Source organism: Siniperca chuatsi, linkage group LG15 (genome assembly GCF_020085105.1).
Source record: "Siniperca chuatsi isolate FFG_IHB_CAS linkage group LG15, ASM2008510v1, whole genome shotgun sequence".
Taxonomy (NCBI): Eukaryota; Metazoa; Chordata; class Actinopteri; order Centrarchiformes; family Sinipercidae; genus Siniperca; species Siniperca chuatsi.
In genome coordinates this window covers 28,036,929-28,089,891 of record NC_058056.1, presented here as the reverse complement: position 1 = coordinate 28,089,891, position 52,963 = coordinate 28,036,929, and the positions used below count along the sequence as shown (strand labels likewise).

Genomic DNA, 52,963 nt, shown 5'->3' with positions numbered 1-52,963 from the left:
TGCAGAGCGACGCACTTTATCCTGTTGTTGTTGTTGTTGTTATTAATATTATCATCATCATTATTATTTATTATTATTATTATTATTATTATTATTATTATTACTATTATTATCATTATTATTTTATCATTGTCATCATTATTATTTATTATCATTATCATCATCATTATTATTAATATTATTTTATCATTGTCATTATCATCATCATGTTATTATTATTTATTTATTTATTATTATTATTATTATCATCATCATCATTATATTATAATATTATTATTATTATTTTATTATTATTAAGTTTGGAGGTTCACTCTGGAACTTGGAAAGTAGTTTCCCAAGATAAAAATATTATCACGACTTAGACTCACTTACTTTTTAAAAAAATAAATTTCCCCCGAGGAGCTTTCAACTAACAATCAGCTGTTGAAGACCACCATATGTGACTGAAAGCTCCGGAAAAGTCCGATGTCAGTTTTTGTTATAATTATTCTAGTTTTCAGTAGCCAGCCTAATAATAATAATAATAATAATAATAATAATAATAATAATTAATAATAATAATTAATAAAATATAATAACTGAGTTCTGCCTTCCGGTCTCTGCTCACTGATTTCTGCTTTTTCTAAAGTTTTTTTTTTTTCTAAAATAAAAGTCAGAGCTGCACGTGCCATTCGCGTGAACATTTCCCAGTGATAAAATGTGTGGGAATAAATAATTTAAATATTCTGCTCAGAAACATTCAGACAGACTGAGTCTGAGCTGAATATGAAAATCAATCAGGAATCGATTAAAGCGGATCTTTTTAGTCCAAAACCTCCGCACCGAGCTAAAACCGCACGCGCTGATGGAAATTGTTGGATTTTGACGCGCGCTCCTCCTTAAACGCTTATTATTAATATTAATCAGCAGAATCGGATCAAACCTGCAGCGTCAGCGGCTCCTCCGGGTCAAAGTGCTTCAGTTTCTGAAGACTTTTGGATTCGTGGATTTTTGTCACATTTACGCACAAAAAAAAACTCCCCTTTTTGGACGGAAACGCTCAAATAACTGAGTCTCTGCGGCGTTAAAGGAACTCTGCTGGAGTTTGAGTCTGTCTCCCAATCAGACACTTTTAGTTTGTTGCTTCAGAAAACGCACGAGCTTACTCCGCGACATTTTGTTTCCGTCCTCGCGCGGAGCCGGTGCCGCTCTCGGTCCGCCTTAAACGCGTTAAATGAACTGTCGTGGATTTACAGGCTGACAGATTTGGCTTCATGTGTCTCGGATTAAACTATTTAAGGTGGACTTGCAGTGTTGAAATCAAGAGTTTCGCTGCTTCAGACAACATGGGTGGATGTTTATGTTCATTATTTGGGTGTTATACAGGAAAGGTGGTGGCAACAACACAAACAGTAATATTAATGAGTGATACTGATATCAGTAGGCTAATAATAACAGTACTGTAGTAGTAATATTAATGAGTGATACTGATATCAGTAGGCTAATAATAACAGTACTGTAGTAGTAATATTAATGAGTGATACTGATATTAGTAGGCTAATAATAACAGTACTGTAGTAGTAATATTAATGAGTGATACTGATATCAGTAGGCTAATAATAACAGTACTGTAGTAGTAAGGATTTTAGCAGTAGCACTGTATCAGCGGTATAACAGTTTATGTGGTAGTAGAATAGTAATACTACACATTTCATCATTATAGCAGCAGTGCCGTTTGTGTGGTATTAGTACTATGAGCAGTAGCAGTACTATGAGCAGTAACAGTACTATGAGCAGTAACAGTACTATGAGCAGTAGCAGTACTATGAGCAGTAACAGTACTATGAGCAGTAGCAGTAACAGTACTATGAGCAGTAACAGTACTATGAGCCGTAGCAGTACTATGAGCAGTAACAGTAACAGTACTATGAGCAGTAGCAGTAACAGTACTATGTGCAGTAACAGTACTATGAGCAGTAGCAGTAACAGTACTATGAGCAGTAGCAGTAACAGTACTATGAGCAGTAACAGTACTATGAGCAGTAACAGTACTATGAGCAGTAGCAGTAACAGTACTATGTGCAGTAACAGTACTATGAGCAGTAGCAGTAACAGTATTGAGCAGTAACAGTACTATGAGCAGTAACAATACTAGTAGCAGTAGCAGTACTATGAGCAGTAGCAGTACTATGAGCAGTAACAGTACTATGAGCAGTAGCAGTAACAGTACTATGAGCAGTAACAGTACTATGAGCAGTAACAGTACTATGAGCAGTAGCAGTACTATGAGCAGTAGCAGTAACAGTACTATGTGCAGTAGCAGTAACAGTATTGAGCAGTAACAGTACTATGAGCAGTAACAATACTAGTAGCAGTAGCAGTACTATGAGCAGTAGCAGTAACAGTACTATGAGCAGTAGCAGTAACAGTACTATAAGCAGTAGCAGTACTATGAGCAGTAACAGTAGCAGTACTATGAGCAGTAGCAGTAACAGTATTGAGCAGTAACAGTACTATGAGCAGTAACAATACTAGTAGCAGTAGCAGTACTATGAGCAGCAGCAGTAACAGTACTATGAGCAGTAGCAGTAACAGTACTATAAGCAGTAGCAGTACTATGAGCAGTAACAGTAGCAGTACTATGAGCAGTAGCAGTAACAGTACTATGAGCAGTAACAGTACTATGAGCAGTAACAGTACTATGAGCAGTAGCAGTACTATGAGCAGTAACAGTACTATGAGCAGTAGCAGTAACAGTACTATGAGCAGTAGCAGTACTATGAGCAGTAGCAGTACTATGAGCAGTAACAGTACTATGAGCAGTAGTAGTAGCAGTACTATGAGCAGTAGCAGTAGCAGTACTATGAGCAGTAGCAGTACTATGAGCAGTAGCAGCACTATGAGCAGTAGTAGTAGCAGTACTATGAGCAGTAGCAGTAACAGTACTATGAGCAGTAGCAGTACTATGAGCAGTAACAGCACCATGAGCAGTAGCAGTACTATGAGCAGTAGCAGTAACAGCACTATGAGCAGTAGCAGCACCATGAGCAGTAGCAGTACCATGAGCAGTAACAGCACTATGAGCAGTAGCAGTACCTATGAGCAGTAGCAGTAACAGTACCATGAGCAGTAGCAGTAACAGCACTATGAGCAGTAGCAGTACTATGAGCAGTAGTAGTAGCAGTACTATGAGCAGTAACAGTACTATGAGCAGTAGCAGTACTATGAGCAGTAGCAGTAACAGTACTATGAGCAGTAGCAGTACTATGAGCAGTAGCAGTAACAGTACTATGAGCAGTAACAGTACTATGAGCAGTAGCAGTACTATGAGTAGTAGCAGTACTATGAGCAGTAGCAGTAACAGTACTATGAGCAGTAGCAGTACTATGAGCAGTAACAGTACTATGAGCAGTAACAGTACTATGAGCAGTAGCAGTACTATGAGCAGTAACAGTACTATGAGCAGTAGCAGTAACAGTACTATGAGCAGTAACAGTACTATGAGCAGTAACAGTACTATGAGCAGTAGCAGTACTATGAGCAGTAACAGTACTATGAGCAGTAGCAGTAACAGTACTATGAGCAGTAGCAGTAACAGTACTATGAGCAGTAACAGTACTATGAGCAGTAGTAGTAGCAGTACTATGAGCAGTAACAGTACTATGAGCAGTAGCAGTACTATGAGCAGTAGCAGTAACAGTACTATGAGCAGTAGCAGTACTATGAGCAGTAGCAGTAACAGTACTATGAGCAGTAACAGTACTATGAGCAGTAGCAGTACTATGAGTAGTAGCAGTACTATGAGCAGTAGCAGTAACAGTACTATGAGCAGTAGCAGTACTATGAGCAGTAACAGTACTATGAGCAGTAACAGTACTATGAGCAGTAGCAGTACTATGAGCAGTAACAGTACTATGAGCAGTAGCAGTAGCAGTACTATGAGCAGTAACAGTACTATGAGCAGTAGCAGTAGCAGTACTATGAGCAGTAACAGTACTATGAGCAGTAGCAGTACTATGAGCAGTAGCAGTAGCAGTAATAGCAGTAAATGGCTAAATGTAACACCTTAAGTTTCCTTAATGTCAGTGGTGATAAACCATCTGTAAACACAGTTTGTAGTTGAGGGGAAACATCAGTGTTTATTAATTGTGGTCACGTGTTTACAGTCCTCAAGGTCACGTGGTAAAATATCACTGCTGCTGTGCTAACACTGTTAGCAGCAGTTAATACTGATAATATCATTGAAATCACTATTCATGACTGTGCCAGCAATAGTAAAGGTCGAGTAATAGACTGTGTAGTATAAGAAGAGGACGTAGTGGTACTATGATAGTGTAGCAGGGCCTTAGCAAAGATTTTAGGAATACTGAGTTTTTTAATTCAGCCCGAACAGTTAAATAAACCAGTCTGTGAGTTTCTTTTATTCAAGTGAAATTCAAAATGTTATTGTCTGTAAACTCCTAAAGATAATTAAGTTCCTCTGCCAAGAACCGGGGTTGGTCTAAAAGGAGTCAAATTTAAAAATTATACTGGATCCAAATTACACTGGAACCAACCCTCAGAATCCCAGAAAGATGCCCAGTAACGACCTCAGCGCGTAGTATTTATCAGTGGGAGTATCAGACTTAATGCAAGAAAAGAAAGTGAAATAAATCCTGTTGGAATCATCCTTTTAGAGGTTATAAATAATATTTAAATGTTTCCCTTAAATATCAGTAATAATACAGAAAGGCTGAAATCTCTGCGGCCTGCAGCTCTCCACTGTTCTTCGTCTTTTTATTCGTTCACTGAGCGCGTTTCTGCCTCCAGTTCAGTTTGTGTTGTTGTCAGATTCTCCTCCAACATGGAGCCGCCGGGAGGAAACTAACAAACCTTCCTGCGCGCAGCAGACTGACATGACACCGTGTTTACGCCTCCCCGGCGCGCACTTTTACGCACGGAGAATCGGCTTTGGAGAAACAGCCCGTAGCCTTTCTGCGCCGCACGGCCTGACACAAGTCACCTCCGCGTGTCCTGACCGTGTCCGCGTGCCCTCCGGATCCCCTCTCCTCTGTTTATTTTCCCTGCGAGTCTGGGTGTAAACAGTTTTGAAGACACCGAAGGGGAAAATATTTGAATCGGAGGAGTGTAAATATGAAGAACGGCGGGGATTTGGGTGTGCGCATGCACGGTGTGTGTTTTCCAGCGATGGTTTTAGTTTAGGTGGGGGAGAGAATGGGAGAGGGGAGGGGTGAGGGGGGGGAGGCAAGCGAGTGTTTGATAGGTGTGAGTGTGTTTTCTACGCTGCAAAAAGTGTCCGTGTTGGCGAGTCATTTTGGGCGTGTAAGACGCTCTGAAAGTCCGATTTTTGTTCAGAAAAGATCAGAAAAAAATACAAATAAAATACTGAATTAGGTTACAAAAATATACATTTTCAAATAAAGTTGAATTCATTTTTTACAAATCAAGTGTTTGTGTTTTAAAATGAGACTAAACTGTGAGCTGGAGGGACTAGTTTCAACATAAAAATGCAAAAAATAAAAATATAAATAATAATAATCAAAAGTCCCAAAACAAACTATTTAAAACAATTAATATTCAAATAAAATCTGTCAGATTTTCTGGTTCATTCTGGTCAAATTAAGATTTCTTTTTAAAGACTCAATAAGACACGAAAGGACTCGTCGGGTTGGGTATTTCTTGCAGCGTGCACGGCATTGGTGGATGTGTGTGTTTCCCTGTGCGTCATGATTGGCTGAAAGCGCAGAGGACGCCTTAATATTTAATACTAATGTTCCCCTGGTTGGCTGAGGACTGGAAAGGTCCAACCAATGTTTTTTACTTGCTTTAGTGGCTGTGGCTCCCTAATTAATTGCAGCTATCTGTGTCCTATCGATGTGTGTGTACATGTGTGTTGTGTGTGTGTGTTTCCTTTTTTCTCCCCAAACCGAACATGAAATAGTTTGTTGGGCTATACTTTCTTTCTTCCTATCGTTCCCCCCTTCCTTCCTTCCCGTCCTGGTTCGCAGGCAGAGACAGGACAGATTGAAACCCAGCTGTGTTCTTCGCTTTTGGTCGTTGCCATTTTCCCCCCTCATTGCCCGGTGATGTTGGATATGGGAGAGCGCAAAGAGGTGAAAATGATTCCTAAATCGTCGTTCAGTATAAACAGTTTGGTGCCCGAGGCCGTGCAAAGCGACAACAACAACCACCAGAACCAGCATCACCACCAGAACCACCACCACCACCGGCCCGGGGGCGCGGACGAAGCCGAGCAGAAAGCTCCTCTCCCGGCCGCGCAGCAGGACGGCAAAGCGGACCCTAAAAGTGACTCCTCGGGCCAGGAGAGCTGCACGGACGAGAAGGAGAAGCCGGAGGAGAAAAAGGACGGGAAAGACGGGGACGGCGGCGCCGGGGGGAAGGAAGGAGAGAAGAAGAGCGGCAAGTACGAAAAACCTCCTTTTAGCTACAACGCACTGATCATGATGGCCATCAGGCAGAGCCCGGAGAAGCGGCTCACCCTCAACGGCATTTATGAATTCATCATGAAAAACTTCCCGTACTACCGGGAGAACAAGCAGGGCTGGCAGAACTCCATCCGGCACAACCTCAGCTTGAATAAATGCTTCGTGAAGGTGCCCCGGCACTACGACGACCCGGGCAAGGGGAACTACTGGATGCTGGACCCCAGCAGCGACGACGTCTTTATCGGCGGCACCACGGGGAAGCTGCGGCGGCGGTCCACCACGTCCCGGGCCAAGCTGGCCTTCAAGCGGGGCGCCCGGCTGACCTCCGGGCTGACCTTCATGGACCGGGCCGGCTCCTTGTACTGGCCCATGTCCCCCTTCCTCTCCCTGCACCACCCGCGGGCCAGCGGCGCCCTGGGCTACAACGGGACCTCCTCGGGCTACCCGGCTCACCCCATGTCCTACAGCACCATGCTCACCCAGAACATGGGCAACAACCACTCGTCGTTCCCGTCCTCCAACGGGCTCAGCATGGACCGGCTGGTCGGCGGGGACCTCCCCTACGCGACGCACCACCTGACGGCGGCGGCCCTGGCGGCCTCGGCGGTGCCCTGCGGCCTCTCCGTGCCTTGCTCCGGGGCCACTTACTCTCTGAACCCGTGCTCGGTCAACCTGCTGGCCGGGCAGACCAGTTACTTTTTCCCCCACGTCCCGCACCCATCCATGACCACGCAGACCGGCAGCGGCGGCTCCTTGCAGGCCGCCCGGGCTTCGGCCTCCAATTCCCCGCAGGCTCCCTCCTCCTCGCTGCCCTGTGACTCTCTGAGGCCGGCTCTGTCCGGCTCTCTGCCGGCCTTTTCCTCGGGACTTTCCGGGGGTTTGTCTGACTATTTTACGCATCAAAACCAGGGGTCGACCTCCAACCCGCTTATACACTAACACCCCCAAACCCTCACCCCCAGCCTCACCCCTCCACCTTACCTCACCTCTCCATCCATCCTCCCCATCCTCCCCCCACCCCTGAAGAAGTGAAAATCTTAAACTGACTGGAACTGTAAGTCGAACATTTTACACTGAACATTTACATTGTAAAAAAAAAAATTACAAAATTATTATAAACTACCTACTATAGAAAAAAGAGGAGAGACTTAAACTGCAAAACAAAAAAGAGCAGCAGAGAAACACTCACAGAAAGCAGCCCTGACGTTTCCAGGTATTTTTTAATATTATTATTATTATCGCTTCTTCTTCTTCTTCTCCTTCTCCTTCTTCTTCTTCTGCTCCATCTTCTCCTGCAGTTTTAATTTCTGTGTACATAATGTCTGTGACTATAAGTGTCCGGGGTTTGTCTCTGTATAGTTCTGTCAGTCAGCGACGTGCAATGTGATCTGAGCTAAAAAAAACAAACAAAAAAAAAAACCCAGAGAGAATGATGAGAGCTGATTTTTTTCTGTTGTTGTTGTTGGAGGCATTACTTTTTATAGAATGTGTATTTAAAATAGTTTTGTCTAATTTTGAGATTTAAAAAAGGTAATAATAATATCTCTAATAGCCGGTTTGCCCGCATGTTTGCAGTATTATCAGGTATCATGCGGGTTAGAAAAGAAGCGGCGGAGAATGATTTTATTTTACAAAATTTAAACACTAATTTGTTTTATTTTCTATACAGTGAAATGTGTGTGTGTGTGTGTGTGTGTGTGTTTTAAAGCGACTCCGGCTCCCGCCGTTAAAGTCCCGAGGCTGTTTCTCCATTCATTCATTTCCCAGTTTAAAAACTGTTAATGTACTTTTTATAGACCAAAGAATCGGGTTTTTAGGACATTTAGAGTCAGTATTCAGCTAACAGAGGCCTGATGTAGTAGGAATTAATGAGTGAGTGAATGAATGAATGCGTGAGTGAATGAATAAAGGGGCAAATGGCGCCTCCTTCACTGCAGAAAATGTCCATTTAAACGAGATTTTTTATCGCAGTTTTTGGAACCTTTTTGTTAAATTAGCGAAAATTTGAATGGGGTTTGGTAACGCCGATTTAAATTTTTTTTTTTTTCAACGAATGTTTGTTGGTGCAGCTGGAGGCATCTTGCCTTAATCCGCCTCGTTTTAAATCAAATGTTAAACTGCGTTGGAAACAGTGTAAATTTCCATCTTCTCTTTCTGAATAAATTCAGATTTTAAGGCTGAATTTTGAGCGCAAATGTCTCGTTTGTTGGATGGATGTTTTCCGCGGTGGCAGCCTGTGATGTGCTTTCTTTGACTGTAAACGTGAGCGCCGATAAAAACGGACGTTCACGCTTCTTCTTTTATTTTTTTTGTATAATTAGTAAAAGAAAAAAAATGTCTATTTGTAATTTGAATTTGAGGGTTTTTTCTTCTTTTCGACAAAGAAGAACAATGTAAAAACCCGTTTGTTTGACAGAAGAAAAAAATGCCTCATTATCTAACGCTACTTGGAATGATTGTCCTTTAATTGTCGTCTCTAAAAACAATTTTTCATGGTTGTGATACTATTGTGGTCTTATTCTTATTCCCGTGTTTGTCGCTTACAGAAGTTAAAAAAAAAAAAAAATGTTTTAATCATAAAAAAATAAAAATAAAAGAATAGGTTACATTCATAACTAACGCAAATCCCTTTGTCTTTTTTACTCCGTGTTGTCACTGTTTTTATCACCAGGTACCTGAACGCAACAAAGATTACATTTAGTTCTTATATATATATATATTTTTTAAATCTTTCTGTTTAGGTTCCAGAGTAAAAATTCCTGCTTTTCTTGGCTTTGAGCTTAAATTTGGGGTTTTGTTAATGCGATTCTTCACTACACAGCTTTCCGGATGTGAAGTTGATATTTGAATGCTTTGAACGGGAGCAGACGGTCAGAATTCACCGGCCGAGATTTTAATTCCAGCAACAAAACATCAACAGAGCTTTGAGTTTTTTTTTTTTTTTGTTTTTTAATATTCCACATGAGTGTCTTCTGTTCACGTTTTGGGGACTTTTGCTTGTTGTTGTTTACGCACACGGTGGAAAATGCGCGTGTGCGTAAAGCTTTTACGCGTGAAGATTTACGCGCGTCTGGGTGGAAAAACTGTGTCAAATGCTGCAACCAGAGGTCGCGTTCAGGCTGCTGAAGCCTGACTGACTCTGTGACACTGCCTCCGCCTGAACAGTGAAACGTGAGGCGCTGCGGCCTCCGGGTCTCCCTCCGCGCTTTGCTGCGCGTTTCTGTGCACAAATCACCCCGAACATCCTGAAATGTGCCGTTTGGACATCAGAGGAGTTCGCTGTGATGCTGCTGCGCCCCGGTGTAAACGGTTTGTGGCGCAGTTGTCTCGACTGGTTTGATTTTTACACCTCAAACCTCAAACTGTGCCGCAAACAGGTGAAATGTCCTCCTGAAAGTTGCAGATTTGTGTCCGAAGTGAAGGTGTTTTCTGTTCGTTCTTCATGTCTGTTTCAGAAGCTGCTGGTGTCGCTTCACGGCTCAAACCTTCAACTTTTCTTCCTTAAACTCGCAGGTTTTGTGTATTTCTCTGAGCTGAAAGTCAGATTTTGCTGAGCGTTGGTGTTGTTTTGGCTCTGCGGGCAGTTTGGATCAGCTCCAGTGTGCTTTTCCTTCACTTCATCTGTGTTCAGATCTCTCCGCGGCTGCTGCGAGCCGCATTTCAGTGTTTTGTTTTGTGTTTTTGTTTTTTTGATGCCGCTTGTGTGGTTTTGTTTTTACAGATGAATCTCGAAGTGTGTTTGAAAACAGCAGACATGTCTTCCTCAGACCTTCCAGATCTGCACTGCTCGCTGCTTCCTGTTGCTCGGGGATGCCGGTGCTGCTCCGGTGCTGCTGCTGTGTTCTGCATGGGGGTGTTTGCTTCAGTTGCTTTGAATCTGCACATTTTTCACCTTTTTGCTCTGTTGCGTTTCTGGTTTCCCACGTTGCTCGTGTTTTCTGCTGCAGCTGGTTGGTTTTATTTGCTCCACTTCACTTTCTGGTTTGATTTGAAACCGCAAACCTGAACTGTGATGCAGCCAGTCAAGTGAATTCCTTAAACTTGCAGAATTTTTAAAAACTCCCTGAGCCTCTGCGCTCTGTGAGTGTGGGTTTGTTTGCTTCTCGCCTCATTAAACTTTCACTGGTTTGTTTTTACACATAAAATCGAAACTGTTAGAAAACAGCTGAAATGTAAAGGCTGGATCTGAGCTTGCGCGTGTTTCCTGCATCTGTAAAGTGTGGAAATGAGACGCTTCGTGTTTTCAGGAGCTGCTTTGATCCGGATTTGAATGTTTTGGTGCAGCTGTTGTGCTTCTCACAGATTCCTCCTCGGATCAGATGAAATGTCTTTTCTTACAGAAACCTGTAAATGGAAATGTGGCCGTGTCTGCAGTGTCTGCAGTGTTTTCAGTGTTTTCAGTGTGGTGGCGTCAGCTGGGTGGTTCGGATCTGCTGAACCCCCCCCCCCCCGGAGATCTGCGCGCTTCCTGCGGCTTCGGCCTGTTTGGCTGCGCGTCTCTGTGCTTTAGCAGAAATATTTGGTGTTTAGTTCACCTGTTGAAGTTTCCAGAAGCTGCTCAGTGTGTGTGTCTGCTGGTCTCTGGATGCAGCTGCAGCTCTCCCTCTCTGATCTCCAGAGAAGCGGTTTGTTTCCTCATTTTGTCAGAAAACGTCGCGCTTCGTTTCCCGGTTTCTCCGCTCGTTTCTGTCTCATCCGGCTGTTGAGAGTAAATTTGATCCATAATTCACGTGCAGGTGCGCGTGAAAGTGGCGGAAACAGGCTGTGAAACATTTTCGATTATTTTCATTTGATTTTGGGAAAATCTGAAATTGGTTTTGTTTGTCTCTCATCTTTATTTCGGAGCAAATCAGCGCGAGCTCTGCGAAGCTGTTATCTTCTGTCTGCAGGTCAAAGGTCAAACCTGCAAACACACCGACACCTTCACCGTTTCCTGTTAAAGCCGGCACAGGAAACCCCTAAAAATACAAAATAAGAGCTTTAATTTGGCTGAAATCAACATCAAACTGTGGAGACTTTAACGCGCAGGGCTGCTGGGGTCAGAGGTCAGAGGTCAGACCTCCTGTCTGCAGGTGTGTGAGTCTGCAGTCAGAGGAGCACACACTGAAACTCTAATGAGATGATGATGATGATAATAATAATAATAATAATAATAATAATAATGATGATGTGATGAGGATGTTTGTGTTTCTATTGGGGATCAGGGCAGCGGCTGTTCAGGGTTTCTGAGGCGCAGATGGTTCCGGATCCTCCCGGTTCTGTTTCAGTGCGATCGAAATGACTCTCGGTCTCTCTGTACCGGAGTGATCCGATGGAGCTTCGTCTCATCGCAGCAGCTGAAGTCTGGATCTGCTGCTTTCCGTCATCAGCAGCTCTTTGTTTGGGCTCAGTTTCCCATGATGCTCCGGGGCTCCGGTTCAGAGGAAACCGTCGAATCTGTGGCTCGAAAATGTTCCCAATATTTCTGGCAGACTGTCCAGCTGGACTTGTGGCTGCAGATTTCAGAAACCGAAACCCTGAACTAGCATCCGAACCAGGATCTCAGACTGGCGTCAGGCTTTCATGCTGTTTCAGTGGAACTTAGAGGAATCTCTAAATAATTAGAGTTGTTTGGCACCACGTTGGATTTTTCAGACATGATGTAAACACATCTGTGTTTAAGGCCACATCTGTCCTCTCCAGGGTCTCAGTTCAGGGCCTTCAAGGGCCGATATCAGTCCAAACCAGACACTAAGGTAAAAACGGAATATTTAAATGTTTCGACCCAAAACTTGAACAATTAAAATCGGAGCTGGACGTTATTGGTGATTTTCAAAGTATTGATATCAAATCTGTCTTTCAGTGAAGCCTTTTAGTTTCCCAGGATGCTCGGAGTCCTGTTTCAGTTTGAAAGGTAAATGATCGTTGTGACTGCAGTGGAATAAAACTCTGAACCAGTCTGAAATGCGTCGCAGTAAATAAACCAGAGTTTAGTGGAGGCTTTTCCTGCTCTGACAGGCAGCAGAGTCTGAAAGAAATCACTCCGAGTTGGAAAATCTAAATAAATAATCTGACCATTGTCTTCAAACGTCCAAATGTGGGGTTTCATTCGAGACCTTTGTTGTCCCACAGTGTTCGAAATGCTCTCACAGATGTTTTCTTGTTAAAAGGAAACTGGGGTTTCAGTGAGTTTTAGTGTCTGACTTCGCACCGTCACACGTCTCCAGAGGCTTTTTATACAGACGAGAACAAAACTGTGGGATGAAATATTTAATAATATATTTAAAAGGTAACTGCGTGCTGTCGGTTTTTATTGTCCAGCGATGCTCTAAATGCTCGACTTGAATGGAAAACTTTAATTTTGTGCCTCTCCTCTCTGACCAGCAGAATATTTGCAGATCAGCATTTTTAAGCAGAAACGTCTCAAACCGTCAGCAGAGTTTCAGTTCTGCTGTTCTGTCCTCACAAGAAGAAACTGAATATGTAACATCATTTGGCACCAAATGAATAAAAATTTAGAAGATGATTGAATACGATATCTGATCACCACCTTCAAAGATCCAGACTCAGTGTTTCATTTGAGACTTTCCGGCCTCTGAATAATAAAACCTTTTGATCCTGAAAACCACCAGAACAATGCGATCAGTAAATACGTCGGCGTTAAAAACCCAAATGGGTCCAAAGGATGCTCTAAATCCAGTTTCACAGGCTCTCAAAACTCCCAGACCTCCATTTTATGACACTAAAGTGGAAAATTAAAAAAGAATTGCATGTTATTGAGGAATCCTGGTGCTGGTCTAAAATCCCAAATCAGTCCAAACTGGGATTTGACCCTTTTAGTGATTCTGTAGATCCTCTTAACAAAAAGAAAAACCCCTTTAATTTGTCTTAAAGATACTCGCATCGGGCCTCAGGAACCAAAGTGGTCCGAACCAGGATTCTCTAATCCAGTTTCAGAAGCTAAACCGAAGTGACAAACTGAATGTTTGTGATGAGAACTGTCGAGGCCTCAGAGACCGGAATGAGTCCGAACCTGGTTTCAGCGTCCTGTGATGCTTTAAGTCCAGTTTCAGAGGCCCTGAGAGGACGAAGACTCTGAAGTCTTTGGATTTTTCGGCACCAAATTGGAGAAAAAAACCCAAACAAACTGAAATTCCTCTTAAAAAATATCAGTTTCAGGTTTCAGAAACCCACTCTGGTCAAAAGCAGCATTTTGATGCAGTTTCTTTTTGTCCGGTTGGGCTCTAAATCCAGTTTTAAAGGCGTTCAAAAGAAGAAAACTCTAAAATCTTTGATGTTTTTGGCACCAAACTGAAATAAAAGCAGAACACGTGCATGCTACTGCCGATGAAACCCAGATCATCCCACGATGCTCCGGTTCAGAGGAAACCGTCGGATCTGCGGCTCGAAAATGTTCCCAATATTTCTGGCAGACGGTCCAGATTTCAGAAACCGAAACCCCGAACTAGCATCCGAACCAGGATCTCGGCGGAGACGTTTAGTGTCCGACGAGGCCGTGAGTCCAGCTTTAGGGACGCTCACAGGAAGGAAAACCCTTCGAACTTGGAAAGCTTTGAATGTTTTGGCACCAAACTGAAAACTAATAAAGATGTTTCTGGCGGTGAAAGTCTTAAAAGTGGAGAGTTTCAGTGTTTCAGCGTCTTTCAAGAAGAAAACTGTGAATAAAGTGAGTTTTTTTTTTTGGCACCGACATGTTGGACTGAACGGATCTGATCTGAGGTCTGTGTTTCGGCTCTGAGGGCCGTTTGTTGCTGGAGGCCTCGGCTGCTCTGGGATCAGCCCGCCCAAACAACAAAGACAGACTTTCAGCAGCAATTTGTTCGTTTCCTAAAAGAAGGCCGCGAGTTAAACGACTCCTACTGTAACGCAAGAACCCCCACCCCCGACACACCCTCACCCCCCTCACCCTTCCTCACCCCCCAACAATGGAGCTGCCGGGGAACCCAATATCTGTCAGCCTGATGCTATCTGCCCCATGTTAAATGGGGTGACCAGCAGTCAAAAGACAAAAGAAGCAACAGAAGGACACGGGGGGGAGGGGGGGGAGGAGGGGGGGAGGAAGTCGAGATATTCTTTCTTTCTTTCTTTGGAGGAAGTGCTCAGATCTTTTACTTCAGTAAAAGTAGTGATACCACGTGTACAAATACGCTACGAGTAAAAGTCCTGCGTTCAAAATGTTTCTTAACTGAAAGAACAAAAGTTTTAACATCAACAAGTGCTCGTTATGCAGAATCATATATAAATTACTGGATTCTAATTATTATGTGTTCAGCTCATTTTAACTGCTTATTTCACAGTAATCTATAATAACACACAACTTATTAGTTGATTATATTTTGTGTTAATAATCTGAATCTGCAAAGTTACTAAAGTTATCAGAAAAATGCAGTAAAAAGTCCAAATATTCCCCTCTGAGACGTAGCAGGAAACGGAAATACTCAAGTGAAGCACAAGTACCTCAGAGCGGTACTAAAGTCCAGCAGTTGGGTGAATGTGGCGTCTTTAAGTTTAAACTCGCGTCTCACGTTTAAGAAGAAGGTTAATTTGTTTCAGTCTGACTGTCGGCCACGTTTTGTTATTTCTCGTATTTGCGTCTCGCCAGTTTCCAACTTTTCGGAGTGAGGCATTAAATCGGTCCTTTAAACGAGGACTAACGCGGCCATCACTGCCTTTTTGTTGCCGTCATCTGCGATTTTTGTCGCCGCTTTTTCTCGCTAACGAAACGGGTTCAAATGTTTCTCGTGACAATTTCAGAGCAGGCGAAGTGAAATCTGAAGAGGGGGAAACAGTGCAGTTTGGTGACCAGGCCGACGTCACGCGGTTATTCCAAAACGACCCGATGTTTCGTCAGGTGGCGGACTGCGTCGGCTCGGCCAGCGGGTCAGAGATGCTTCAGGGGCCGTTAAAGTAACTCGTGTTTTGGCTCCGAGCCGTTGGATTGCGAAGACGCTGCAGCAGGATGAAGGACGTCAGTGTCTTTTGGCTCCGCGTGACACAAAAACATACGAGACGAGTTTTAAAATGATTACTGAAAGAAGAAAAATAGTTTTTCTGGCCCCAAACTGAAGCCTTTAGAAACTACCTGCTGATACCAGCCTCAAACTCTCTGAGCCGGGCCAAACTCGGTTTTCAGCGGAGAGTTTCGCCCAAACTTTGTTTGGGTTGGTCGTGCGGCGAGTGTGACATCATCAGTGTTGCTCCGCACAGACAGGAAGTTACACAAAATGAAAACAAAACACACACAAGCCTGTTTCAAAATAAAAGTCTAACCGGAACAACAGTCCAGATCTGTAAAACTACATCAGGACACGTCGTGAAAATGATCTGAATACTTCTCAGATCATGTGATGCAGCGGGTTAACTGTGAACTTTATATACGGAAAATTCATTTTGGGTTAAAAACAACACAAGGCAGTTAATGAGGACACAGACAGTCGCACTGATAAACAGCAGATTTCGACCTAAACCGAAGCTTCGGTGGAGAAATGTAGTTTCCCTCGGTGCTCCCGGACCTTCTCTGGAGAAAACTCTGAATCGGTGTATTTTACGTGCTCGCGTTGGCAGTTCGGAAGCAGCTCGCCGGTGATTTTAAAGGACAAATCCGCCGTTTTAACACACAAAGTTCAGGTAACTCGTCTGCTTCGTCCTCCTCGGTCTGTCTCGGAGACGACTGATGTCTCGCGTGCAGTCGGCGTGGCTGTTTACCAGCAGGGAGGCTCTGATCTGAAAGTCGCTATCCAGTTGCATTGTGGGAAATGTAGGATCTGGCACGTTCGGACTAAAAGTCAGGATATCTCCACTGCCTCTCACGTTCTGACAATGCTCTTTCATATTTGTGTGAGTTTCCGACGTTTTGGAAGTATAACATTAGTTCACTGTAGCCCCCCCCCCCCTTTAAAGGATCCCTTTCACTGGCGTCCTCCTTCACTGAAGTGGAAAAACGGCCGAGGTTTGAGTGCAGTCTGGTTTACTGACCGACTGGCTGAATGCTGACATCTGGTCACACGCAGCTGAAGTGTTTTGAACCTGATTTCACGTGAAACTGGTTGCTGTTTACACCAAAGGGAGCCTGTGAGGCCTCAGGCCGGGACGTTTCTTTTTTCAAAGTCAGTAAAAACAAAATCCGACTCAAAAACCGGAACCGAAACGAAAAGTGAACAGAAGATCGGTTCGGCGGCGGAGCAGGAAGTAGTCAGACATTTGTCAGCTCTCGTAGGATTTAACACAAAGCTGACGGTTCTGGAACACGAACTCTCTCGGTCTTTAATATCTCGGGGGCGGACTGGCGGAGATGTGGGTTCTTCGGGCGGCTGCAGTGATTGGCTGTTGGAGGGCGTGGAGGGTTAAATCTTCTGGGTCAAAGGTCAGCTGAAAGAACCCGGTCGAGTCTCTGCAGGTCTGGGTCAGTTCAGGGCAGACGCCGGACCAGACTACTTCCTGGAACAGCAGTGGTACTGCAGATAGATGTCGCTGTAGACGAGTCCTAACGATTGCGTTTTACAGTTGAAAGGAACTGCAGCTGATGATTACTTTCATTATTGATGATTTTTTTTTTTTAATCGATGAATCATTTGATCTGTAAAACCCAAATTATTCAGTTTACTGACAGAAACTGACACCAGAACAGATGTTGTGTTTTTTAAATGACTGAAACGATTTAATCAATTATGAAAATTGTTGGTGAATAATTTTCTGTCAATTCAGCACAAATAAAAAAAAATAAATATATATATATATTTTTTTAATTTTAGAGTCTAATAAAATACTGTTTTCTTTAATATACAAATTAGGATTTAATTCACAGAATGTAATTTATTCTCTACAGTCGAGGTCTGATTATCGGGAGCTGCCCCGGGGCCCCAGACCTCCAGGGGCCCCGGACCTCCTCCTGTTCACAGCTTTCAATTACAGCTTGTCCAACATCACACAATCTCTCTTATTTGCCGTCCAAACATTTGTAGGTTAATTGATAACTCTAAATTTTTTATGATGAATGAACTGTCCAACCCTGCCTAAGGCCCGAAGTCACTGGGATAGGCTGCTTTCTAACGGGGACCAAGCGGTAGAAAATGGATGGATGGATGGATGGAATTAATCGGTTGCTGCTTTCTACCTGATGCTGCTTATTGAGAGGAAGTGCAGGTATGAGGAACAGAGTCTTTTCTTTCAATTATAATAATTATAATTATAATTATTATAATGTTTGTTAATAACGTCGAGCTTTGGACTGGCGTTTCTCACTGTTTTCACGAGTTTTCCAAACCCATCGACCGATCGATCGACCGATCGATCGATTGATCGATGGAGAAAAGCATCAGCAGCTGCAGGCCGACACAAACCGGTTCAAAGTGTTCGGGTTTTATTGATTCGTGTGTCGCCTTTGATTGGAAAAAAAAACAGGATTAATAATTAAAAGTTATAAAAATAAAAACAAAATATTCTGGTAAGTAAATATTATTATTATTGTTATTGTTATTATTGTTGTTATTTAGGTTTTAGAGAAAAGAGGGAGAAACGCAGCCTGATGGTGTGTGTGTGTGTGTGTGTGTGTGTCGGCTTTTATTTATTTTACCGTCTGATGCAACACCACGTGACCTTGTCAGTGACGTGACGTGGATCAGTGACACCTGAGGTGTGTGCCCGGAAGCACGTGGCGTCCAGAGCCAGCCGCAGGCTTTTTAACTCCGCGTTTTGGCCCCGCTGAAGCGCGCTCCCGGTGCTCCCGGTGCAGGGCCGCCGCGCTCCCGGTGCTCCCGGTGCTCCCGGTGCTCCCGGTGCAGGGCCGCCGCGCTCCCGGTGCTCCCGGTGCAGGGAGAAAGGGACGCACACACTGCAAAGGCCGCAGTGCGCGGAGGCCGTTCCTGCCTCACAGCCGCCGCCGCCTCCCGTTACCGAATTCAGCCTCCCGCCTGCAGGATGTGTGTTTACGTTTGCTTTGACGCAGCTGATTGGCTGCTGCGTTGGCCGCGTGCTGCCTCCTGCTCGTCATAACAGCTGTAAAAAATATAAAACCCATATATGAAAAATATGAAAAACCCAAACTGAGGTTAATTAATTTATTTATTTATAGATCACACTTGCCAGTAAAATAAAGCTCGTGCCGTTTCGGGTTTACTACAAACTGCTTTAAATTTCTAACCTCTTTTTTAATTTTTATTATTATTTATTTATTTATTTATTTAATATTAAGTGTAGATAAAAACACCCCTGCGTGACTTTTCCAGCCCTGAGTAGTGTCTGCAGGTGTTCCTCAGTCCGCAGGACAGGGCTCCTGCAGAAATCACAGACGTCACTGGCAACGTCACGGCACCATATAACCACATTAATAATGACGTAATAAAATAACAAATAAACGAAACGTGTTGTTTTAGTGTTGTCACGGTCATGTGACTAAACATTTTAAACAACAGAATATTGGAAACTTTTTTATTAAATGGAAAATATATGGAATTATTATTATTATTATTATTATTATTATTAATTATTATTATTATTATTACAAACTCCCTGTGTGTGTGTGTGTGGCAGCCTGTTTTGATTTTTTACAGCTTTAGTTACGTAATAAAAGCACACACATTTATAAATACAGCTCAGATAATGAAATGAAAGGGGCAGCACTAACAGTTGCCATGAGGTTTGTGGTAATTAAAGTGAAATACATCTGGAGTATGTGGACACAGTATCAGGTTAAATTATGAAACTAGATTTCAACACAGGACCTAGCTTAAAGTATAACTCTTATTTTATTTTCTCATGACAAATCCCATAAATGTACTGAAACCAGCAGTGAACGTATCTGCTGACAGGTGTGTGTGTGTGTGTGTGTGTGTGTGTGTGTGTGTGTGAATCACAGCCTGACGGAGCTGCGGAGCTCCACCGTCGTCTATTAAAAACACATTATTTCCTCCTGTTTGTTTGATTAAAAGCTACAGCGAGCAGCTGTTTGAGGGAATTACCGAGCCTCTTTAGACGTCAAACTATATACGTCCGTGTCTTTAAGGATTTACGTCCTCCGCAGGAACCAATGGGCTCGCAGCTGAGCGCCGCAGACAGGAAGTCAGACGGACCGACGCGCTGCAATAAGAAAGATGTAGAAAAACACCAGACTGATACTTCCAGGGCTTCATCGTGTCTGTTAATATTCCCCTTTAGTAGTAAATATTCCCACATGCACAAACAAAATGAATCAATAATCAATCAATCAATCTTTCCAGTGACTCCCTCGCACCGCGAGACATTTCCATCTGTCTTCCTGCATGTGTAGAACTTATTGTCACGTCTGGCCTGCGAACGTATTTTAAACTAATCTCTTCATTTTCTAGCTGCGCTGCAAAATCGGAGCTCGTTATTTCAAGTTTAATATTTAGCAAACTGCTAAAACTGCACCTGTGTGACGGCTGCGAGGGCCAGTCCGGGGGCCCCCCAGGTGATGGACACCTCCGGTTTAAAGATGCTACCAAGTTGCATTCTGGGAAGTGTTTCATGCAGGGACTTAAAGTCAGCTGAACCCTTTCCCTGCACAGCTTTTATCGAAGTGTTTTAATAAATCACCGCAGTAACACTTTAAAAACGCACCTCTTCCTTTAAAACGGGCGTGGCTCGTGTCTCCACCCCGACACACACTGTAATAATGCAAACTGATATTCAGCGCTGCAGGAAGTACTCGGAGCCGTTACTGCAGTAAAAGTACTAACACAAACTGAAAACACTGCATTAAAGCAGTGCAGCGTCCCTGTGGCTGCTGTGCTGTTATATATTCTATCATCAGGTTATTATTCCTCGTGCATTAATGTAAAGCAGGATGTTGCTGCTGCAGCTGGTGGAGCTGGAGCTCATGTTGAACCGGTTTGTATCGGACTGCAGCTGATGATGCTTTTCATTCTGGATCCATCTGCTGATTCTTTTCTCCGTCGATCCGTCGATCGATCGATCGGTTTGGAAAACTGGTGAAAACGGTGAGAAACGCCGTCACGACGACCCAGAGCCCAAAGCGACGCCTTCAGCGTGTCGTCGTGTCCGACCGACAGTCCGAAGCTCGACGTTATTAACAAACATCACAGTTATTACAGTCGTTCAGAGGAAAAGCAGCAGATCTGCACATCTGAGCAGCTGCAGCCAGGAAGGGATTTACAGGAGAAACGACTTCAAACGTCAAAACAGCTGCTGATTCATTTCCTGTCAGTCGACTAATCGATTAATCGTTTCAGCTGAACTTGTATAAACTGTTAAAACATCATGTTTTATAATCTCTTTATGTGTTTCGTGTGTAAAATCTTAATTAGTGACTAAAGCCGTCAGATGTATTGCAGTGAGGTAAAAAGTCCAGCGTTATCCGAGACGTGGCGGAGTGGAAGCAGGAAGTGGCGTGAGGAGAAAAGGCTCGCGCTGAGCGCGTACTCGAGTAAATGCACTCGGTTACTTTCCACCAGGAAACGTTTGAAGTCCCGACAGTCATAACACACACACACACACTTCTGATCGGCAGGCGTCGCCTCAAACACGCAGTGGTTCAGGTCAACGCTGCGTTTAACAGGTGGTATGTTAAACCGCAGGTAACCATAGCAACAGCACTGGTGCTTCAGCTCCCAGTGTCCCCACTAACTCCAGCAGCTGTTAATCATTAATTAACATTGAATTCATTAATTGATCGGCTCTGTGTGCTGTAAAACCGTCAGTAAGTCTGAGGCTCAGAAACAACAACAGTTCTCGCCACGAGGTTCATTTAGTAGCTGCTTTCGATCATGTCACATGGTCTTCATCAGCAGGTAATAATACCTTTTATAATATTTGCTTTTGTTTCTCTGCTGAATCCTGTCGCTGTTTCCTGGTGTAACTGTCAAGTTTCAGCAACGCAGAGATCAATAAAGTTTCATCAAACTCCGGTTCCTACGCACGGCTGTAAAAACTACAAAAACTTCGACTCTTTGTTCCTAAAAAAGCGCCCGAAACGTATAATTTAGAGTTTATTTTTCAAATATTTGTCCCCCCGTCTGCCTCAACTTTCAGCTCCGTCCACTGGGATCCAGGTCACGTCAAGGTTTCGGGTCAGTGTTTCACTTCTGTTACTGTAAAAAACCCAAAATAAAAATGATTCTGGTGTAAATTAATACAAATTTCCTGTGAGATCTGGTGTGAAACGCAGTAACAAGCAGCGAATCTGAACCCTGCGGATATCTGCAGATTCAAACTGCTCAGTTTTCCCCTCAGAGATCAACGCAGTCTCACTGAACCTGGGCTCGGTCATGAGAACTTATCTGGCCCACAGGCTCTTAAAGTTGAACTGGTCTTACTGGCGTTTAACCAGTCGTAGTGGTCGGTTAAACCTGCTGCTGCCATGTGACCTCAGAGTGGGAAAAAAGCTGATTGAGGCCAAAGAGCGGGATATAAATACCGAAAAATAATTAGGATTAGTGTATGGTGAGACGCTGTGTGTGTGTGTGTGTGTGTGTGTAAGAAGTCTCCATTATTTTCTTCAGCCTCGTCAGGCCGGCTGTCGATCAACGACGATTAAGATCGGGAATGTTTTCCTTTCTGCTTTAAACAGCTAATCTGGATTTGATTGGTCCAGATGAGGCCTGGGGTTCCTGCAGCAGTTTGACTGCTAGACACGCACACACAAACACACGCGCGCACACGCACATGCACACACACACACAGAAGTGTTCGGTTAACATTGTTTGTGTTTGTGTGTTAACGCAGATTTGAAATATGACATGTTTGTATAAACGTCTCCGGTCACAGCGTCCCTGAGCCTCGGACCTGCGTCCTGACGGCAGGGTCACATGACGCGCGCGGCTGGAGTCAGGATCTCACTGTAACTGCGCACGCATCATTCATGCGAAGATAAACGTCAGGTTCTCCGACTTGTTGTAAAAATACGAACCTTTTTTTAAGCTTAAGAGGCGTTTCCCAAAAGAATCGTACAAATGATCGCAGAGTAACGAGTACCTCCTTCCTGCAGGAGGCTGCGAGCCTGTTCAGGAGCTCCGAAACCTGCGGGAGGAACCGAAAACTGCACGTTTATATCCCGTCAGCATGGCCTCTGATAAACTCCGCCACGTGACGTTTGACGTAACGGTTTGAATCAGAAAACAAGAACAGGGTATTCCACGTAAAAAACAAAACTGCTGCTGCGCGGTTTCCGACACGTCCGCTTTGTGATCGATGCATCTTTAATAAATATCTGTGATGTACATCTGTGCCAGCTGGAGTTAAAGGCTGTGAGAACGTCCCTCCACCTGTCCGGCTGTGAATCTGTCATTTTTGTTTTGTTCTTGAGTCTTTAACAGCATTAAAAATAGAATAAAACATGGATTATATCTTATTTATGCCTTCGCCACACACTGATAAATGGATATATTTTTATATTTTGAAGGTGTAAGTAGGATAATATACGACAAAACGTGCAGGTATTTAAATTTAAATTGCTGCAACGAAGCAAAATACCCTGCTATATTTTTTCAGTAAGTGCATTCCTTTGATGCAGCGCAGAGAGCGTTTTAAATTCGACTGAAAGTAGCAACAGCACCTTTCATACTGTTGCTACAAATTCATATTTCATCAAACAGCAAAGGAGTTTCAGAATTCATTCTTGACCTTCACTTTCTTGTTTGTTGTCCGGAGCTTTCAGCCACACCTCACGGCCCTCATCAGCACATGGAGTCTGCTCAGCTGTCGTACTTGACCACCTGTTATCACGTGACTAAAATTCCATACTTACGTCACGTGATAACCGTCTCCGTGACAACTGGGCAAACGCCATCTGCTGATGGAGATCACGTGATACGATAAGATTTTACACTGTGAGCGTTTAGCTGACTTTAAACAGAAACGTGTGATTTGTGCTTTAGTGAAAGTTTCGCTTTTACTGTCCCAGAGAAAGAGAACCTCGGGGACGAAGACCACCTGTATCTCAGGTAACTCGTTTATAACCTGAAGAGTTGAACCACCAAACAGCTGCGTGTGCTGTAGTCAACACGGACTTTGCCTGTAACGGGAAAAAGTTCGACATGTTTGTTGGTTATTTAGTTTTTAATTGGTTTCTGTGTCTTTGGCAATGCATGTAATGGATTTTGACGTCTTATTTTTGGGCCAATTGTTTTGTACGTTTCTCCCTCGTAGTATCTGGGAAACAGTCTGCTGTGGTACATCGAGCAGGACGTGGGATAGACTGCTATATGATATGTGCAACACAGTATTTACACATTATGTACTGTGGCACAGCGTACAGAAGGCGAAGTCGTGTGTTGAGTAAAGAGGACGTAGTAAATCAATATGAAGGAACAGCCAGAGAGTGGGACTGTGTGTGTGTGTTGGTAGGTTTTGGGAGGGGGGGTGGTGGTGGTGGTGGTGGTGGGGGTTCATGTGAACGAGCAAGAAAACACTCGACGGGTCGTGAATAATCGTTTTAATGAGTGTGTAAAAGCAGGCGGCTCAGTGAGGGCCTGTCAGGTTAAACAAACTCACCAAATCCGATTGTCAAAGTGCAAAGTGGTGTCGTCTCAATTTGCCCCCGTCCTTCCTCTTTCCTAACTTCCTTCCTTGTCTTCAGCCGACCCCCGGTTCAGTCCTGCCAATTACAAGACATAATAATATTTTCTTAAACTTGGTGTGATCTTTGGTTTTGTTGTTTTAAAAAGCCCGCTGATCTCTGTGCGCTCCGCTGCTCTGCGTCAATGGAGCATCAGCGGAGACGGATCAGCGGCGAGCACTTCCCTTTTAATCTGCTCGCAGCAGCACTTCGTCTACTCGCAGCGCGCAGATATCTTATTAGAGGCCGGTTTCTCCTCATGCAACCAGCTGCTACGAGTAAAAGTCCTGCAAAAAAAATCTCACTTGAGTAAAAAGTACAAAAGTATTAGCATCGAAATATATTTAAGATACCAAAAGTGCTCATTATCTTTCAGAATAGCATGTAGCATTGGATGCTAATTATTGATGCATTAATGTGTTCATCGCTGTGACGTTGCAGCTGGTGAAGGTGGAGCTCATTGTGATGACTTTATATTCTGCTGGGTAGCTTCATCCAGCATCATTTATTAGTGGATTTATATTTTGTAGTAATAATCTAAATCTGAAGGAACAAGTAACTAATGTTGTCAGATAAATGTAGCGCAGTAAAAAGCACAATATTGGCTTCCACAGTGTGGTGCAGGAGAAGTATAACGCTGCATAAAATTTAAATACTCAAGTAAAGTACAAGTACCTCCAAATTGCAGTTTAGTACAGTACTTAATTAAATGTACCTATTCCACTGTAGACAGCAGAAGAGTTTTACTCTGCAGAAACAATCTGTGCCACCAACTCGAGTTTGGCACTTTCAGATGAAGAGCGGCTGAATGTTATTTAAACTCGTTCCTCTGGAACTGTTAGCTTATTCGCGCATACATTTCTGCACTGCGTTCGGAGTTAAACTGCTGTAGACTGAAGAAAGTTACGCATTGAAGGCTTATGTGTGTTTTTTATAAACACACAACACTGATATAAGTTCAACTTACTAGCTTTTTATTGAGCTTTCAGCTGCAGACGGTCTACAGCCCAGCTGTCATGGCAGTGTGGACCATGAGATGTGACTGAAAGCTCTGGAAAAAGATAGTGAATTGGTGTTTTGGGGCTGTAGTTTTTGCGGTGTTACGGTCGGCACCATGTAGTTGCCGTCTATCGTGGTGAGGAGCTCTCTGATTGGCTGTTGGGCCTAACGAAACGCAATATTTATGATTTTTCTGGTATATAGAGCAACGTTTTGCCTTTTTAGGGTAAAGTTTCTGACCCGACCTGAGCCAAAACTTGGGTCTGGTTCTGGTTTGGGGATTTTCAAATCTAATTTATTAAGAAATGTCAGTCTTTGCCAGTTGTTCACATCCATGTGTATGATGCTTTGAGAGTAGATACAGTATGCAAAACGGTCAGTAATAAATGAAATACAGCGTTTTCTGGTTTCAAGTTGGCAGTAGGCCACCAGTTGGGTTCAGTTGGATCAGGTCTTAGAGAGGCAGGTATGGTCCGCGTTCAAGCCTCAGTTTTAGGTCGGTACAGAACCGTACTGTAGTTTTACAGTTGTACAATTCAGATTTACTTTCTCTGATCTTTTTTTTTTTAAAACCTAAGGATTTAATCGTTTAAAAACAACAAACTTCTGAATCTGTTTGGTCAAAAATATGAAATGGCGCTCAAATCGGACCAATCGACGACCAGGATTCAGCTCAGTCCGCATTTCAGTGATTTCCCAGAAAGCAGAGGTGAATTCAGCAGTGGGTTGTGGGCAGAAAGGTTGCTCTACGGTTGAAAAATCACCATTTTTACAGCAGTCATTGAATAAACATTGTAAAAGCGTTACTTTTACAACATCGAAACATTTAATCAGCATCGTCTCAGTGTGCCCACAGTCAGCCTTCCCGCCAAAATATTCTAAATTAAGTAATTTAACTTGAACTTTTTGTTGGGTTTTCCAACAAATACAAAAAAGAAGCAGCATATTTTACTTCCATGCCAACGCAGATATCTATACAAGGTGGGAAAAAAAGGCAATAAGAGTAAAAAAATTAAAACAAACAAATAAAATAGCAAATAAGTAAATAACATAACAAAAAAAAAAAGGAAAGAATAGAGGGATTATGTGAGATGAGGGTCTAGAGGACAAACTAAAGAAAATAAAGTACAGCTCAAGCCTGCTATCCAATAGAGTAATAAATAACGGAAACGTGGACCGTTTATGTGGCTTCGGGAGTTCGCCTGGAGATTCGAGGCAGGTATTTTACGAACTATGTCCATTCTGACCTTCCTGTTGTTCCTCATTATAAACTTCAGACGGATTAGATGCAGCTCCCTCCACGGAGATCGTCTCTAGGACCGTTTGAAGCCGCAGCGTGGGGACGCGTTTATTAAATATGAAGCTTCAGCTGTGATGCCTGCAGCTTGTTTGGTTGTAGATGACAAAGAAAATTAAAGGATTTATATGTAATGAGGAAAACATCTAAAAGTTGTTTTTGGAGGAGTCAAGTCCTCCCCTTAAAAAAAAAAAAAAAAATGCAATATTCAACTGCTCCAACTTCCCAACTCTCATCATCTCAGCATCCTGTGGAAGGAGGTAAGTTAAGATCAAATGTGAAGGGAAGTTTTCGTGCAGCGCGATTACATACGAAATCAAAGCAAAGACATGAATAGACGCATATTCATGGCGGGTGACACAAATATCCGAAAATGTTTCAACTAAAGCGAAAAATTCGCACGATGCTGCGTCGCGTGAGCCTATTGGTGTTCGCTAATAAATTAAAACTGTTGGCTAATCTGAACAGTTAGCTAATAAGCTAAAACTGTCTGCTATCCTGAACCAAACTGTTTGCTAATAAATTAAAACTGTTGGCTAATCTGAACAGTTAGCTAATAAGCTAAAACTGTCTGCTAACCTGAACCAAACTGTTACCTGCTAAAATAAAAATCTAAGCTAACACACACCAAACTATTAGCCTATAAACTAAAGTTGTTAACTAACCCAAATCAAACATTTGCTAACCTATTAGCTAACATTTAACAGTTTAGCTGCCAACCTGATATATTAGCTGTAAAACTGCTTCTGAGCTATTAGCTAACTTTTAATGAAACCGTTAGCTGCTTAACCAAAAACACTAGCTGAATAAAAGTCTTCATCTTAACTAAACTTTTGCTTCCTCGTTAGTGTTTTTTTTCCACCCTGACAGAAATCAATTTAAAAAGAAAAACACTGAATGCTTTCCACATTTTGGCAAGCAAATTGTTCCAATTTGAAGACATGGGAGTGTAAAATATCAGCCATCAGCAGTGCACATAAAAATATCAGTATCTGCCTCGCACCATTAGATCTGTCCATCATCCTTCAGCTACTTACTGAAGCTCCAGTTTGTGTTTCCATAATGAAAAGAAGTTTTCGTCTGATTCGAAACGGGCGAGGACTCGAAACTCTGATTAGCGTCAGAGTTTTCAAACAGAAAAGTCAGACAGAGGATCGGCGGTAAACCAGCCGGTCAGCGTGACACAGACGAGCCAACAGCAAATATAATGAGGTGTAATATGAGTCCGTCAGCCTCTGCCTGCTTTCTGCTGGCTGACCGAGTGTGTTTGGTCTGTATCTGTGTCTCTGTGTTGTTGTGTTTGCAGACTGTATGGCTAAACAAGGCCTGGTGTGTTGATGTGTGTATTTTTAGCTGAGCGGGGCTCAGTGTGTATCCTGTGACCAATATGGCGAAGCACACACACACACACACACACACACACACACACACAGAGGATATTTTAAGCACTTATACACAGTTTTTCCAGCATTTTAAAACTCATCATTACACAGAATTTTGTTGTCTTAACATTCAAAATACTCTTTCAAACTTTATTATAAGTAAAAAAAAAAAAGTAGTAAATGTTGTATTTTTTGTTAACAAGCATATTATGGATTTAGTTTATGCCTTAAATTGTAAAAAAGCATGTTGTCGCTGCCTAGTGAAAACCATGTATCTCCAAATTTGGTTATTAAAAACATTATTTTTTTAGACAAACTGAAGGATTAAGTTTCTGCATAAATTGAGAAAATTCCTCCGCTTCTTATAAACTCTGTCAACCCACTGGATTATCTGAGAAACGCACTGTCACAACGCTGAAAACACACCTGTTTTTCTTTGTAGCTCATGAAAAGTTGACGGGACGGCCGTGACGTCAGAGTCTGATGAGGCTGACGTACCTGCGTGATTCTTGCGGTTTTCCGGTTGTATCCACGTGGTTGAACGCACTTATTGTAAGTCACTTTGGATAAATAAATAAATAAATGTAATGTGACGAGTTTATCATCTGATAAATATCATTTTTTTTTCTCCACGTGCACACATAGAGGCACGTGTGATTTTCAGATATTCCACGTGTGAAAACAACAACAATTTTAAATGTGAATTAAATTAAATGTGATGAATTAACTTAACAGACAAATGTGGTTTGAGACATTTTACGTGAAATATCATATTTCACATATGAAAACATGAATATGCTTTGTTTACATTTCCATATGTAAAATGTAAGCTTTTATGGTTGTATTTTCTTACAATCATGTAAATATAAATATATTTTATCCCTTAAAACAGCCTGAATGTATTGCCAACACTTCTCCACTGTCAGACTGGTAAATACCTGCACAGTTATGTTTTATATTTTCACACGATTTGCTAATTTAGGTCTAAAATTTTAATTTGTAATTCTTATAACGGGAAATGAGGATGGGAATGAGGAAAAATTTGGCAAAAAAAAAAAAAAATCCACAAAAAACTTTTAAAAACAAATCTGATGTATGATCAAACCCCTAAAAATGACATTTATATTAATGTGTGTGTGTGTGTACATATGTAATTTGTAAGAATATGTCTGTTTTGTATTCTATAAGCCAAACATATAATAATTAAAAAAAGCTAATAAAGTAAAATCTGCAGCTGATAATTCTTCACACTGACCAGATGATTATTTAGTGTCGGCAGTGATGCGGTGGATGTAAAGGCGGGAAGCCACGGAGGACAGCAGAAATCACACACGGCTGTATGGTTTGATGCAGTAAGGTCTCCCTTCCTCTTCCTCTTCCTCTTCCTCTCTGCGCCGCTATGAGCTTTGTTCTTGTGAAGTGAAACGGCAGGTTTGAGTCGGCAGCGTCTCCGCAGCTCTCTGCCGCTGCAGGTGCATGCAGCTCTTTATTAAAGGGCAGTTTCTCTTTATTTCTGTCCTTCCTGAAAGGAAAAGAAGGTGGTCGCTCTGCAGGCGCTGACGCTTTTCTTCCTATAGACTTCCTGTTGTATATTCTTCACTGTAATGGAGTATAATTATAACAGTGGGGAAATGGAATAGTTCATAATGTTCAGAACAAGTTACAGATGTATTAATGCTGTGACACGCTGGGCTGCCGTTGCTCTGTGTTTTATATCCTGTGAAAAGATTTACTGTTACATCTGTTCTTTCACTGGATAATGGGAACTAAACAGTGCTATTATCGCAGGAGATTAATATATGATAAGAGTGCGGATCCACAGAGACTCTGTACAGCAGGAAACAGACAGTAAACAGTTTATTTAGAATTAAAAATGCAACAAAATAAGAAAAATACACATTACAATATTCAGGCCTTATGCATGATTTCATTGTACAAATAATAAGTTACAGTTTATAACCTGATGAACTAAAATCCCTTAGTTTTTTTTAGCAGCTTTATTCCCATAGTTACAGTAATAATACGTGTTCGCTTTGAAATATTTTATCAGACTAATATTTATTTAATACGCTCGAGGTTGTCTAACTAATACAGCCTGTAATTAATGACAGCAGCACGCTGGCTTTCGGCTGCTGTTTCCTGCCTCGACAGATAAATAAATAAAGTGATAAAGTTATAAGTTATATAAAAATATATCATTTCCTTCTTCTCAGAGGACGGTTTGTGGGCTCTGAGAGGCAGAAACGAATAAATAAATGACCTGCAAAGTTTTGACGATTCTCCATCCAAACAATCCAAAACTCACTAAATCTAATTTTATACAAATTACATAATCAAACACTAACAAAACAATTTAGTGACATTATTATGCATAAATCTACCAAAAAATCCCACACAAAATCTGATCTACAGTCACACGTGTCGATATTTGTCTCTCACCAATATCAGAAACATACATATCGAAATATAGCGACAATTTAATTTATGTCATAAACATTTTCACATATTCAATTATCCCCAATATACAGTAGCAGCATCTCTATAATAATCTTAAACGTACAGAAATCTGATTTATGAACATAAATGTAAATTATTTTTTACAGTATATCACAAACACATATGCAGTATATATGTACCACTTATGTTTCAATATTTTCATATATGTCCAATATATATTTACAGAAATAAATATATAATTTTTGGTGCCTTTTCTACTTTTTCTCTTGCTTCTTCTTCTTTTTTTGATTTATGACCAGAACTTTATTCAGCTTCATCAAATGCACAATAACAACAACAAACGGAGAGTTTACAGAGACCGCAGGCCTACTCTTTCTATAATACTTGATGATATTTCTTAAAAATCTAAGTTTTTCAGTATTTTAATATGGTTTAAAATGCCTTAAATGAATCAGTGTTAATATCAAGTTTATTTACTGCAAACTGATGTTAACCCTTTAGTCTCAGACATGTCAAGTACATAACTGAACCAATCAAGTGCTTAAAAAAACTATTTCCTTTTCCATTCGGATTGAGAAACCATTTTACTGTCTGATCGTTTCTAATCTGCTGTAAATTAACTTGAAATGTCGAGACTAATACACGTCATTATATTTAACACATCCAGCTGAAACTAAACCGTCCACAGCTGCAGAAAAACCAGCAGCACAGCGTTGGTTTTTCTTATGAAATTCATATCGAGCGTTAGTCATGTGAAACTTTACTGCGTCTCTGGATAAACTGGCTGTGACGGGACGTTCTGGGGACAGTTGCTGCGTCTGAACTTCCCCGTTCACAACTGAAATCCTGTCTTTTCTGCCGAGCGGCAGTGTTTTCTCTGCCAGCCTTTTGTCTGCAGTCTATTTTCCCTTTTCTGCCTCTCTGTGGGGGAGGGAAGGGAGGGGAGGGGGTGATGGGTGGTGGTTTGTTGCCCTCAATATGTTGTGATGGAAGACTTGGTTCTCCAGAAGGAGCGTCCGCCTGGCCAGACAGGAACCATCATTGATCTGTTTGGCATCGGGCGTCTCCACGGCTCAGAGTGCTGATCGGGCTGCTGGTGGATCCTGCGAGAGTCGAGCTCTGTTCACACTGCAGCTGACAAACACACACAGTCGCCTCTCTGCTGCCCAGATTTAATGTTTCTCTGCCGCGTGTGAACAGCAAAAAGCTGCAGAAAGCTGCAGAAAGCTGCGTATGTAAGTGAGGTGTCCTGATATATGAAAACAGGGAGGCTGATGGGAAGCAGAGGGGTGGAGGAAGTACTGAGAGCTTTTACTTCAGTAAAGTAGTAATCCCACAATGTAGAAACACAAGTCCTGCGTTCAGAATTTAACTAAAGTAAAAGTACAAAGGTAAGAGCAGTGGTGATGTAAGTACTGTACTGAAGTATTTTGAGGTACTTTACTTTTTCTGCTACTGTCTACTTCTGCTTGACTCCATTTGAGAGGGAAATGTTGTACTTTTTACTCCACTACATTTCTTTATATTATATTTTCCGCTTTAGCTACTTTGCAGATTGAGATCATCATTTAGCCAGTTTTATTTATTCAGCCCAACATCACAAACCGCCAATCTGCCTCAAGGGGCTTTAAAATCTGCAGAGCAGACGACAGAGCCTCGGTCGAATAAGGATAAACTCCCCAATAACACTATGAGCTCCACCTTCAGCAGCTGCAACACATTAATGCATCAATAATTATAATCCAGTAATATAGATACGATTCTTAATGCATAAAGAGTACTTTTACTTTTGGTACTTGAAGTGTATATTGATGCTAATACTTTTACCTGTAACAGAGTGGTTTTTACTACTTTTACTGAAGTGAAAGATCTGAGTATTAGCATCAGAATGTACCAGGAGGTGGAGCGGGTCGTCTGCTGATCACAGGGTTGGCGGTTCGATCCCCAGCTCTCAGCTCAGCTGTCCACATGCCGAAGTGTCCTTGGGCTGCCTTGTATGGCAGCTCGCTGCCATCGGTGTGTGTGTGTGAATGAGAGGCTTTGGATAAAAGCGCTATATAAACGCAGCCATTTAAATTTATTAGGCCTTAACAACACACACAGTGTTGTTGAGCAGGTTGTTTCTGGCATTTGGACAGATGGCCGACGCTGGTGCGTGTCGCGTTTGATAACACCGGTGTCAGCAGGTGATGTCAGCCGCTTAAAGCATCAGCATGCTTCAGACGAAGTGCTTGTGATTTCACCCGACAGCCGAATCGCCAACTTTTGTGAAACGCACTTTAAGCAGTGTGTCGTCAGCTGTGCGACAGTGGGCGGGGTTTCGAACGTCTCTCAGCTCTTCCTCACACGACGTCTTCTGCCCCTTTTCACGTGAACAACCCAGTGCCGTGATCCACGTAAGCGCACGACTCATCGCGTCTCGGCCCTCCCTTGGACAGGACGCTTTTCAACCCGGCGTCGAGTGTGAACCTTTTAGGACAAGTAGAAACACGTCAGACCTGGTCAGACCTGGTCAGACCACATGTCGTACAGACCACATCTGACAACACGTTAAGTTATAGAATCCCAAAACACAGATCAGAGCATCGTCTGTAAACATACAGTACTTTGCACATCGTCTTCAGTGGCTGGATTGACCGGCTGAGTCTTTTTTTATCCCAACGCTGCAGTGTATACGACACTTTTGGCTATTTAAACCCTTCAGAAACCCACTGGATCGTCTCAACAATGCATTTTCACAAATCTTAAAAGAAGGATGTTTTTCCACTGTAGTTCAGGACAGCGACAGACTTCAAGCCGTTGTTTTCTTTTATACACCCTTTAAATGCAGAGTGTGTGTCCAGGTGCAATTTACCTGCTGAACCCGAAGTGCTGGAAAACTAAAACTCCCAGGCGGTGACTGCTGAGACGGCCGCAGTACGTCACCTGGAGGAAACACCGGCCTCAAATGCTTTTTCAGACATGGCTTCCAATCACGTCTCTGGAGATATTAGCGTGATGTTTGTTCTCCTTTGTGGAGATAAAGACGGACTCGCTGAGGTACTTTCTCTGCCGGCGGCGCCTGCTGTCCGAGGCTTTCTACAGTTTTCAGGAGCTGAACGCACTCGCTGGCCGGTTTCTGAGCCCAAAGTGTTCAGACGGTTCAGACCCGCAGTGATGATGGCTCAGTTTAATGTTGCTGCCTGATTGCTGGAAAGCGTCTGGAGGCTTCAGTTGAGGTTTTCTCAGCAACTCAACAAGAATGTTATTTCAACAGAGGAAAAGATATCAGCGTAAACGCCCTTCTCTGAGTATTTCTTTGTTGTGTTGAATTGTTTCGGCTCCAGTTCTGAGCTCATGGTCAAACAGAAATGTCAGGGGCAAGAGACTCCAAAAATACAAAACTGGAGCAGAGAGAGTCCAGATCCTCCACAGGGCATTTGCAGATTTCTGTCAACATTCGGCACACCCAAAGATAAAACTCACACAATCCGTGGTCAAATCCCTTTTTGAGAGATAGATGAGAAAGGTTAGAAGTGTTGTCTGAGCAATATCGACAAAAAATGATGATGTTTTGGTGCTTTCAAGAGATATGATCACACAAAAAAGACCAGGAAGCAATTATGTATATGAAGACGTATTCAATGCTCATTTTACTCTGCTAGAACACCCACAAAGGTTTTCCCCTGAACAGATTTTAAGACCTGAAGAAGATGAAATTTAAATGTCCCAATATTATAATAATGCAAATCTCAGATAACATATCCTCATATAATAATATTTATGTATCACCCAGCTACAGTGCTGCCACACAGGTGAGTAAAGGTGTATCTGACAAGGGTTCTGATCCAGGATGTGATACTTCAAATCACGGTCCTTGAAATCAGACATCTCAGTCACTCGGGCGTTCAGAAAATTCGTTACAGGAAGTAAATATTTTACAAAAAACGTTTCTTGCCACTGGGTAGCAAATGATTATCAAAATAATATATTTTCTGTCAGTTGACTTATCGACTAATCAACCAATCGGTTCAACTGTGCTTGTATATACTGCATAGTACAGTTACTTTCATCTATAACAAAACATCATATTTTATAAGCTCTTCGCATGTTTTGCATACTTTTACTGAAGCTGTCAAAGAAAAGTAGTGTACTTAGTTACATTGCACCCCTGCCCATATGACAGTAAAATCCCGTGTGTCGGTGTTTGGTTTGGCCTGGCTCAGATCTCCCGGCTCCTGGAGGTCTGTTTCTGACCGCAGACGACCACGTTCCACCTCCCTGAACCGCCCACCTGGCTCCGTCCTGCAGGAGGCCTGGGTTTACCAGCCTTTAAGCTATCAAGAGCTTTTGTTTGAAAAATATTTCTGCGGGCCTTTTTCCTAATTGCCTGTCAAAATCGACTTAACCATCGTCCGTGTGCAGAAAGGAGAGCCGCATACGCCGTTCATTAATTCATACCAGCTCCATTCAGGCTGGATTTGGGTTTCACAACCTGCGGCTAAAATACGCCAACATGTTCACATGAGTGCTGAATGATTTAAAGGAACAAAATTTTCTGTTTTTTGTGATTTATTTTATTATTTTTTACACTCCAGTCAATTAGCTGCAATATGCAAGTTGCTGGTTATGAAAACAGCTCCTCATGGCTACATCTGTTGAAAGTAAATCACACGCAGAAATAAGCAAAATATCAAAGGACTTGAACGTAGAATCCAAAGGGTGTGTTTTATCTCCTGCAGGAAACATATTTACAGTCTTTTTCTGGGTCATTCTTATTTCTCTCAGTTGACTCATGACACAGTCACAGTGTCATAATAATGATCATAATGATGCTAACAGGCTAATTTCTAAAAGTATGTTGTGCCTGAATTCAAAAGGCTTTTTTTTTTTTAGGCAGGTCTGTGGTCGTCCGAGCCCGACTGGGGCCTCTCTCTCTCTCTCTCTCTCTGTAAGATGATCAGCTGGAGATGAACCTCGCTCGACCTGCACTTAACACAGAAGATGGGACCATGGGATAGCTCTCTCGCTCTTTGTCCATTAAATAAAACCATTAGAAGACACAGATCTTATCTGAAACAGCAGCTATGAAGGATCAGTGGATCTCCACGTAAAAAGACTTGTGTAAATAAAGAGCTAACGTTTGTTTGTTTTGAATAAAGTGTTTTTTTCTGAATATGTAGGACATTTACGGAGAAAAACCTCTGGACTGCTGCTTTACTGTATGAAGCAGCAGGGACATTTCTGTAATGAACGTTTTCTCTCGCTCGATGATGTGCGTTTATGTTTTACAGGAAGTACTGTAGGGTGGACTGTAAAGAAGGAAAAACTATGACAACAATGTCTAACACGGAAAAGGTTTTCTTGTTAATGTGTAGGTATCTAAAACGAAAGTAGTTAAAGTACATCAAGCGGCTAAAAGATATTAGGTAGCTAAAGGTCAAGTAGCTAAAGGATGCTAGGGAACTGAAACTAAGGTAAAGACAGATAAAGACATCTCGTAGCTAAAGCTAAGCAGCTGTAAGACATTAACGCTAAGTAGCTAGAGCTAAAGTAGCAAAAAGACACCAGGTAGCTAAAGCTAAAGTTGTTAAACACATCAGGTAGCTATAGTAGCTAAAGGATGTTAGATACCTCAAGCTACAAAAAAGTAGCTAGCGAGTGTTTGGCAACTAAAGCTAAAGTAGGCCTAACTAAAGGACATCAAATAGTTAAAGTTAAAGCAGCTAAAGGACATTAAGTAGCTAAAGCTAAAGTAACTAAAGGCTATTATGTAGCTACATGACTTAAGAAAAGAGATACCAAATTCTAAAGTAGTTTAAGGTGATCAAGAATCTTTAGCTACAGTAGGATGTTACGTAGCTGAAGCTAAAGTAGCTAAAGAATGATTGGTAGCTAAAGCTAAAGTAGGTAAAATATGCTAGGTAGCTAAAGCTGAAGTTGTTTCAGGGCATCAGTTAGCTAAAGTTAAAGGAGCTTAATTATAGGCTATCAGGTAGCTAAAGCTAAAGTAAATAAAGGATAGGTAGCTAAAGCTTAAGTAACCCTGGGACATCAGTTAGCTAAAGCTAAAGCAGCTGAATAATATATGGTAGCTAAAGCTAAATTAGTTAAAGGATATTAAGTAGCTAAAGATAAAGTGGCTAAAGGGCATTAAGTCAGCGCTGCTAACTTCTCAGTTTAGTTTGGGGTGAGATTCGGTGAAGCCAGTGCCTTTTCTGAGCCGGCCTTCTGTCACATTACCCACCGCAGGGGTCGGGGCCATCACTCCTCAACCCCCAGGAATGTTGTTTACAAAGTTCAGCAGCTAAATTCATAATTTTAAAGCATGTATAGGTGAAAAGCCAAGTCAATAATCACGGTCAACGATGAATTAAGTATGGTTGATCAGCACACTTGCCAACCTCCAGACATCGTAGCCTGAATCAGGAGACCAAACCGGTCTGGGGATCTTCCCTCAGGAGAATCGCGCAATCAAAATCTGGAGGTCTGCAGCGTGAACGCACGTCATCCGTACACTTTCTGACGTACAGCCAATCGTAATGTGTTAATGTGTTACGTCGTCTGTAAATGCAGGACCCCGAGCGGATCTGCCAGGCTGAGCACATCTGGTACCTACACCGGCGTACGCTGGCGTCGCATCAGCTGGGTGGAGTTTGTGCCGCAAAGTTATCAGAGAAAACGGACATGTGGCGTGAGAGTGCGTGAAAAGCGTTATTTTTCCGCAAGCACTCCCTCTGATTGGCTAGTACTCGTTGATTCTATTGGTTAGGATGGGGGTAGGGATAGCCAATCAGAGGCAGAGTAGGGGCGGGACTTAAGACACCAGGTAGCTAAAAGGAAAATAGTGAAAGGGTATTAAGTAGCTAAAGCTAAAATAGCTAAGGACATCAGGCTATCTAATATAAAGTAGAGAGGTCAGGTAGCTAAAGCTAAGGTAACTAAATGATGTTTGACAGCTAGGATATTAGGTAGCTAAAGCTAAAGTAGCTAAGGGACGTCAGGTGGCTAAAGCTAAGGTAACTAAATGATGTTTGACAGCTAGGATATTAGGTAGCTAAAGCTAAAGTAGCTAAGGGACGTCAGGTGGCTAAAGCTAAAATACAAAGAAGCAGCGGTGGTCCTGCAGGTTTCTGCTCCAGTTAAGCAGAGCTGAAAGAGGAGGCAGCTCACAGTATCAGTGTCACTCTGCCTGGAGCGGCTCTCTTCATCCGGCCTCTGTGCTCCGACACACTGGGACCAGTGCCAGCGCTGGAGGACATGCTGGTTTTAGCAGCTGGAAGATGTCCTGACAAGTATGTACAGCAACGGAGAAACAAGTCGACAAGCTGACGGTCTGTCAGACGGTGAGTTCGATTCACGGGCAAACAAGTTAAGAATTTACCTCAATAGAATTTCAAGGTTCAACTTTACTGTCATTATACAATACAGGATTGCAGATTTATTTGTCTTTTAAATATTGTTATTAATGATACAAAAAAGACCTATAACTCTGATTTACAAGAGCTGTGACGGTTTACAAAAAATAGAATAAAACAATAAAACAGGCAATAAAATAAAACAGTACTAAAGGAAGAAATAAAACTATGTACAAATATATGTACAAGGAGGATATACAGATACGTATATATATATATGCACATGTATGTATGTATGTACATACAATATGTGCAGTATGCAAGTTATAGTGCAAAACCTTGAGGTAGTAGTGTGACTGAAGGTGAAATAAAGTTCTGTGAGTTTGAACAAAGCTACAGCAGATTAACATGAAAAATGGTGTAAATGTGTTTCTTTGTGTTGTTGCTGGTGGTTGTGTCGGATGTCTTTTTCCCCTCTTTCCGCTGCCTTGCTTTCATAATAGAGACGTTGTGATTCATGTTTGTGATTTTTCTGTTTCTATTGACGCTTCAGATGTTTGCCAGCGGAAGAGAAGAGATGGCCGGAGCACCGTCGGCCGTTTCAAAGCCGCAAGATAATCGATGCAGTCGCTGTTTGCCAATATGACCTCAAACAGCAGAGGATGATGGGTAATCCTGTGAAGCTGACGAATAAACAAACACGAGGTCCGGTCCATCATCTACTGCATCTATCAGATAATCAAGATCTGGGTGAACAGATTGGACAGAGCCATGCTAGCTGTTTCCCCCTGTTTCCAGTCTTTATGCTAAGCTAACAGGCTGCTGGCTGGAGCTTCATATTTAGCATACAGACATGAGAGTGGTGGAATGTAACTAAGTACATTTACTTAACTACTGTACTTAATCTACTTTCCTTGAGTATTTCAATTTCATACTACTTTATATTTTACTCCATTACAGAGGGAAATGTTTATATATATATATAATATACTTTTTACTCCACTGCATTTATCTGACAGCTGATGGAGTTACTTTACAGACAAAACACATGATCAATTGATAAAATATGATGCTGTGCTGTAGATTAAACCTTCCAACAGTATATAAAGTAGTTAAAAGTAGCTCCACCTCCACCAGCTGTAACAATAAAATGCTACTTAAGTGTTAAAGCATCAGTCATTAATATAACATTAATATGATATATATGTATAATATAACTATCTGAAAGGGACCATTCTGCACAACAAGTACTTTTACTTTAATACTATAAGCAGGCTACGTTTTGCTGTTAATACTTTTGTGCTTTTACTCAAGTACTGTACTTAAAGGCAGTACTTTTTTCCTAAAAAAGACAATATATAGACTCGTACAAAACTAATCCGTCTCAGTCATCACTTATGGCCCACTATAAGCGTGTGGCGGTGTCTGTGTGTGCAGAGACGCTGCCCTCCGCCTGTATTTTCCTAGTTTCTTACTAGTTTGCTGTGTTCAGGACGTTTCTGGGTGTCGACCTTCGGGCGGCGGCGTGTAGCCTCCAGCCAATAACAGCGCGCAGGCCGTCTCCGTCCCTCCTCTGCTCGGCCTGTCTGCAGGACTGTGTGTCTGCCTGACCGAAGGCGGGGCTGAGCTGCACAGCGCAGAGAGCAGCGGACAGGAAGAAGCCCGGCTTCGGCTGCATTCAGTGCAGTATTTCTTCCGCCCGACTGAAATCATTCTGATTACGTGGACGCTAAATAAAGCGATCTGATAAGACGTGCGTTTACATGCCCCAAAGCATTTAATCAGAGTATAACTTTTCTGACGTGTGCTAAGTCTGTGAAGCGTCTAATCTGCCCAGAAATATAACAGAAGAAGAAGTTCTGCTGTTCTGTGTCTGTTTCAGTCCTTGCTGCACTCACATGGATCCAGGCAGACGGTAGGCGGCTAACCGGACATCATTTTAGCGGTAAAATCAGGTGATCAGCACGGAGCTGGGTGGAACACCAGGTAGGTAATATGGAAAGTGTATTATGCCATATTAGCTTAGCGAGCTATCTGGCTAGCTATTAACTTTGTGTAGCCAACATCACCATAGCAACATGTCGTCCTGCGTGTTTCGTTCTGCCGTGCAGAAGGTGTCGCCCGTCTGCCTGAGTCCAGGTGAATTCCAGCACGGCCTCCAACAAAAAGTTGTATCAGCCACAGACCAGTTTTATGTTGCTACCGCCATGTTTCTGTGTTTCCTCCCGGAAACACTTGTTCGTGTCACGTAATGTTGGGGCAGACGTGCGCAGAAAGAATGGATTTATTCCAACCAGAGAGAAACAATCAGATTAAGCGTTTACATGGTTATTAGCTGCTGATATTTTCCTATGGAACGGATTATCAAAGGTTTACACCCGATTGAAACTTCCTTCCCATCGTGCATTATTAGTGGAATATTAGGGTCCATGTAAACGCAGCTCCCTCCCGCAGGGTTGTGGGCGATTTTATTTGTGCTTTAGAACGTAACCGCCGCGAAACAATCAGAAAATAAAGTTTTATTTCTCACCATCGCCGCTCCCTCTCTTCATTCATTCTCTAGCTCGTTCTCTCCCTCTCTCGCCCGTTGAGACGGCGAGGAGGGGCCAACTTTGAATCGTGTGTTTGCAAACAGCAACCGACAAATCCTACTCACTCTGCCTTTAAGTACGAGTTCGAGGTACTTGTACTTTACTCGAGTATTTCCATTTGCATCGTCACAGAGCTGAAAACAGGCTGTTTCTCTGAGCTCAGGGAGACTTTTCAGAGATACGAGGTTCTCACAGGACGGCGACGCTGCAAACACGTGATGATCTTATAGACCATGATGCATTGCTGCAGGTTAAACTACCCAACAGGATATAAAGCAGTTAAAATGAGCTCAACCTGAAACATCTGCAGCAGTAAAATGCAACACACACATGAATGCAGCAGGAATATGAATCCAGAAACATCATCAGCTTCAACTGACATATCCACTGCTTTCAGCTCTTACAGTTCAACTTCTTTCAGTGCTTACATTTTAACTAATACTTCAAACACTTTCAGAGCTTTAACTGACACTTCAACTCCTCAGGTGCTTCAACCTAACCTGAAACTCTTACACAACACCTCACAAGCAAAGAACTAACTTTTAAAAATGTTTAACTTTACACTGTTTCAAACAAGACTCAACTTAGTAAGAGAAATGTTTCAGCTGCACATTTTCAGCACATGTAAATTTACTTTTGAAAAATTTCCTAGTTGCTCAATACATTTCTCAAGAGTTTTTGACGCCTGTTCCCTTGATTACCGCAATTCTCTGATTCGTCTCTTTTGTCGTAAAAGTCATGTGATATTTAATTAATGCTTTGTTCATTTTCACGAAAGTTTGGTCACAACCTGGAAGGAGGGGAGACCACGCACGGGTTCATTTTACGTAACTAAAAAGGAAATCAACGCAAAGACAACAAAACCAAACAGGGTGGAGGGGCAGAGAGAGACTGGCTGACTGCCACCAGACCAGGTGAGCTGGATCTCCCTGACGACCCGACTCCGCCCATCAGGCTCCTGGAGGAGGAGGCCTGCTCGGGGGGGGGCGTCACATAGGAAAACACCGTCAGGGACTGTTTGACTGCACAATGAGTACTTTACCTTTTGATACTTTAAGTACATTTTGCTGATAACACTTACACACTTTTACACAAGTAAGGTTCTGAATGCAGGACTTTTCCTTGTAGTGGAGTGTTTTTAGGACGTAAAGCTTCTGAATACTTCCTCCACCTCTGTGAACATGTAACTCTCAGCAAGAAAGAGAAGAAGCTCGTTTTCCAAAACGTCCGACTGTTTTAAGACTTCACTGTGTTAATGAAGGTCGACTCAAAAGTGCAGAAATGTCCACGAAATGAATATTATTGGAGTGTCGTAACATGATGTGATTGATTCTCACGAAGCAAGAATCAGATTTCTGGATCAGCAGGGAGGGGCTGTGACATGTCTGAACAGAAATGTCATTTGTTAAACACTTCAGCAAACGTGTCATATAACACACACACACACACACACACACACACACCTGCAGCCCAGGTTACAGGGCTGTGTGGTTTTGTGTTAATTAATTGGAAATGAGGTGACTAATTATCCAAACCTGCTCTACCTCTCACATACTGTTCACATTTTTCTCCCCCCCCCCTCGACTTCCTCTGAATGTTACATTATATTACGGAAATACGACGAGTTACGGGAGTGAAGGACGCTCTGGTGTAGTGTTCAGTATTGTTACATGATGACTCACAGTGCGCCTCACAGATCGTGTTTAAACTCACCATGTTTCCATAGCGTTACCTCTGAAAGTAACAGCTCTGTTTTGTTTAACAACAGAGTTGGTTTCCATTTTCATCAGATAATAACTACACAGCAACTTTAAAGTTAGAATTAGAGCTAAGTTTCGGTCAGCTTCTCTCTCATGTTAAGGACGCACTGGTTTTCTTATAGTGTCCTGAAATCCCAGTGATGCTTACACATAATGCATCACTATTTATAGTCCAATAATATACAGAATTCTGAAACGGGCCATTCTGCACGATAAGCAGGCCGTCTTTTACTTTTGGTAATTTGTACGTTTTGATGCTAATACTTTTGTACTTTTACTTCTGTAACATGCTGAAACAGCTGTCACCCTGAAAGACACTTAGGGGATTTACAGGATCGGGTGATATTCTGTGTTTTTCTTCTTGTCAATAAATCAACAATCAATCGCTTGCGTCGAGCCATAGACCTCCATTGTTTTAGTCTTTTCATAGGATTTGTTGACAGGAACAAAAATATGAAATAATGCCAGCCTTCGGTCCTGGTCACACCAGTATTTAAAACAGCAATTCATTTGAATGCAGTCGTCCCGATCAGCCGACGCGCTCACGTTTGATGATCACGAGTCTTTTGCATCGAGTTAACATGCAAATTCGCGCTGCTCGCAAACCGTCTCGACAGTGCCGATCCCTACGGAAACGTCTCGAATAAACTGTGTTGTCCCGTTAGCAACCGAGCTAAAGTACAATTTGCTTACTGACAGTTAGCAGGCCAGCTAGCTCGGAGATCTGTTGTGACTGCCCAGTGCTAGCATGTTCCCGGCTGGCTCATGTTAATGCCAGCTACAGTGGTTTAACTATCTCTGCAGTTACTATGTCACCAAGCTTCAGAGAATCACCAGTTTTATGAGGACGTACAAATGAACCTGTGGCTCTTTCTGGTGTGAGCACGCATTTATATTTAGAGTTGAGGTTAGCAGCGCGGCTCTATGCTAATGTTGAAGGCTTGCTCGGTCCACCGCTTTGGTCCAGACTGAAATATCTCAACAACTGTCGGATGGATTGTGATGAAACGTGGTTCAGACGTTCACGTTCCCCTCAGGATGAACTGTAATAAATTTGGTGATCCTCTGAACAATATCCAGCTGGTTTCTGTCGTTTGTGGTAATCTGATATGGAATCACTTTTGCATGTCTGGACACACGTTAGCGTTTTAGCTAGCTGCTCCATCTGTCCACTTAGTGTGAAGAGCATTCGATGACATTTCAGTAATCTTCATCTTCAGGCTTCATCTTTAATCTCTGGGCTTATCTTCTCATCGTGTAAGGAGTTTTATCCGGGTCTTTTGTTGCACTTGTTCTACTTTCATACTGTTTATTGTTGTTTGTACATGTCGTATTATCTTCGACACTCTCTGTATGCTCTGTTCTCAGGTCTTATCAGTATCCAGTTCTCTGCTGCTGGATCGTCCCAGTTTCCCCTCAGGGATCATAAAACTTTTATCTAATCTCATCTGAACCCTCTTTTTGTGTGTGTTTTCACGTCTGAGATGCTCTCCTCGCTCTGCTCTTCTTCTCCTTCCGACTCTTCTTCTCCCTCCTCTGCCTTAACTTCCTGCCTGTCTGTCAGCCGACGGAGAGGCGACAGCAAGTCTCCACGCCGTAAACCGATCCGCCTCGGAGAGAGCACGAGGCAGAGCGGGAGAGGATTCCTGATATGGATCTACCTCAGAAACTCAGCCAAACAAAGCCTCACCTGTTTTCACCGCCCTGCCTTGTTCCTCCTCCACCTCCACCTCCGCCGCCGCCGCCGCCGCTGCACGACCACACTCTGAAGCCCACTTTGTCAGTTTGTGCGTTTTCTCCTCTGGTTTTGTTTCCGTCGGGGATTGTGGAAGCTTTGATACACAGAAATACCTGTTAGTAGTTGTCGACCCTTTTTCCCAAATACCCCCACCCACCCCCCCCCAACTCTTCCCCTGGTCTCACCGGAACAGAAGATTACCCCATTTACCCTCCTCCCTCCTCCATTTTGGGTGTCCCAAATCGGGGCCCCCGGGGCAGATCCCAGACATAAAAGTTAGCATTGAGGAGCCGAGTGTCCGATATCAGTTAATGTGAGATACAACTAATTAGTCCATTATCGGGTCCCCGCTCTCACCGGCTCATAAATTGGAGCCACTCAAAGGTCGTTTATTATTTATCAGAGTGGGTGAAGGGGGGAGGGGTGGGGGGGATTTCTGCTGGTGCTCTGGTTTGCTTGTTCAACATATCAAGATTAGTTTCAACTAGCCCTGTTGGATGACTGCAGGCTGCAACCACACACACACACACACACACACACACACACACACACACACACGGGCCTCGTCGCTGTCCGGCTGCTGGAGGCCGACACTGATTCAAAACCGAATAAACAGCAGCTTCGTGTTCAGTTTGTGCAGAAGCAGAAACTTAAACTTGAGAGTTCAGTGGGAGGTCAGTGTAAACATGTTACTGATGAATTATTAATTTGTTATAAATGTTGTATGACAGCTTGTGTGTGTGTGTGCTTCTGTTCTGCAAAAGCCCTGCATGTAAAGTAAAACTCCAAAAGTAGTTTCAGCAAAATGTAACGTTTAACAAAGACGGCGTTTCGACTGTCCAACAAGCTAACCTCACCTGCACTTCCTGTAACGTCAGTGTCGTATTGTTTAGCTAATCTAGCAGAGTATTTCTGTCACAGCTAACACACAACAAGCAGGAACGTTTAGCTCGTTTTCACCCGACAAAAAACATCACGTTAACACCACGCGACTGTTTTCCAGTGCGGTAAAATCGATTCAAATAAAAAAAAAAAAAAGACTGCTAACGAAAGTGATGCATCTGACGTATGCGGACCCTATTCCCTTCCCATTGGCTCGCAGACCTGGGGCCCCCAGAAGTGAGATCTGCAGTTGAGGCGTTTCTGTTATTTAGCCTATCCTCACTAGACAAAATAATAGAAACACCTGTCAGAATAACGCAGTACAATTCAAGCACAAACTACATCCTTCAAAATGACCGTACAGTCGAATCAACACGAACTGAACATCACAGGCTTCGTGGAGCAGGATCTGTCTGCTGGACTGTTGGATCAGACTGGCTAGATGTACCTAATAAACTGGCGACTGAGTGTGTGATTCTGTTGTAGTTCCTCTCTGCTTTCTCTGGGGTTGTAGTCATCTTGTGATGCAGCAGCTTCATGTAAAGTGTGAAGCAGACAAAATGTTGGGAGTCCTCTTTTATTCCTCAGTGATTCAGCGTTCTGTCAAACACCGACAGCAGTTTGCATCCTAACCCTCTTCTGTCCGGGCCAATTATTCCTGTTTTCATCTTCGCCTCAGACAACAGGTCTGTGTTTCAGTTCAGAGCAGGTATCACACCGCCGGGATCGTGTTACACAGCCGAGAGATTTATTGCTCGTCGAGGGAACGTGTCGTACTGCCGTCGCTGTCGCTGTCTCCATCTTTTCATCTGAGAAGCAGAGAAGGGGGGGCGGCGGCCACAGGAGTCTGGATGAAAACAAAATATCTGGTGAATCTAAGTCTCCAGGACAAAAATGAAGAATTTCCTAACAAAAAAGTAAGATTTGGATCGTTTGAAGGGAAAAAACGGAGAACTTTTTTTTTAATATGAAATGATGGCTGATTTTTAATTAAAGATTATTACTCCTGAAGTGAAGGACTCTTCAAACTCTGAATCATCTCATAAACAGAGACGAGAAGAAGAATTTCCCAAATAGATTTGGGGAAAAAAAGCGACCGAAAACGTGTTGAAAGAACTAATTTCTGGTTTTAAAATAAAGCTCGCTTTTGAAGTCAGGACTCATCTGAAGATGTTTACAGATAAAATAACTCCGAAACATGTAATAGGTTGAAACGTATGAATATCAGGTGGCAAAACGTCCAAACTGAATATGTAAATCAGCTTTTTGCATTTCAACACCTTTGAGCTCTGATGTACGGAGGCTGAAGACAGCCGGCAGAATAAATGTTTAATTATAAAACAATCATAATATATTAGATAATTGATGCATTTAGAAACAATACAGGGAGTGATGAAATACAAATACAAGTTTTAAAAAGACCATAAAAAGTGCCATTAAATTGTTATTTTTCATTATTCGTCCTTTAAATATTATAAAGAGTTCGGTCTGGACCTGCTCTGTAGGAAAAGTGCAGTGAGATAACTTCTGTTATGAACTCGCGCTATATAAATAAAACTGAATTGAATTGAATTAAATAACTACTACAATACATTTTTAATTCATAAAATTTGTAGTTTTTAAAAACATTATTTTATTTTTTCTAATATATATTTTAAATTGTTATTTTTATTGAATAAAATTATTTTTAAAAATAAAATGGATAACATTATTTTGGCATTTTGTCGAATGAATTGAATTAATGTATTAATAAAATTAAATGTCACTCAATTGAATCATCGAAAAATACTTTATTGCATTATTTGTTACTTTTTGTAATTTTTATTAGTAATTATTAAGTGTTTTGGAATCAAAAAGACGTCTATTTTGAAAAGTTTCTCGGATATGATTTTAATTAATTTATTAAATGTAGTAATCGATTAATTAAGTTTATTATTATATGAAAAGATTTACTTGCGTCATGAATTTCGTGTCATTTTCTTGTGATTTAAAATTTTAAAGACGTCTCCGTTTGGAAACTTTCCATTTAAGATCCTCGACCAACAAAGAAAGAAAAAGCAACAAAAACAACTAAACAACAACATTTTGAAAAAAGATCCTCAAACAGGCAGCGAATCCGTCTAAACATACGTGCAGAAGATTACAGGACAGCTGTGCGCGGTGGTGATCGACACATTAAACCCAGTTTAATATGTGGACGTGACATCTTTTTCACATCTGTGTTCTTACAGAAGGAGAAGCTCTGAACAGTGTGAGAAAATGTCAGGATGAAATCGCGCAGCTGTTGGTTTGGATTAAACGCATCACATCTCTGCAGAGAGCCGCATTAACATCAAGTCATTATTATGATGTGATGGCATTTTCACATCTGTGTTCCTGTAAAACCAGAAACACACAAACAGCTCAGAGGCGGCGTCTCCCTGGAGGAGTTCCCCCCAGCTCCCGGATCTCGATCGGATTCCTTAATAACATCCCGACTCGACCCCCGACCCCCGACAGGGCGCAGGCAGAATGTTTCCGCAACATTTACAGCTAAATGAAACTTAACGGGACAGCAGGCGGTGACTTTTTTCTATTGTCGATGAAAACTTTAAATAGCATCACACTCCTCCTGAGCAGGATTCTGCAGGACTTTTTACTCACCTGGTTAATTTTAATTTAATTCGATGTGCTGCAAATTAACGTGCCGAGACACAAAAGCCACAAAATGAGTCAAACTCAAAGTCCATTCAACACAAATCCAAGACTTCGAGAGACCAGGTCGCCATGAAACATCCAACAACATGACACAAAACATCACGACACGAAATTATACAACGTGACACAACACAGTACGAAACAGTACCACAAGCTACATGAGCATGAACCAGAACCAGAAAACCAAACAACACGACACGATACGAAACGACAAGAACCAACAGGATGCTCCGCAAAACAACTCGACACGAACGACGCGACACGACGCGAAACAACATGACACGATACGACATCAAACAACACGACACAGTTACGAAACGATATGACACGAGCCGAGACAATAAAAAAACGATACAGCATGACGCAAAACGTCTCGACACAACACCATAAAAAACGTAACAACACGAAAAGACACATAAACGATACAACAAAACATGAAACAACACGACACGAGATGATACGACACGAGATGAAAGGAAAGGAAGCGACACAAACAGGATGAAAGAACACGACACACGAGATGAAAGTGCATGACACGAAACAATGCAATATTACACAAACAAAAAACTGCATGAAATGTACCAAAACGACTTGAAATAACACTAATAGCACGACACAACTCAAAATGACTTGACACAATCCACCACAACATGACACAATACAACAGCCCTCGAGACCCCTGAAAATGTACAAACACAAAGATAACTGTCATATTCGCTGAGTTGCTGATACTTTCATGGAGCCCTTTATATTTAAAATGTGTTCGGACTGTTTCCTCAGTCTGTGCAGCTTCCACATGTTAGAAAGTGTTTTCTCCCCATTTCCCTTGAAAATGCTCCTCCAGTTGTGATTTTCTGCAGTTAAACAACAGGAAACTGAGAATGACTTCCTGACTGTTCACGTGAGAACAAACTGAAATGTCCTGATTTTTCAAGGAAAGTGAATGCAACACCAATATAATATTTAATTATTGTTGGCGGAGGTCTGGTGCTGGTGAGATGTGCTCCTCTCTCTCTCTCCCGCAGAGGAAGCGCACCTTGCTCTGCCGCTCGGCAGCGGCGGCGGCGGCGGCGTGTTTTGTGGCGCGCTGCCTTTAACAATATGTTTAACTTCAAACAGCATCAGCATGTTTACCCACAAACCCCTGCGCCACCGGAATGATCCCGCTACGAGAGAGACTTCAGCTAGATTTGTCATTGTCTTTGAAATACACACACACACACACACACACACACACACACATCCTCGTACTTCTATCTTTGTGAGGACCGTCATCGACGTAATGCATTCCCTAGCTCCTTACTCCAACCTTAACCAGCACAGCTGAACGCCTCACCCTGACCATAACCCAACTCTCACCTAACCCTTAATACCCGAGGCTCACCCTTCAAACAGCCGAACGTCCTCACTTTCCAAAAATGTCCCCACTCTGTAGGTAAAAAATGTGTTTCAGTCCTCACTTTGTAGCACACACACACACACACACACACACACACTGTGCAGCGAGTTGCCTCACCCATGCTGTGTATTTACCTCAGTAATCAGAGTCCATGCAAGTGTTGTGTCTTTACGTTGTGGAGGTGCTATGTCATTTACATTTACACACACACACACACACACACACACACACACACACACACACACACACACGCAGCAGGAAGTCTCGGTGAAGAGACGACTGGAGGAAAACACTCGTTTACTGTCAGAAACACCATCATGGATTTTTTTTCTTGCTTTTTGCATAAAATGTTTTTGTTCGCACCGTTTGAGCGGTGGAGTACGTCCCATCGCCGGCTCATTTATCTGCTGCAGGAAAGGCTTGTTATCATTCAGACGCCGCGTGTTTGTTCGCCGTCTGAATCCGACCCCATCGGCAGAATACAATGTAGCTATTTTACGTTTCTGCAAACCCACGGATACGTTTCAAACGCTGTGGATAAGGTCTGGCTGTGTTTAGGCACAAAAACCACTCGGTTAGGCAGGAAAAGATCATGATTTGGGTTAAAGTACCGGTTTCGTCGCAACAAAAACGGCTACAAATGTCCAGTTTTGTCAGGTGAAACAGGAAGCTGACAGCGGTCTCGATCACAGGTCTCCGCTGCTTTTGCATCTCCACGATCACGCCATCGACTCTCCTCCGCCTCCACGTACAGAAGTCTGCCCTAGAGGATGTCATCTGAACTACGTCACTTTCCGTATGAGAGGTATTGATGTGATACGTATTATACGTTTTATCTGTGGTTTGCAGAAACGTAAAATGGCTACTTTTTATTCTGGCGACCGGGCCGCCGCGGCGCTGCTGGAGAGCAGGGGTGAGTTAAAAAGTTATGAAACCAACAAAGAAGAATGTTTCTCGTTCTCTCAGACTGCATCACTGGTGGATTTTTAAACGTATTTTGCTGTTGAAGTTTTAATTAAAGCCCACGGTGAGCACTGTGCACACAGTAAATCCCAGTTTCACTTCGTAATTTATGAGATAAATCTGTTTCATAATGTCTAATAGTGAATATGAAGGACAGGAAGTAAAGCTGGGACTCTGCTGTTTGTTAAGCGATTTGTTGGATATTCATCGTTGAATTCATGCAGTTGGTTACAGCAACGTCTTCCACCGCCGCTAACGCCTTCGGCCGTCTCCATCGGTCACGTGACCCTCGGCTCCGTCGAGAGTCTCCCCTAAAAATACTTAGAAGACATAGAAATCACAAATGCGCAATGAAAATACGATTTGAACAATAAACAAATTACTAAAAACGTAACTAAGACATTTTTGTCAAGAGAATAAAACTAAATCAGTTGCCAAAATGAACACTGTCGTGTAGCGAGCGGGAACTTAATTATTAAAAATCATCCTCTGGAGAGAGTGAATGTCAGTCAGGTTGTCGATGTCTCACTGAGGATCAAAGTGTTGGCAGAGTAAAAACCTGTTATCGGCCTCACATATCAGCGTAATCGTGTGTGTGTGTGTGTGTGTGTGTGGCTGTCTGTCATTGTCACAGAGCGAGAAAGCGTCCTCCTGTTTGCGTCTAGGTGTCATTACAACAAGACAACAGCACGTTAATAAAGAGAATGACTGGAGTGAGTGCGCTTTTGTTTTCCATGCTAATCAGCCAGCTGATGCTGCTGCTCTCTGCTTTGTTCAGCTGAAACAAACAGAGCAGCATCACTGTCAGCATCACGCTCAGAGCTGACATCTTTACTCAAATCAATATTATTGTTTTGTTTTCATCCGCCTTTTGTTTATCCAGTAAAGGTTGGGCTGAAACCGGGAGCTGCCCAGTGCAACCGGTCTGATGCTGAAGCGGCTCCGCTGGATCAGAGAGTCAACGAAACCGTGGACCAAAGTTTCACACGTCAAAAAAAAAAAAAAAGGTGTCGGTTTAGTTTTTCAAAAGTCCACGTAAGTTTGAGTCATATTTAATCAATTTCTAGTCAATGAAAACTCATTTCAGTCTTGTTTTAGTCAAGACCAAGTCTGAACATTTTAGTCACATTGAAGTAAAGTCCTTTCATGTTAGAGGCAGGTTGGCTGTCTTCAGTCCCAAAGATCTGGGACAGAAGATTGTCCATAAACTGACCCGACGTGTTGACTACAAATGCTGCTGGATCGACGCCTCCATCTGTGCGTCCATCACTGCGGTTCAGAGTGAGACGTCTCACCAACTGCTGGCCACGTGTCCCGGACACTTGCGGTGTAAATTCACGATCTCCAGAGGATGATGATCCCAGTGAGACCGGTGACTCTCTAACCGACCTTTCCTCTAGCGCTATTCACAGAACAAAATGCCAACTCTGCACGTAAGAATTTCTTCAGAGATTCAAAACTGCAAAAATAACACACTTACTAAAGTAACTAAAACTCAGCTTTTGCCATTTCATGCTGTATTTGCTGTTTAACTGAATAAATCTTTTGTGGATTGTTCACTGCTGATGAAACCAGACAAAGCATCAATCTGTCCTCTTGCTTGTCCAAGTACATGAGCTAAGCAGCCAAACAGTGTCACGTTGAAATGAAACAACAGTCTGAGCAAACATTTTTTCCTTAATCATGCGCATGATACCGTGGCCAGTTAGCACTGCACTGCAAGACAAGAACAGTTTTCTGTATTTCCATGTCTTCCACACGGATCACTGCCCGACACCTAGCTTTAACCTCAGTCTGACAGCACGACATCACGCATGCAGCCTTCAGATAACTGTTTTCCTCTGATATGTTGATTAAAAAAAAAGTGCTAGCCAACATTACGTTTCCCCCCCAAAACTAACTCTTCTTTTGAGTTTTTGCAGGAAATCCAAAATATACAGAGTACGTTTTTAATCCCTTTTCTATTCTGGCCTTTCTAGTCTTTTCTACTGTATTTAGTGTGTGTGTGTGTGTGTGTGTGTGTGTGTGTGTGTGTGTGTGTGTCAGTCTGGGCTTTCTGTTTTCCCAACAGCCTCACTGAGTTTACAGACACAAAGACTTCAGCAACAAATCCCCTCCGCTCCTCGTGTCTCTGGGGTTCATCTCTCTGAGTGTGTGCTTCATATTAAACATCATATCACTGTTTCTTTGTGTGTTAAAACTGTGTGTGTGTGTGTGTGTGTGTTAGTGTGTCGGTGATCAGGGGAATTCAGCAACTCTCCAACAGTCTGTCACTGTTTATCTCTTTGTCTCTTTGTTTACGTCCTCCTTCCTTCCTCTCAGCTTTTTCTTTCTCTCGTTGTTTCCTCCACAAAATATCTAAATATTTGATCCAATATTTATAGTCCAGTCATATTTTTGGTCAGCTAAAAAGGAGTCTGGTGATATTCTATATTTTTCTGATAATCAATACGTGCCATGCGCAGACCCAAACCAACAACGTGTCGGTCCGTCTTGCAGTACCGTCTCACTTCCTGTCTGCGGCTCTCAGCTGCGAGCCCATTGGTTCCTGCTGAAGACGTAAATCTTTAAAGACACAAATATATAGTTTCATTTAAAATAGGCTCGGTAATTTCCTGCTCGCTGTAGCGTTGAGCCTTAAACACTAAGGAATGAATTACAGTGTGTTTGTCTGCTCTAACGTAAGCTGCTAACGTTAGCGTGCCTGGCTCACTAGCTTACTATCTACTGCAGTAACCTGACGCAGCGTTGCTTCCAAGGCCAAGGAACACATCAATAACTAACGACATTTTGTGGGGTTACAGGTTATGTTAAGAAAACCTGTTCACGACTAGTACATCCACTCTGTGGGAGCCAGTCATGGACGCAGAGTTTAGGCTAAAAGGCTAAAAAGAGAAACACGCAGTTTGAAAATACGAAAAATAAAGCATCAGTCTGTGCTGAGCTAAGCAGCCAAACAGTGTTATGTTGAAATGAAATAACAGTCTGATCAAACATTTTTTCCTAAATCACGCGCATAATACCGTGGCCAGTTAGCGCTGCACTGCAAGACAAGAACAGTTTCCTGTATTTCCATGTCTTCCACACGGATAATCAACTGATGAGGATGTTGACTTCGCACCTAGCTTCAGTCTTTTAGCACAATATCACATTATGTAGCCTTCAGCTGCATATTTAAGACTCCTTTTACAGTTCTCCATTTAATAAACGAGTCAGTTGGAAACATTACAAACTCAGCCAGAGATGGATTTTTCAACTAACTCATGGCGCTAATGTTAGCTTAATTAGCTAGCTAGCTACAGATAAAATCATGACAGTTGTCATCTCAGCAACAGTGGCTGGCTAGAAATGAGAAGCTGCTTTTGTCTGAAATCAAGGACTCATTGTTTCAAAGACGGTAAATCTGCTGCCGTTTTTATTGTAAATGCCATATATGCAGTTCGAAAATGAAAAGACTGACAGGCGTAGCAACAGTAACTAAAGCTTATGAACGTTTAGTGATTCGT

General features: G+C 42.4%; 1 protein-coding gene across 4 annotated transcripts; it reads left to right on the top strand.

Annotated features, from left to right (window-relative positions):
• The first annotated feature begins 5,946 nt into the window (after window positions 1-5,946).
• Window positions 5,947-38,463, top strand: foxg1a (forkhead box G1a). 4 transcript variants are annotated; one of them, XM_044166876.1, is made up of 3 exons: window positions 5,947-7,638; window positions 28,076-28,185; window positions 28,279-28,860. In XM_044166876.1, exon 1 carries the CDS (start codon window positions 6,066-6,068, stop codon window positions 7,362-7,364), a length of 1,299 nt encoding a protein of 432 aa, XP_044022811.1. In that variant the 5' UTR covers window positions 5,947-6,065; the 3' UTR covers window positions 7,365-7,638; window positions 28,076-28,185; window positions 28,279-28,860. The 4 variants fall into 4 exon arrangements, 3 of the variants coding, with proteins under 3 accessions (XP_044022811.1, XP_044022809.1, XP_044022810.1); XR_006374590.1 differs by lacking the exons at window positions 5,947-7,638; window positions 28,279-28,860 and adding exons at window positions 34,966-37,415; window positions 37,981-38,463 and having other exon boundaries at window positions 28,101-28,185; XM_044166874.1 differs by lacking the exons at window positions 28,076-28,185; window positions 28,279-28,860 and adding an exon at window positions 34,966-35,224.
• The last annotated feature ends 14,500 nt before the right edge of the window (window positions 38,464-52,963 follow it).

Excerpts from the sequence above, each read along its gene's own strand:
- foxg1a (XM_044166874.1), top strand. The coding sequence starts at position 6,066 with ATGTTGGATATGGGAGAGCGCAAAGAGGTGAAAATGATTCCTAAATCG.